Below are 72,089 nucleotides of genomic sequence, written 5' to 3'. Positions count from 1 at the left end.
ATTTTGTCAAACGCCGGAATTTAGTTTTCAAAAAAGCTAAAGAAGTAAGTTACATTCTAAAAAAACAAAAAAATTACAAAGAATGCAAAAAACTATGATCCAAAATATTAAGCAACAAAACGAAATCTTCAATCAACACTTTCATAAATGTTGTTTTTACATGTCTCCAACAACCACGACAACACAATGGTAAAAATTCATTATGAAATATCAAAGAATGCAAAAACTATGAGACAATAACTATAGCAACAAAACAAAATATTCAGTCATCACTTTTGCAAATATTATCTTTTGCATGTATCTAACAACCACAACAACACAGTTTTAAATAACAGTAATCTTCAAACGTGCGGCGCTTTATTGTTTAATTCTTCTCTTTGTGACTTTATTTGGTTGGTTGTGCGCAGGATTACTGCCGCAACGCTCACCAAGGAGCACCGTAGCGCCCGTTCTGCGCAAGTCTAGCGTAGCGGCGCTGCCCTTCTGGTGCCGCAGCGCTAGGCCTGCGGCCTTGCTGGCACAGCGGCGCTAGTGCCTAGTGCCTGGTGCCGTAGTGCAGCGCCGCCCAGCGCCTAGGCGCTCGTCCATGACTTTTTTAAACCACTATTTTTAAGTTCATGTATTCCATGTTTGGGAAATGTTCACACTTCATATGGAGATTGTTTTGGGGTTCGTTGTCATGATTTAGTACGATGAATAAGCGAGGTCAAGTCCCGAGTGATTTAGAATGTCATAAGTAAATTGTCATTTCGGGTGGTGAGCATGACTAATACGTCTAAGTTCTGGAAGTTAAGTGCTTGAAATCATGTTAGTATGTGCAACAGTGGCCCCAAGCGATATCAAACGAATCCCTCAACGCCATGTAAGTATGTTTGACGTGAATAGGAAAAGGTTTTATTTTTTATGTATGCTAAATTTCTTGTGACCAATTATGAACGGGTTTGGAAGTCGGTGAACATGGCCGATGACCTCTCCACCCCGGTAAAGCATGACCGGTTTAGATCAGGATTGGAAAGCGGTAAAGCATGACAGGGACCAATCCACCCGATAAAACATGACCGGAGATCTCATGTATGTGGTAGTGGAATTTTCCTGTCAGCCCAGTAATGTGGTTTAGTTTGATCAGGCACATTTATGTATGGGTCACTTGCTTTGATACATATCTCCACGCAAAATGATGAAATTTATGCATGTTCAATTATGTATGATGCAAACATGTTTATAAAAAGTTTTATGATGATGGCACGTCCATGTTTAAGTTATCACGTTCAAGTTTATGTACGTACGCTCTACTTTTAAGTTGCATGTGGTTTTACATATTACTAGTTATCTCCAGTTTATACATGTTGATCTTTAGACTCACTAGACTTGATCGATGCAGGTGAGGATGAGTATGAGGAGACGAGGAGTGGGGACCAATGAGCCTGCTCGTTCTGCGCAGGAGGCTTAACTTGAAGACCGCTATGTTTTTAAGAACTTTATGCTTGTTTCAAATACTATGATTTCATGATATTGTTTACGATGTTTAAACAAGTGCTTTTGCAAACTTTGGTTGTGGTTGTTTCATTGTAAATATTTTAGACGAACAGAAGATTAGTTTTGCAATTTGCAATGATTACTATTTATTTAAGAAAATTTTTATTTTTTCGCAAATTTCAAATAGTTTAAAAGTACGGTACGTTACAAAAAATATTGAAAAAGCAACATGGGAGATATAAGAAAAAAAGTCGGAAAACAATATCTTGATTTATTCGAATATGGGAACCATATGAGGAGATTTAATACCCCATAATTAAATCGGTTCAAAAAATTAATTTTTCAAAATTATCAGATTCGGTCCAGAAAGTCAAACATGACCTTAAATAAAAAAAAATCAAAAAAGACCAAAATTGAAAATTTCAAACCCTAACTTGAAACCAGCCCTAGCTTAAGCTACCCGCTGTCCTGTAACATCGACCGATCAGCCACCATGGCCTCTCTGTTCACCCCACGACCGGAGTCGAGACACTTTTATTTATCATTTATTCTTTTTTTGTTCACTACCGCGTGATTGAGGCTTAATTCCAGCCACACGATGGTTTTCGTACATCTATTACCAGTACTAAAACATCGAGAGATTCACTTAGTCGACGCTTACCTTCATGGCCACAACTTGAACAGCTAGAAATCGAATGGGATTTGGCCAGAAATTGAAACATAAGTGCACACAGTGTAACGCCCCGAAAATTCAAAGGTCCACGCGAACCACATTCATGCAATTATTAAATTCTTTGTATTTTAATTAAATTGTTTTAATTGCATGAATTAATTATGTTGTGCATATTTACATGTTTAAAATATATTTTCTACATGATTGCATTAAAATGTATTTTTAAAAGTTATTCGAGTTGCGATCGAGGAACGGAGACCGAGGGATGAAAATAGAAAATGTTTTTATTTAATAATTGTTTTTAATTATTTTAATTATGGGTGATGCTTTTTTCTTATTTTGGAAAATAAGGGGTTTTGAGGTGATTTATACGTCGGGATGTAAATTTTATCGGTGTTGATTTTTCAACTAAAATGCGAGCTTTTTTGGCAACCCGGCTAATAAATTCACAAATATATTTAAACAAAAATCTTGTTAATATTTTATTAAATTCTAATTAAGGGTAATGGGCTTAATTTAGTGGCTTAATAGGCCTAAACCCTATTAGTAGAATTATTTAGCATATAATATGTTAAAACCCTACCTACCATCACACAACTACACGCCTCCCATTCTTTTAAAATTCAGAAAAACTCTCCCCAAAACCTTCAACCACACGACACAACACACACAGCTTATAGAAGGAATTTTCGAAGGGGTTCAAGTGGAAACAAGCCAAGGGTTTCACTCCGTTCTTCGTCGACAACGGTTTTCATGCGTATATAACGCAAAGGCACGCCATACATCTCCTTTTTCTCATCCATCATATCATATTATTGTTTTAATTATTGTATGCATGAAAGGCATAAAGTTTCTATCATTATTTTTCGGAATATTGCATGCACACATGAGGGAACTTGAGTTTTTTATGCAAATTCATGACTTTATTGTGTAAAGGGGCTGCCATGGCCATAGGTTTTGCACAGGTGATGTTTATGCATGATTTAGAGTCACACACACTCACCCTAAACACCACCAAAGTCGAAAGAAACAAGCCAAATAACAGGAACCGATTTCTGCTGTCATGGGGCTTGGGGCGATCGGGTTCCTTGTTGTGAGGGCTGGGGAGTCACGGCTTGGGGCCAGGGATTGGTTCGGTCAAAGGGAGAGTCCTAGCCAGGCTTGGACTCAAGTTAGGGGCTGGGGAAAGAGTCCTAGCATCTACCCGAGAACATGCACAGATTTGTGCAGGGTTCGCGCAGCTTCCAGGGGCTTGGGGCTCGGTCTGTAGTTCGAGGGCCGGGCTAAGGTGATGCACTAGAGTCCTAGGAGGGTGCACGGGTGGTTGGTTCAGGGGCTGGGCTCGCTGGTAAGGGTGGGGATGCAAAACTTAGAGTCCATGTAAAATGAAACTCTCGGCCAGCTTATGGGTAAGTGAGGGGTTCACGTTTTTGGGTTTGGGAAGGGTCTCTAAGTGAACTTATGGTCCAGTAGGGTACTCTAGGATGTTGGTCAGGTTTTGGATCAACTTGGCTCGGGGGTGACTCGTGAAAATCAAACGTTGGCTCGGGGTCGAAGTTTAGGTGTCATATTAGGGTTTTAACTAAAACAAATTGAAAAACGGCTCACGGGGGTCGAGTCGTGGTCCATAAGGGCTAAAATAATATAAAAAGACAAAATTTTAAATTTAGGAATTCTATATTAAAGTTGGGATTTTTCGGGATTAAAACACCGTCAAACCAATTAATTAAAGATAAATGAAAAAGTTTAATATCTAAGCTAAATAAAATTATGGAAAAATTTATTTAGGCTTAAATAATTATTTGGGACATGTTAGAGTCAAGAAATCAAGAAAAAAGTCAAAAACGTAAAATGTCAAGTCCAGGGGTAAAACGATCTTTTTACACCTAAAAAATTAGTAAACGTCATGGCAGTGCTCTAAATGATGTTTTTATGATATTATGATTATGTTGAAATGTTATGAAATGTTCATGATTAAATTATGATTTTTAAATGTCTATGGGATTTTTATGATTTAAGGGAGACATTTAAAAGACATGTTGCATGCTTGGTTTCAAAAACAAAATTATTTGTTATGCATGATTTTTATAAAGTAATGATAATGTAAACGTTGAAGGAAGTGAAGTAATTGTGACTAATTCGATAATGTTGGAGATATCGTGAGGGTGACGGTCCCAGTGGGAGCCCGACGATCGTATTTCCATTATTACGAATATCAGGTAACGGTATGTGGTAATGGTAAGAATAGAATATCGTTAAGGGAAAAGACCCCAGAGGGAGCCCATTTATGTGAAAACGCATGAGAGGGATCCCCGACGATCGTATTCTATTCGAAAGAGGATAGGCTAGGGCCCAGTTGACCGGTGAGAGTGTTACTGGTGTCCCCCGCCGCCCAGTACTGCGGTTTATGTAGATGGATCCATCGTCTTTTTGAGGTTTGAGGAAAGTCACAATTAACGATCTGAATTCAACAAAGGAAAAGGAAAAAAAGATGTTTATGATCATGAAAAAGGTTTTATGTTATGTCATGTTGAGGAAAAAGAAAGGAAAAGGTTAAGGTTTATGTGATGCATGTCATGAAAATGTTTATGCTTAAAGTTGATGCATCATTATGAAAATGTTTCTATTTAAAATACATGTATAATAAAAAGGTTCACGAAAATGTTCATGTTTGAAGGTTATGCATCTTCATGAAAACGATATTTTAAGTACAAGTATTTTTCACTGTTACATGTTGACTGTATTACGTAGTACTTGTTACCAAGATTATGGTGTGTTGAGTCTTTAGACTCACTAGGTGTGATGGATGCAGGAGAGATTGAGGGTGGGCTTGACGGATGATTTGACTGGACTGAAGACGCACACAACTCGAGCACCAGCGTTTCTACTTTTTCCGCATTTACGATTTATGAATCATGATTTATGTTAAAAATTTTAAGACTATTTATTTATGCTTTGAGAGATTTTTGAGAGGTTTAGTATGGGCTATACTTTTCAAACTTGTTGCTTTTTAAGCTTGGTAAAACAGTTGACGATTTCATTTTATGATTATTGCATTTGATTTTTTTAAAAAAAATATGTTAGATGGATGATGTTTTTATTAGAAGGATAAAATATTTTATAAAAATATTTTTATGTGGTAAATGTACATGGCCGAAAATTGAGTGTTTTAAAAAAAATTCTAGTACTTTTAAAGCAATAAAAAGGGTAGACATTTCACGCAGGCTGAAGACGAGTTTTTTCTGGTCATATCAGAATTTCATCAATTATTTGACTAGGGTTTCTTTTCCAATTTCCGAATGTGAAATTTTCATATCTTAATTTGGGGCTTATTATTAATTTTGAAAATCATGTAAAAATTCATGATGAAATATAAAATGCATCAATATAATTTTCCAAACTTTTTTTCTCAATTTTAAAAATAAAAAATATCAAGACGGAAGCAAAACAACTCTAATACCAACTGTTAAAAATATGACATACTGAGGAAGTAGATTCGATCTACATAAGCACAACATAGCACGTAAAGATCGATATGCGGAAAAATTAAAGACATGAATGAGTTCTAACATCTAGTCATTGATATTAAATTTGAGATTCAACTAGCGTGATCCTACAAACACAATAAAACAGAGATCAGCTAAACCTTTATGCATTTTAGGAGATGGTGTGTTTCTGAATAACTGCACCGATTTAAGTACTGTGTATATCACTATTTATAAACGTTCTATAACCATCATATGAGATAAAGTTAATCAAATTTCAAGATATTTACCATGTTAATATAGATAATATTCTTTTTTTGCTTTCTTTTAAATATGAGACGTCTTTATATTTATTTTAATGAAACTTGTTGATCATTATTAAATTATTTTATAGATTTAAAAATAATAATCTAACATACTGTGAACAATATCGGTAATTTTTACATAATCAAACAATGTTTAAAAACAAACCGAACTTTTAAGTTTTAAAATTAATGTAGTGCACTTCAATCAAGAACCTATGAGTATTTTCTCAATACCCTCGAAATAAGGGGAAAAATATGAAAGAACTTTTGTTTAACATAAATGGTAAAAAGTTGAGTGTATCATATATCAATGTTGTCTGATATATCGCAACACCTAGTGACGACAAGCAGTGAAATAGTACATTGCACAAATTATTATGCACAAATATAAATATTTGCGCGATTTAACAGTGCAAAATAATCAATAGAAAAACAAATTGAGTTTACAAAATAAATACCGGTGATTCTATGAAAAATTAGCTCCTCTAACAAGTTAAAGAAGTAGGTTACATTCAAAAAAAAAAAACAAAAAAATAACAAAGAATGCAAAAAACTATGATCCAAAAACTTAAGCAACAAAACGAAATCTTCAATCAACACTTTCATAAGTGTTGTTTTTATATGTCTCCAACAACCACGACAACACAATGGTAAAAATTCATTATGAAATAATCAAATAATGCAAAAACTATGAGCCCAAAACTGTAGCAACAAAACGAAATATTCAATCATCACTTTTGCAAATATTGTCTTTTACATGTATCTAACAACCACAACAACACAGTTTTAAATAACAGTAATCTTCAAATGTGTGGTGCTCTATTGCTTAATTCTTCTCTTTGTGACTTATTTTCTCTATCTCTCCAAACTTGTGCGCATCATATGATCCTCGTATTTATGAACATGTTTTTTTCCTAGAATTGTTTCATTTATTAGATACATACAAATCACATATAAATTCAACTTATTGACTTCTTGTGACAGTTGAAGAAGCTTGTTGTATGAGTCACTAGAGATTTGGAAAGAAACTGTCTTATCTTGTCCTTTTTGGGCAAATCCATTTTCATCTCAAAAGTACGAAGTGAACTAATCAAGTTTTCTAGTGACAACACACATCGTAATAATAAAACACTCAACTAATTAACTCAATTAAAATAACTCCGAAATAATTATGTACAAATATATTTGTGCGATACCTCAAGACAAAATAATCACTTGAAAAACAAATGAGTTTACAAAATGAATACTAGTGATTTTATGAAAAACTATATTCCCTAACAAATTAAGGAAGTAAGTTGCATTCTAAAAACAAAAACTACGAGCCGAAAACTATAGCAACAAAATGAAATCTTCAATTAACACTTCACAAGTGTTGTCTTAGATGTCTTCAACAATTACAGCTACACAGTTGTAAATAACAGTAATCCTCAAACATTTGGTGCTCTACTTCTTAATTCTTCTCTATGCACTTGTGCACAACATATGATCCTCATATTTTACTCCTTGACAAAACATTGTTATTTGTTTCCGCTCCCTCATTTTGGTCAAATTACTAAATTGTACTCAAATTTAATTGAAACTCACTAATGCATTTTATTACAATAAATACATTGTTAATAAAATATAGTTTCCCTCCCTCCAATCCCAACGTCCTCCCCAATCCGTTTCAAGATGAACCCTAAAATATTGGCGATCATGCACCGTAGTTCAGTGGACCTTTGATGCAAAACTAAGAGGCGAGAGGACTGTAAACTGAAGAAGTGCAGAACTTTGAAAATCTTTGGGAAGAACCATTCAAGCAAGTTCAAGATACATTTTATTTTGGTAAACAATTACGAAATTTTCGAGTTTAATTTCACCTAAGTGAGTCGGTGTGTGTTTTTTCCCCAATTGACGAGCCCTTCAGACTTGTGTATGTTGAAGTTTTGTCAGTCGTGTGTGCAGATTTCATACCAAATATTTAAGGTCTACTTTTCTGGGTGTGTATGTCGTTTATCTATTCCAATTGTTTAATCATTATCTGCAAATTCCTTTTCATTCTCGATTATAATGATTTGAAGCCAAAATTCCTTTTCGTTCTCGATTGTAATGATCTGAAGCCCAATTTTTGTATTTTAGGACTTAAATGTAAAAATTGTTAAAACTTTACAGATTATGTTGAAATTACTTTTAATATTTAAATTTTTGAAGAACCGAATGATTATTATTCTTTTTTTCATGTTTGTGATGTTTTATGAATGAAGGTTTGATCTTCGATTTTCATATTATTGTATTGAATATTATGTTTTTTTGTAGTTGGTCGAAATCTGGAAGTGGGCATTGCGATCTTTTGTTTCTGTGTTGTTGTAAGCACTAGAAGTTTTTTGTGATTTCAATTTTCAGTGGTTGTTGGTTGATAGATATCTATGTGAGTCTCGCCAAAAAATATGCCAAGATTTTTCCGAAATCTATGATTCTGCAGTATGTAGCTCCACAATGCATGATGTTCGTTACTTTGAATGATGATGATGATTTCCCTAATATGATTCATTTTTATATGTGTATGAATCTCACCATGATCATACGAGGGTAAAGAGCAAAAACTAATGCATCAGCACCTTAAATTTTACGAGGTAAAATATATTAGATCCCTCCGTATTTTTTATTTGATAACGTTTTATGTTATTTGTAATTAGTCGAAATTGTTCTATTATTTAGAATGTCGTAGATATATGATGATTGAGAAGCATCCTACTTTCATGTTTTGGGAGGTAAAGAGCAAGTGATGTTCTTTTCACAGTTTCTTATGCTAAAGTAGATGCGGAGAATTAAGTTAATTGATAATGATTTTGTTTTCATTTGAGAAGTGTCCTATTTTCGAATCAAAGCATTCCGTTCGAGGAGTTCATTTTTTCTCAGACAGACATCCCGAAATTATCAAGGCATTTCAACAACTGTTTGTGGTTGGTTAGTCACCATGCATATTGTTTGAGATATCTAGTGGATAATTTTGTAAGCATGTAGCTAATGAATTGTATAGTTTTCTGGGGACCAATTTATTTGATTTTTTTTTTTATGTAATTTAACTTTTAAAATATCAAATAAATATGCTTTCTTTAGTTTTAGGTGTTGCGAAATTACCCCGGCATAGCAAAAAACATTTTTCTTCGATATTCAAGAAAGTTTTGTACGATCCATCCTTGTAGGAGTCTGAACAACATATAAATAATATAGTGTAGTCCGCCACTTTCAAGAGGGTTAATTTCATATTCTGAGCCACAGAGTTGGTAAATTCATTGTTTATTGGTGATATATAGGGTGTTATAAATAATAGTATTATCGAGTATTGGAATAATTGAGTTAAACCAGTTCTTTATCTATCTATTGTGGCTATGGTGGACCACATAAGCATGCAACTCATGAACATGATGCACTTGACGGGAGTCAACATTGGTGATGGTTAAGAAATTGAGTCCAACAAAAGAGAACACTATTGCTAGAGTATATCTTGTATCCCAAAAGTTGAGATTCCATCGTTCATGAAATTGGAAGTTTGAGGGTGTTGATGATGAAAAATCCTTAGCTTTTGATTTAATTGATAAGACTTGTTCACTGCAGAGCTTGACGTATCAATAAACTTCTATAAAAGCACACTTGCTCCACTATTGAGTCGAAATCGATGTCGATGTATGATTTTTGCAACAAGTATTTCAAGATTGTTCACCATGAGAATCATCATACCAGTAGAATTGATTTCGATTACAAAGCTCCCACGGACAAATGAAGTAAAACTCTTCTAGCCGGGTTTCATGTGATCTAGCTTATCATAATTTAATTGTCTCATATCCACATTCACATTGTGGTGCATCCTCCGATTCCATTATGTCGCACCAATAACTCCAACAAACCTAATACAAAATTCAATTAAAAAACTAATTATATATACACACACAATTATGAGCCAGTATTTATCAAAACTGTTGTACTTGGGATAAAGATGATTAATATTAAATCATCCAATTCCTTGCTCCAATTTATTCAATTTACAATTGGGTCTAGTATAAGACTAATAAATGATAGCTGGGTGCAGTCAAAGACTTTTATTAAGTGGTAGTAAAAAGGTAGGCGTAGTGATATAAAAGTATGTCATAATGATGTTTTTTTTATTTGTATTGTCTGGGCAAAAGCCGTAAATTTGTAATCACAGTTCATGTAGGATTTTCCAACTTAATCTGTTAATCACAATTCAAATAGGATTCCCCCATGAGGACCCCAAATTAAATCTCATGCACCTGATCTCTATCCCTTTATCCTCAAACTTGACACATTCGTACATATATACAAGCTGCTGTAGATAACATAAAGAAGAAATACATTCATTTTGTATTTGTGGAATAGTACTCATGACATTAGAATACAAAAACCAATATTGGGAATTGGAAAAAAACGAGTTTTTTTATTCACAAAACAAGAACTGTGTGTGCTGAAATTATCACAGATTGTATCATATTATGTCCGATTTATTCCAAATCCTCAACACTTCGAACTATTTTCTTTTAAGTTGGCAAGGTCAAGTTACAAATTGGTCTTATTGAAGTTTAAATTACAGATTGACCAACTTTTGAACTTTATAAATATAACTAACTTAAAAATTATAGACAATGGTGAATGATTGAGATCACATGTAATGTAATTCAATAATGAACAATGATTTATCCTTCTATTTTTTAGTGCAGTACTCATGAAATTAGATCACCAAGACAAATAAAATTTTGCGACAAATTTCATGCTACAATGAGAACTCACTACAACAATCATAATGTGTGTTATGCACCAAATCATAACAATGTCGGGCATGTGCATAACTTCACTTTTCATACCCAAAACCATATATAATTGTACGTGCTGAAATTATCACCGATTATGTCTGATTTATTCCGAATCCCGAACACTTCGAACTTATTTTCTTTTAAGTTGGTAAGGTCAATCTTAGTAGGCACAAATTTATATCCTGGAGAAATGGACAATATGTTCTTAATTATGCAAATATTAGTACCAAACCACATGAACTCGCATACTCTTGTAATATTGAAGCTCAAATAGATGAGAAAAATGGTCTTATTAAATGTTACTTTGAACAATTTTTGAACTTTTGAAATACGCTTAATTAAAAAATTATAAATGGTCAATGATTGAGATCATAACACGTGATCTCATTTAATAATCAACAATGCATCAATCTCTATATATCTAAGACTAATGAACTTGAGCGACGATGAATATTACTGTTGAAAATATGTTTTGAATGTTGAAAAATAATAGTTGAATATTTGAACTGTTGAAAATAAGAGTTGTAAATATTGAAAATTAGTGTGTGATAATGTATGTAATGATGAATTTATTTTTGGATTATTTGTAAAGAAACTTTACAAATAGATATTTCATTTGTGAAAAAAATCACAATTGAGTAGAGAGAAAAATTTTATAAAGTGTGTAGTTTGGTAAATTTTGAGAGTTTGAGATTTTTACTTTTTACCATAAATTTTTACTTTTTCATAACACGTTATCAACACGAATATCTAAAAGTCCTCCATATTTTTCCAAGCTCCAAAACAGAAAAAAAAAGTAACAAAAGTAATAATATTTATTTTACTGTTTATTTATTTATTGTGTATATATTTAATATAATATAATGTTATTCAGAAATAATAAAAATAAATTTTTCAAAAACTTGTTATAAATCATGAGAGAATGTTAAAACGACATCCCACACTCCCGGTAAAGGATACGACAAGTATAAAAGCCTATAAGATTTTTAAACAAAATAACTTATGACAACTCATTATAATAATGTGATATGATATACATAATTATTTAAATATGACTAATATTATATACATCATATTATTACCATAAAACTATACAAATACATACATTTCTTTTTTTGTACACCAACGGTCATAAACGGTAACAAAACGGCTAGTTTTTGCACTATAAATATGATCTCACAAACACATTCAATCACTCTAACTTTCTCTTCTTCTCTAAACAATTATTCTTCATCAAATTTTCTAAGAAAAAAATATATGGCTTTCTCAAGGTTATTTTTAATTATTTTGGTTATCATACTCACGAGTCTTGTATTTATCGGAGAATATCCTACTCGTGTGTTTTCTTTATTTTTACGAATGCTTGTACTTGTTGTTTATCCATTACTTTGTATTGCAATATTCATTAACTAATAAAATGCATCGTAATTTTTTTTAGTACCACCATGTCAAACTTGACAAAGCTCGAATTCATTGCTCTTGATATTACGGGAAAAAATAATATGCCATGGACTCTCGATGTAGAAATGCATCTTGAGTCATTGGGTCTAAATAAGACCATAAAAGAAAATGGCATATCCACAGCACAACAAAAGGCAAAAGCCATGATATTTTTGCGTCGACATCTCGATGAGGGATTAAAATGTGAATATCTAATTGAGAAAGATCCCATGACTTTGTGGAAGAGATTAAAAGAAAGATTCGAACATATAAGGGAATTTATACTTCCGACCGCCCGGGATGAAAGGAATACGTTGACATTCCAAGATTTTAAAAAAGTCAGTGATTACAACTCGGCGATGTATAGAATAATCTCGCAATTGAAATTTTGTGGGCACGGGATTACTGAATTGGAAATGTTTCAAAAAACATTTTCCACTTTTCACGCATCAAATATAACTCTGCAACAACAATATAGAGTGCGTGAATTTTCAAGATATTCTGAACTTATCGCATGTCTCCTTGTGGCGGTAAAAAATAACGTGCCGTTAATGAGAAATCATCATGCATGACCCACTGGTTCAACGGCATTTCCTGAAGTAAATGTCGTAAGCAAAAATGAATTTAAATCTGGAAACCAAAATCAAAGTTATAGACAAGATTTTGGTCGAGAACGAAATCGAGGTCGTGTTCGTGGACGTGGACTTGGAAGTGATCGTGGTCGTGGACGCGGCCGTTGTTTCGAAAATAATCGAGATAATTACTTCTATAACTCATCTCAAAAGAACGTCCCAAACCATCCACTGAAAAGACATCATGAGAATAAGAGTGTTAATGAGAATCACTCCAAAAGATTTGAAATTTCTTGTTTTAGATATGGTACTTCAGGACATTTGTCCCGTATTTGTCGAGCCCCTAAGCACCTTTGTAAACTTTATAAAGAATCAATAAAGAGGAAAGAAAAGGAGACCAACTTCACTGAACACAGTGAACCTTTGAGCGATTCAACTCATTTTGATGCTGGAGATTTTCTGATTGATTTCTCGGACAATGATCAATTTGCTGGTGGAATAAATATGTAAAATATTTTATTTTTTCATGTACTCGTATGATAATGTTTTATTGTGTGTTATATTTTTACATATGTATTGTATTGTATTGTATTGTATTGTATTTTATTTAATTTTTATAAATGTATTGTCAGTAATTTTATTTCATTGCATATATTTTTGAAGTTCAAATATAGAAAGTGCTATGAACAAAGCTGAAGTTTCCATACCTGATAGTGGTACAACGCACACTATCCTCTGAGATAAAAGATATTTTTTGGAACTAAAACCAACAAAAACAATAGTGAATACAATATCAGGTCCTGTAGACTTGATTAAAGGTTGTGGTAAAGCACAATTTTTGTTACCTAATGGTACAAAATTTTTGATCAATAACACTTTGTATTCACCACAATCGAAAAGAAATTTGTTGAGTTTTAATGATATATATTCCCATGGGTATGATTCTCAAACAATGAATGAAGGGAATGAGAAATATATGTTTCTTATCACATATAAATCATGAAAGAAATATGTGATTGAAAAACTACCAATGCTCCCTACTGGATTGCATTATATACATATAAGTCTCATTGAATCAAACATGGTAGTTGATAATTCTTCAATATTAACCAATTGGCATGATCGATTAGGACATCCTGGTTCAACAATGATGCGAAGAATTATAGAAAATACGCATGGTCATCCGCTGAAAGACCAGAAGATCTTTCAGAATAATAAATTTCAATGTAAAACATGTTCTCTTGGAAAACTTATTATAAGACCATCACCAGTCAAAATCCAAACTGAATCACCAATGTTTCTTGAAAGTATTCAGAGTGATATTTGTGGACCAATTCATCCACCATGTGGACTATTTAGATACTTTATAGCATTGATTGATGCCTCCAGCAGATGATCACATGTATGTTTATTGTCAACTCGAAATGTTGCATTTGCAAAATTACTTGCTCAAATAATAAAATTGAGGTATCAATTTTTCGATTATAAAATAAAGAAAATTAGACTTGATAATGCTGGTAAATTCACTTCCCAGACTTTCAATGATTATTGTATGTCTATGAGAATCACTATTGAGCATCCTGTTGCTCATGTGCATACACAGAATGGATTGGCTGAATCTTTTACTATTTATTAAAGCTAAGCATCTTAGAATAACTATGTGGTGTCTTGGTCTGTTTTTTGAAATACCTAAATTACCCTCGCTCCATCTCTCCACGTTTTACACTCTCCAACCAAATCCGATTATCTTCAGAAACTAAAACTCCATTCCCTTTTTTCAATTTTTAAATCTAGGTTAAATCTCCTTCCAAACTTCTATCACACAACGCATTCTCTTTGAAGTTAAATCTCCTCTCCCAAACTTCTATCACACGACGGTAAGAACCTTTATCTTTTTTGTTTCTTAATTTTTCGTACGCATTGTTTTGCTTGAAGAGAAATGAGGTCAATATTTCTTTAAAATGATTCTTTTTTTTTTGTTCCTTCACCAGAAATCCCGGATAAAAAGGTACTAAAAATATCTTTTCTTAAATTTGAAATCCAAGTATTTTGGTGAATTTGAGCTTCTTCTCTTTCGGTAATTGCGATTTTTCATTCGTGAAGGTAAAAGCGCATTCAGTTGCCGGTGGCAGTGGGGAGAATAATACCTTTAAAATGATATTGTTTGATGATTTATTTTGTTTGTAGAAATAAAGTGTTCAATAAACTGTACATATTTTTTTAATAGCTAACTAAAATTATAAATTTTTGTTTATTTTTACAAGAACACCGATTATTTTGGTTGATTCGAATTTAAGAAAAAATATAGGTTGCATTCGTAAATTTATTTAATGTGGTAATTTGTTGGTGATTGGATTCCCTCTAAATGGAAGCCGAGTTGAGAAAATTTTGGCATTATTTTTCGGCTAGATTTTTGAAGGATTTTTCTCGGTGCCAATAAAAAATAACCCACACAACACGATTGATACGATGCGTCACAATCAATTCCACTTGATAGTCTTATGAGAAAATCTTACCAAAACCACGTTTTCTTATTTAGTTTGCTTCAGTTGTTGATATGTTTCAATTCATTATTCCATCATTTAATTTGAATCAACCCCATGTTAGATTCTTTTTCTTTCACTGCCAATAAACTTAATCTGTTTACTGTCAATTTTAGTTTCAAATGTATTTTTATTTCATTTTCTAATTTAGTTTTTGCTGATTTGGGATTTTAAATAATCGTCAATTTGATTTGTAATTACTATTTCCGATTCAACTATTTCAATGTATGCTTAGTATTTGTTAACCTTTCGATTTCGTAAATTAAGTTATGTTGATTAGTTCCATTATCTTATTTTACCGTGTTTCTTTTGGATCGTTCTATTTATGGGATTCTATACAAGTAAGCACTTATTTAACATTTTGTTATTTAATTCACATATGCTCCTATTGGTTTTATATTCATTGTTGCATCTGTTAAAAGAGACAATGCATACAAAATTTTATCAAATTGTTGGAGGTGTTAGCTTCTATATGATGTACGCTTCTCATTAATCTAAATTGTGTGTTTCCTATCAAATCCATTAATTTATCCTAACAATATACGATCATTATTGTTAATTAATTATATTTCTGCCGAGTTGCAGAATCTTATTTCTTCCTTTTTCTCCCTTCCATCATTATTCCAGATCCCATGTTACTTCATAGCATTTCCACAAATTGTAACAATGGCTTTTAATGTTAAAGTTTCACAAGATTTACTTGGTTTATGAGTGATATCAGCACATGGAAGCTGGCTCCAACATGATAAAACAAAGAAAGAACATGCTTATTGGTCAGGCATTGACCATTTCTATTGCCTATGCAGGTACACACCTATTTTACAATGTCTATTTTGTTGTTTAACTCACGTCGACAGCTAATAGTTTTATGTTCATTATTTAATTTGTTAACAGACATTACATAGTTTTATCAAACTATTCGGGTTTTGTTAACATTTTTATTTGCCTTGATTTGGTTTCTATCAATCCCTATAATCCTTTAAAAATAATTTCTTCATGACGTTGTTTCTCATGAATTTCATCCTGTTATCTCATTTGCAGAGATTTTGTTAAGATTCGTTGATGCATTAGCGATTTTGCGTGATAAGCTTTTCATTTTTATTTTATTTTGCCTTCGTTGTCAAGGTTCATTGAGGAATTAGTTATTAGCGTAAAAAGCTTTTTGTTTTCCTTTTTATTTGCCTTGATTTGATTGATATCTAATCCTACGATCCTTCTTGAAAAATTGAAGAAAATCCTATACTTTCGAGTTTTGTCATCAATTGTTTCTGTATGAGTGCTTCTAGGGATTTGTTGGGTATCGAGTTTTAAGTTAGCATGAAATTATTGATTTGTTTTGACTTTCTACAAATATGTGAAATTTTATTTTTGGTATACGATGAAGGTTGCAGTAGCTACAACTCGATCACTGTGTTTTCTTCACGACTCTGAGCCGCCAATCATTTATTGTGATTCAAAACACCAAACATTTTGTTAGATTCAATATGTTGTATTTAAATAAATTTATGATATAGGTAAGATTATATATATTCTATTTGGCGTTCTTTACTTCTTTTTCTATCTATTTATGATGATATAAATCGTGATGTTGATGTTTGTGTAGGAATTTCAAGAAAAGTTATCAGGCTTTGGGTGGAAAAAATTGGGTCCATGTTTCAGGCTTTTATATTCTTTCATTCACGTTGCTCCTCTTTTTTATCGTCATTTCCCCCATGTTCCTCTTCGGTAGTTCGAGTACTCACGTTCTTCTCTTCCACATGAGTATGACAAATTAAAATTTTGAGACATTATAATCAGTTTATATGCATATTTTAATATGATTGTATAAATATTTCGAATGTTGATATTTCACAATCTAATTCAATAATTCAGATATCACGAGTTTTAAAATGCGTAGACGTGATGTTAAATATCTCATTTTCACCATATTTTTTCTTCTTATCTTCAAGTATTGGCTAGGATTAATTAATTAAGTTTTAATTTTAAGAGTCTATTTAACAATCGAATCTTGGTTGGATAAACGTTAAGCATGTATGCGAAAAGTGTAAACTTAAATGTTATGCAAACTATCTTAAGATTAGAACTGAAGAACATTTCCAAATCACTTTTTAATTGTCTAATTGTCGTTTGGATTTGAGGCTTTGCCTTCACGGTGACATCATTATTCAAGATTCAAAATATGCTGGAAAATATTATTTTTTTTAATATGAAAATTATAATTTATCTTTCATATATTGTTGAGCATTATATATAAAATATTGTATCATTTTAAATATCAACACTTCCACCAAAGATATTGCATTCTCATAAATATGTGTTTTTTCTAGCAATATGTGTCATGACAAATTAAATTTAATTAATGCATTTGCATTTGTTTCATAATCAGTCAGTTATTGTTTGTTTTTATAATTAGTTATTTTATTGATTATTTTCATCCTCTCGATTTGTTTAAATTTTTTTTACAATATCACGTTTTTCTTCAGTAGAAAATCTGTTATATTCTAATGTTTCATATGAAATTAATGGGGTTCCTTCCAATTAATAGAATTGTAACTCGATTAATAAATTGAATAAATTGTCACTCCAGTCTTCATCTCTTTCAAATAATCCAAAGATATTTTTGAATTATGTTCATCGAAGATGCAAATTTGGAAAAAATTTAAGATTTTGCAGATGCGACAAGATTGATCTCTGGAGATGTAACGACCTTCAACCAATTTTCTATACTCTCTGGTCTTCACCATTCAAAGCCACCACAGATGTAACTATTGTGTTTCTATTCCATGAAGAGCTAGCTTAAGTATGTTAAACTTAAGTTTATAAATGTTTTTTTTAATGTTTTAATTATCAATTTTGGTTTGCTTAATTCGTTTCTATTTGTTAGTTTTCACAATCTCTCTCATTTCTTCATTGTTTTAATAGGAGGTTGTACTATTAGCCTAATTCAAGCAACAAGAAATCAGGGGAGAGATTGAGTCATGAGATTTTCAGCTTCTTCAATGACAGGCAATTCACGTTCATGCTGTTAGCACTTCGCCATCATCGAATATGGTTATTATCTTACATGTATTTATTGTATTGTGGAATCTATATGAAATTTAGATAAATTTTATGTTAGAATGAAATGAAAAGTATGTGTGAAGGTATAAATATTATTTATTTGTTACGTTACATATGCAATGCATGTGCAAATATACATTAAATGAAAAGAAAGGTATGTTTGAAGGTATAATTATTATTTATTTGTTAAGTTACACATATAACACGTGTGCATACCATAAGAAAAACACAAAAACTCATAACTCCAATAACTTTCTCTTGCACTCATTCTATTTAAAGCTTTTTGTGTTTGGACAGATAACATGTTATGAAAACTATTTCAATTTTGTGTATGATTTAATGTTATCAATAGTTATGCTATTTCAATTGTAAGACAAGATACACTTACTACTTTAAATCAGCTTCTTCAATTTTTGCACAATGCTACTGCTTAGCATACTTATATAACTCATGTTATACTTAATATTCATGTACAACACCGCACACACGTCATGTGTGCCTCGATTGCTAGTTATTGATTAAACGTCTGCAACTGATTGCTAGATCAATGATTATCAAAACAAATCTACCTATTTCTATATGAGGACATGAAATTTTACATGCTGCTGCATTAATTCGCATCAGACCAAGTACATATCATAAATAATCTCAATTACAGCTTGCATTTGGTAAAGAACCAGATATTTCTCATCTGAGAATTTTTGGATGTTTGGTGTATGTGCCTCTTGCACCACCTCAACGAAAGAAAATGAGACCTCAAAGAAAGATTGAAATTTATATCGTTTATGATAGTCCATCAATCATTCGATATCTTGAACCTCAGACAGGCGACGTGTTCATAGCACATTTTGCTGATTGTCGTTTTAATGAGGAAATCTTCCCAATGTTAGGGGGAAACAAGAAACATACCAAAAAGAAAATTTCATAGTATGTATCATCATTGTTATATTTGGATCAAAGAACAAAGCAATGTGAAAAAGATGTACAGCAAATTGTACACTTGCAAAGAATAGCAAATCAAATACCAGATGCATTTACAGATGCAAAAGGGGTAACTAAATCATATATACATGCTGTAAATGCTCCTCCTCGAATTGAAATTCCAAAGAAACAAATTGAAAAAACTCATGATATCGTAAAACGCCTGAAGCGTGGAAGGTCAGTCGCTTCTAAGGATAAAAATCCTCGAAAAAGAAAATTCATAGAGAAACACGATGATCACAAAATAGAGAATGATGTTCCTGAAGAAACACAAGATAATCATAAAATAGAGAATGATGTTCCTGAAGAAACACATGATGATGAAAATGTTCTGTCAGAACCACAAACTGACGAGAATCGTGAAATCTCTATCAATTATATTAATACTGGAAAAATATGAACCGAAAAGATATAGAAAAAATTGATGATATATTTTCTTATAATGTGGCAACCGACATCATAAATGATAATGAAGATCATGAGCCAAAATCTTTTGGTGAATGTAAAAATCGGCAGGATTGGATAAAATGGAAAGATGCCATCCAGGTTGAATTGGATTCAGCTAAATAAACGTAATGTTTTTGGACCTATAGTCCTTACACCTGAAGGTGTAAAACCTGTTGGATACAAATGAGTTTTTATTTGAAAGCGAAATGAGAAAAATGAAATAGTAAGATATAAAGCTCGAATTGTTGCACAAGGTTTTTCTCAAAGGCCTGGAATTGATTATGAAGAAACATATTCTCCCGTGATGGATACAATTACGTTTCGGTATTTGATTAGCTTGACGGTATCTGAAAATTTAGAAATGCGTCTTATGGATGTTGTTACAGCTTACTTATATGGATCACTTGATAGTAATATATATATGAAAATCCCTGAAGGATTTAAGATGCCTGAAGCACAAAGTTCAAAACCCAAAGAATGTTATTCTGTGAAATTACAAAGATCATTATATGGGTTAAAGCAATCCGGCCGAATTTGGTATAATCGGCTAAGTGATCACTTGATGAAAAAGGGATATGTAAATAATTCAATATGCCCTTGTGTTTTCATTAAGAAAACAACATCCGGATGCATAATTATTGTTGTATATGTTGATTATTTAAACATCATTGGAACAAATAAGGAAATTCAAGAAGTTGTGTCATACTTGAAGGAAGAATTTGAAATGAAGGATCTTGGAAAAACTAAGTATTGTCTGGGTTTAAAAATTGAACAAAAAGAATGTAGGAATATTTGTTCACCAGACAAATTATATAGAAAGGATGCATAAACGTTTTAATATGGATAAATCAAATCCTTTAAGTACTCCAATGGTTGTTAGATCATTAAACATAGAAAAGGGTCCATTCCGTCCATATGAAGCTGATGAAGATATTCTTGGTCCAGAAGTACCATATCTAAGTGCTATTGGTGCCCTTATGTATCTTAAAAATTGTACAAGGCCTGATATATCTTTTGCCGTAAATTTATTGGCAAGATTTAGCACATATCCAACAAAGAGACACTGGAACGGAATTAAACATATATTCGTTATCTACGAGGAACAAAAGACTTGGGACTTTTGTATTCAAAAGATGTTAATCTAAGTATAATTGGTTATGCCGATGCTGGATACTTATCTGATCCACACAAGACACGTTCCCAAACTGGATATGTATTTACTCGTGGAGACACTGCAATTTCTTGGCGTTCACAGAAACAAACACTCGTAAGAACTTCATCAAATCATGCCGAGATTATTGCACTACATGAAGCAAGCCGTGAATGTGTGTGGTTAAAATCAATGACCCAACATATCCAAATCTTCTGCGGATTATCATTCGACGAGAAGCCTGTGATACTATATGAAGATAATGCTACATGTGTTGATCAAATGAAAGAAGGATACATAAAAAGCGACTGAACTAAACATATTCCTCCTAAGTTTTCGCATTCACCAAGGAGCTTGAGAAGAATAAATATATTGATGTTCGTCACATTCAATCAAGTGAAAACTCATCAGATCTCTTCACAAAGGCACTTCCTACGACAATATTCAGAAAGCACATATATAATATTGGGATGCGCAATCTACGAAATTTGTAAAGAATTGTTCGTGTCAACATAAGGAGGAGTTTACATGACTGCACTCTTTTTCCCTTACTATGGTTTTTATCCCAATGGGTTTTCCTAGTAAGGGTTTTAATGAGGCAATATAAAACATGTAATGAAGACAATCAATATATCATGATCATCATCACAAGGAGGACTGTTGAAAAATATGTTTTGAATGTTGAAAAATAATAGTTGAATATTTGAATGTTGAAAATAAGAGTTGTAAATATTGAAAATTAGTGTGTGATGATGAATGTAATAATGAATTTATTTTTGGATTATTTGTAAAGAAACTCTATAAATAGATCTCTCATTGTGAAGAAAATCACAATTAAGTAAAGAGAAAATTTTTATATAGTGTGTAGTTTGGTAAATTTTGAGAGTTTGAGATTTTTACTTTTTACCATAAATTTTTACTTTTTCATAACAACTACAACCCAAAACCAGAAGTTTATGTGATGAAATTATCACATATTTTACCATATTATATCTGATTTATTTTGAATTCTGAACACTTCGATTTTTTTTAAGTTGGCAAGGTCAATCTTAGTAGGCCCAAATTTCCTTAGTAGGCCCATATTGTATCTGATTTATTTTGAATTCTGAACACTTCAATTTTTTTAAGTTGGCAAGGTCAATCTTAGTAGGCCCAAATTTTTACTTTTTCATAACAACTACAACCCAAAACCAGAAGTTTATGTGATGAAATTATCACATATTTTACCATATTGTATCTGATTTATTTTGAATTCTGAACACTTCGATTTTTTTTAAGTTGGCAAGGTCAATCTTAGTAGGCCCAAATTTCCTTCCTGCAAAAACATGCATTACATTCTCATTTATGCAAAATGTGTACATTTAATGGTAATATTTATACCAGACCACATGAATACTCATACTCTTGTAAGATTGGAGCTGACATATATTCATATCGCCTTACAAATTGGTCTTACTTAGGGATGTAAACGAACCAAACCGTTTGTAGCTCGATTCGATAAAAGCTCGTTTAATGAGGCTCATTAAGATAAACAAACCAAACTCAAGCTTTACAGTATTCGGCTCGTTAGCTCGTGAACATGTTCGTTGGTAAGTTCATGAGTAATCTTTTAGATGAAAAAATAATAGTTTTGATATTTGATTTATTGATTTTGCATATTATTTATGAAATATATAGAAAAATCTATTAAATTTATTTATTATAATAAATTTACAAATTTTAATAAGAATAATATATTTTTCTTTAAATATATAATTTATTTTTTAATTAATTTAATGAAAATTTAAATGTTTAATTCATATTTATTAAGTTTGTTTATGTTCGATAAAGGCTTGAATAAGCTCGTGAGCCATGCATTTATTCGTTAAATAAAGATCGAGCTCGGCTCGATTATAAACGAACCAAGCTCAAACATTCAAGAGTTCGGCTCGACTCGACTCGATTACATCCCTAGTCTTACTGAAGCTTAAATGACAGATTGAACAACTTTTGAAATTTAGAATACACTTAATCAAACAATTATAGACAAGGTCAATCTTAGTAGGCCCAAATTTACATCCCGGAACGACTTTTGAACTTTAGAATACTACTAATTAAACAGTTATAAACATTGTTCAACATAGCACACGTGAATTAGATGACCATGACATATTTTCTTGTAAGTTTGCAAGGTCAATCTAAGTAGGCCCAAATTTCCATCATGAAAAAGCGGGCAATATATGCTAAATTATTCAAAATGCTTACTTTTATTTGTAATATTTGTGCGAAACCACATAAACACGCATACTATTGTAAGAGTGGAGTGCAAATACATGTTCCGTCTTACAAATTTATCTTATTGAAGCTTAAATGACAGACTGAACAACTGGGTTTACACAAATACTCCTATAGTTTGTTTTGGACCAAATAATATTTTGGTGGTGTGTGGGTGAATCTAATTACAACCAATATCCATACCGGATAACTGTAAAATATATGCTCAATTATGCGCATAGCGTACCTGACACAGTATATTTCGTACAGAAATAAAAAAGCCTCGTAACGAATAAATCCCATAATTTAATTTCAATAACTATTACTTGATTCTTGTATACATGATGCTTAATCGGGGAGTCTTATACTACATTTTGAATTATTTGTACACAAACTTTGTGTAAGTTGTACATCCATAGAATAATCAATGTGTGTTCACATCGCAAATATTAAAGCATAATGTCATTCATATTTATACAAATATCTTTTTATTAATTAGGTATTGTCATACTTGTTAGAGTAGATGTCCAGCAAGCCAACTTGTGGCTCGACTTTTATTGACTCTAATGTAAAATAATCTTTATTTTATTAATATTTTACGATTTTATTCCATTATGGCATTATACTTTATCTGTATATTCATGCAAGCTGTATAGATAAAAACCTTGAATATACAAAAGGTGTCATGAGGTCTGCGTCATAACATAAGATCATGAAATTCATTAGGAAATGTACCGTATATTCAAAACAGATTCTTAGTCGAATCAGTCGCCTAAACATAGATAAAGGTCGCTCGAGCTCGAGACTAGCGTATGTGACGTAAACGCCATGTTTCATTGGCTAGGGCATGAAGATGTCCATTCACATAGATGGTGATCATATGATGACGCACTGAATAACCTTCCCTCGGACTGTCCAAGTGGTTCTCACTTATCGAGTGGAATAGTCCGCAGTTAAGATTATACACCATTAGTCCTCTGACCCGAGACAATGTAGGGGCTATACGTACTAGCATGCTCTTTGATCCGTTTACCGACTCCATCGAGGGTCACCAGGTGGCGAGGTTGGGTGTAGTTTCGAAATAAGTAGAAGCAAATGCATTGTAGTTGAGGATTCACCATTCGCCTACGGGTGAAGATATCATATGTGATCTGATGAGTTAATAATGCAAGGAGTCTCTAGACATAGCAAGAAGTGTGCTTTAGGAAATGTGTTTTCCTAGTTGCATATATCATGCCACTATTAGTACTCAAAGATAAATCACATCGTTTTCGAATTCATATGCAACTCTCGATATACCAATGGTTGCAGATTTGATCGAGACATATGTGTTGAAGGACCGTACTGTATGCTAACCATGACTAAAGGTTCTTGCAGGCACTATCAGTGATACCTAGGGGATCATGAGTCGATGCTACTAGACGCTCTTATCATGATCCGATGGGAGCAATCAGAAATGAGTTATGACATTTTTGAACAAGGTGTTGATGAAAAGAATGTGGCAAACTAGGATAAGCCCGAATAAAAATAAATGTTATTCTGAATCACATGGAGATGTGAACCCACAGCTAGTTGTATCCCTGAACCATTGAGGATCACACAAGTATTGTATTATGTGTTCTCGTTGAGATAGTCAAATTTCAAGGAGTTTGAATTTGGCGACTATAATTTGATGGAGATCAAACAAGATGCTTATAAAGATGTTTATGAGCTGATTTCATAGGATGGAAGAAATGGAAGTTAGCATGATTGCTAAATAAGGAATGTGAGTGGAACTGCCTGTTTTGTAAAGGAGTTCACTAAAACTGACAGCTACCAAATATGGTAACTGCCATATATGGTAAGTTCCAAATTTGGTAAATGAAAATTTTGATCTTTGAAATTTTCGATTTTCATTATATGAACAAGATCTGTATCCTTGGTACATCGGGCGCTCTCGGATCGTCGATCGTGATTATAATGAGTTCGAAATCATTTTTTTTGTGAATTTGAAATTTACTAATTAAATGATTATGCTAGTAGTGATGACTAATAACATGCACAAATTCTCATATATATTCTAGAGGAGTTTAGAATTAAATTAACCAAAGAGTTAATTTATAAATTAAATAATTTTTATTTAATTTAATTAATGTACATATATATTTTATATGGAGATATAAAATATGTGTATATGGTATTATTAATTCATGTATTATTAAAAAGTTAATAAATACATTATATATTAATTTTATCAGAGTTTTAATATAATGAAATTATTAGAGTTCTTGTGGGAGAAGGACTCCTAATGAAATTAGGAATCAACATCTATACATACACAACTAGCATTCATAATTGAATACCATTATTTTTTTACACAAAAACCTCCTCTCTCCCATTGAAGCTCTGGGCCACCTCATAAATTTTATAAGAAAATGGTACGGCCATGTTGAATTGAAGAATAAGATTCAAATAAATTCATGCAAGCCATTTGGGATTAATGGCTTAATTAAGCTTCACATAATTATTGATAATCTTCCATCAAGAAATCACACGGCCACTTTCAAAATTTCAAGGAAAATTTTCGGTCACTTTTGTGTTCATTCCACCTCTGTGCCGCTGCCGCTACACCGACTACGGATTTTTGAAATTCGGGGACTACAGTCTCAACGCACAAATAGTTTGAATTTTCTAGTACAAACCAAGCGAGGATGACAGTCTTCGATCGTGGACCTAATTAAGCAATCAAAAGACAAAAGTCGTTCATAGGGATTTACAAGAAGAGCTATATCCGCCTAAACACCGGAATAGTTTGGAGTCCAGCGTTTAGAACGCAAAGATATAATTCTAAACGCCCTATGAATGTTTCTAAACTCACGACGCCCAAGAATAAAAATTTTAAACTTCCGCTGCATCTTGGGTGCGAGAACACGATGTCCCAACAGTGGTATCAGAGCCAGTTTTCTCAATCGTGTGTTTAAATTAAATTGTGTTGAGTTTATTATTTCTAACCGGGTAAGAATTTTTAAGAAAAATGCTCCTCAAAAATTATTTTTCAAAAACAAGTTTTTTGTAGAAAAAATAAAATGTTTGGGGTTTTCCCGGAACTGTTCTAAGCAGACGCCGTGCGCTGCGCGTGGCGTGTACACATCCCGCGCGCGGCGTCGCCGCCCGATCGGATCGGGTAGCGCGCTGGGTCGTGGGCTTGAATTGTTCGGGTCGAGGGGTGATTTTCTGATTTTCAAATTTTGCGCTAAATTGATATTTTTGAAATACATTTGATTTAACCCCTACAATAATTTTGATAAAATTAATTTTTTTAAAAATAAATATAATATGATTTTAATTATTTATGGCAAAAGGTGTTTTACAAGAAATTTAATTATTCTGAAATTAAATAAAAATGTATATTTAATTTGATAATTATGGCGGTTAGTGATAATTTACTAGATACACGATTTAATGATAATATGTGATATTATCGAATTTAGATAATATACGATATTATATGTTAAAAAGATGATCGAGATCAATGACCAATGTGCTAGGTGTATGTTATGATATTTTACGTGTTGTAATTTCTGATTATTTGATAATTAAAAGTGGACCTGGTTTATGGTCTGTTCCCACCCCCTAAATTTGTATCCCAATGTGCCATTGATATTTAATATAAATATTAGAATTAGTGGGAGATCAAGATTTGAAGATGGTGGGCTCGATCCTTGAAATGAGTTTTGAATATCGAAAATAGGTAAAATATTGGAAGCTATGTAATATTGCATTTGCATCCCTGCGTTTTCCTGTGTTATGGACATGGATCCGTATTGGCTCGTACGGATCAATTAGCTCTCGGTTATCGATCAACTTTTATTATTTATGATGTGTGTGATATATTATAAATAATATTATGTGCGTTATTATTAATATGATAACAAGAGTTGCATGAATCCGTCAATCATACAAACAATCATGGCACGAGTTTTAAAATTAATGATGAGACAAATTTATAAAATTAAAATACCTCATTTTGGATGAGATCCAAAATTTAAATTAAGCCCATTAAAAGGATAATTAAAAGAAAGTTTAATAATTCCTCGCCTTTCATCAACGGTGGTTGCATGATGAACACTGTCCGCGGTCAGTGTCTGGCTCATATTATTGGGGAGGATTGGACGCCGGAAAGCTGTGACTTCCACTGACATATTTGATGTGAACTACGTGGAATTCCCATGACTTTATCTCATATTATTGGGAGATCTCATGGCTATCGTCTATTAAGGTTCAACATTGATGGCCCGGGCTCGACATGTGAAGAGAAATGGGATCATATTATTGAACCCTCCTCAAACGTGAAGCAAAATTACGTAAGATTTACAAGGAGTTGCAATTGAGCTCTACCTTTTGGAAGTTATGATTGACTGATATTATTCGGGATCATAATTTCGCAAGTGGGCCTTGCGTACTCACTAAGAAAATTGGATTTCCCGTTTTTCATCAGAGGGTGGTGAGAACGTCAAAATAGTGGGAGGAAATTCGTAAAAACAAAAGTCCATATTTTACGTCTTACGAAATATTTTAAAATAGTCAGTAAGGTTTATTCTGTTTTCATATCAGTATATTTACGATTTCGTTACGTAATTCATTTCTATCATTAAAACAAGCTAACCGAACTCTAATTTTCAAGATTGGCTGGAAAAATTGTTCTAAATTCGAAAAAAATAGCATACACACTAATGTCAGTCTTGCTGAACTGACAAAGCGTGCAAGATGGTGGGACCATAGTATGCAAGCTAAAGTATAATATGCTCACTTATATTTCAAATAAACTGTAAAGACAGTTTAAGGAAATGTTGAATGTTGCTGACATTCGAATTACCATACAAGATTTGCATGTGCATAAAACTCGTATAATGATGCACACCACTTTCAAAAAGCTCATGACTGTACGCATGCAAGATGGGGCTCTCACCCATGAGCACGGTGTATGTATTATCGGGTCTATTGAGAAGGTGGTGGGCCTGAAATTTGACAAAGCCCGATAAGTCAGAACATGTTTGCACTGTAAGAAGCCTGGACATAAGAAATTATCTGGGACAGAAATGTTTTGGCAATTATAAGTGAATGTCCAAGTAAACACGATTTCAACAAAAAACAAAAGAAAACAAGATAGTCTAAACCAAGCACCTTTGTGGCACGTTAGGCTAGAAAATATTTCCCAAAGAAGGATGCACAAGCTAGTTGGAGAGGGCATGTTTGACTCGTCAGACATAAACTCTCTAGAGACAAGCTAGTTGGAGAGGGCATGTTTGGCCCGCTATGTGTTAGCACGAGATTTGATCATTCCTACTTCATTACCTTTGCCGATGACCATTCGAGGTTTGGGTACGTGTATTTAATGAAAAACAAGTCTGAAACCTTGAAAAGTTCAAAGAATTCAGAGCAGAAGTAGAGAATCAGTTATGAAAGAGTATTAGAACACTACGAGCAGATCGAGGTGGAGAATATTTGAGTACTGAGTTTCAAGACTACCTTAAAGAGAATGTGATTATCTCACAGTGGACTCCACCTGCCATATCCCAGTTGAATGGTGTGTCAGAACGTCGTAATCGGACATTGATAGACATGGTCCGATCTATTATGTGATTCACTGAGTTGCCGCCATCTTTTGGGGATATGCGCTTGAAACAACGGCAAGGTTGTTGAATCAAGTCCTTACAAAGGCAGTGGATAAAATTCCATATGAGATATGAATGGGAAAACCGCCCAAATATTCTTATATAAGAATATGGGGATGCCCTGCTAACGTGAAGCATGCAGTGAGAGACAAATTGGAGAGTAGAGCCAATTTTTGTTACTTTGTGGGATATCCAAATAACTCTGTTGGATATTACTTCTATTATCTCAGTGAAACAAATGTACTTGTCTCAAGGAATGTCACCTTCTTAGAGAAGGAGTTTATATTGGATAGAAAAGGCGGGATGATAGTACTCGATGAGATTTGAGAACCACTTACTATACAAATAGCATAACCCACACCCCAACTAGTCAATCAAAGAAACACAAGCTCTTAGAAGATCCGAAAGGATCTCAAGGCCACCTAATAGGTTGAGCCCGCTTCTTGAAGAGGGCCAAGATGAGCCCATTACTGGATGTGATCCACAAAATTTCAAGGAAGCATTGTATAATGCCGATTCATCTAAATGGCTTGAAGCCATGCAGTCTGAGATGGACTAACCAAGTATGGTCTTTAGTAGATCCACCTGAGGGAATTTTTCCCATTGGATGCAAATGAATTTACAAAAGAAAACTTGGAGCGGATGGGAAGGTGGTGACCTCCAAAGCTAGACTGGTAACAAAAGTATATACTCAAAGGAAAGATATTGAATATGAGGAAACCTTTTCTCCAGTCGCAATATTCAAGTCCATTAGGATACTGCTAGTCATATCAGCATGGTATGACTATGAAATATGGCAGATGGACGTGAAAACAGCGTTCCTTAATGGAGATATTAAGGAAGAGATTTACATGTCTCAACCTGAAAAATTCACATCAGTAGGAAGTGAGCATAAAGTATGCAGACTTCAGAGATCCATTTATGGACTCAAACATGCATCAAGGAGCTGGAACCTCAGATTTGACAACACTATCAAAGAGTTTGATTTTGTCAAAAATTCTGAGGAACCTTGTGTATACAAGAAGGTTAGTGGGAGTGCAGTGACATTCCTAGTACTTTATATTAATGACATACTACTCATTGAGAATGATGTAGGGATGTTGCAATCAACTAAAGTATGGTTAGCTGTCACATTCTCCGTGAAGGACATGGGTGAAAGCATCATGTGTATTAGGAATACAGATCTATAGGGATAGATCAAAGAGGATGCTAGGGCTCAACCAATCCACATATATCGATACCATATTAAGGAGATTCTCTATGGAGGAGTCCAAGACATGATATCTCAAAATATCTCATGGTGTGAATCTATCCAAATTTATGTGCCCTAAGACTGATGAAGAGATAGAAATCATGAGCCACATTCCATATGCATCTACGATATGCTGTATTATGTACGGTATGATATCTACTCGACCTGATGTTGTATATGCACTGAGTGTCACAAGCAGATATCAGTCGAATTTCGGACCACTACATTGGAAAACAGTGAAGGACATTAATAAGTACTTGAAAAGAACTAAGAATTTGTTCTTGGTATACGGGAGTAGAGAACTAAAATTGGAAGGCTACACTGATTCTAGCTTCTAATAAGTTGTGGATGATTCGAAATCGACATCTGAATTTGTATTCAAGCTCAATGGTGGTTCTGTGTCTTGGAAGAGTTCCAAGAAAGACACCACAACGGATTCAAACCACTGAGGCCGAATACATAGCAGCATCGGCTGCTGCAAAGGAGGGTGTTTGGATTAGGAATTTCATCCAAGAGTTGGGTGTCATTCCTCAAACAGTTGATCCAGTCCCGGTCTACTGTGACAACACTGGTGCCGTTGCGCAAGCGAAGGAACCGAGGTCTCATTAGCGATCCAAATATATACTGAGGAAGTTCCATATAATCCGGGAGATTGTGGGAAGAGGAGACATTTTGGTAAAGAGAGTCGTCTCCACAAATAACGTAGCTGATCCACTGATGAAGCCCCTGCCAGGACCATTGTTTGAGAAGCATCGCGAAGCAATGAGTCTAAGATCTATGGGTAGTTGGCTATATGGCAAGTGAGAGATTGTTAGAGTAGGTGCCTAGCAAGCCAACTTGTGACTCTAATGTAAAACAATATTTATTTTAATAATATTTTAGGATTTTATTCGATTAGGGTATTATACTTTATCTGTATACCCATGCAAACTGCATAGACAAAGTTTTTGAATATACAAAAGGTATCATGAGGTCTGCGTCGCAACGTAAGATCATGAAACTCATTAAGAAAAGTACCGTATATTCTAAACAGGTTCTTAGTCGAATCAGCCGTCTAAAACAAAGATAAATGTCGCTCGAGCTCAAGACTAGCGTATGTGACGTAAACGCCATGTTTCATTTGCAAGGGCATGGAGATGTACATTCACACAGATGGGTGACCATATGATGATGTACTGAACAACCCTCTCTCGGACTGTCCAAGTGGTTCTCATTTATCGAGTGAAATAGTCCGCAATTATGGTTGTACATCATTAGTCCTTTGACCCGAGGCAATGTAGGGGGTATACGTACTAGCATGCACTTTGATCCGTTTATCGACTCAATCGAGGGTCATCAGTTGGCGAAGTTGGGTGTAGTTTCAAAATACGTAGGAGCAAATGAATTGTAGTCCGCGATTCACCGTTCGCTTACAGGTGAAGATATCCTATGTGATCTGATGAGTTAATAGTGCAAGGAGTCTCTGGCCAGAGCAAGAAGTGCGCTTTAGGGAAAGGTGTTTTCCTAGTTTCACATACCATGCCACTATTAGAACTCAAAGATAAATCACATTGTTATCGAATTCATATGCAACTCTCGACATACCAATGGTTGCAGATTCGATTGTGATATATGTGTTGAAGGGACCGTACTATACCCTAACCATGACTAAGGTTCTTGCAGGCACTATCAGTGATAACTAGGGGATCATGGGGGAATGCTACTAGACGCTCTTACCATGATCCGATGAGAGCAATCAGAAATGAGTTATGACATTCTTGATCAAGATGTTGATGAAAAGAATGGGGCTAGCTAGGGTAAGCCTGAACGAGAATAAATGTTATTTTGAATCACATGGAGATGTGAATCCACGGCTACTAAAACTGACAACTACCAAATATGGTAGCTGTCATATATGGTAATTTCATAATTTGGTAAATGAAAATTTTTATCTTCGAAATTTTCATCAAAATTATCGATTTTCATTATATGAACAAGATTTGTATTCGTGGTACATCGGCATTCGATCATCGATCGGGGTTATAATGAGTTCGAAATCATTTTTTTGTGAATTTGTAATTTACTAATTAAATGATTATGCTAGTAGTAGTGACTACTAACATGCACAAATTCTCATATATGTTCTAGATGAGTCTAGAATTAAATTAACAAAGGAGTTAATTTATAAATTAAATAATTGTTATTTAATTTAATTAATGTACATATATATTTTATATGGAGATATAAAATATGTGTATATGGTATTATTATATCATGTATTATTAAAAGTTAATAAATACATTATATATTAATTATATCAGAGTTTTAATATAATGAAATTATTAGAGTCTTTGTGGGAGAGGGACTCCTATTGGGATTAGGAGTCAACATCTATATATACAACACTCGCACTCATAATTGAATACCATTATTTTTTTTTTACACAAAAACCTCCTCCCTCCCATTGAAGCTCTGGGCCACCTCATAAATTTATAAGAAAATGGTACGGCCATGTTGAATTGAAGAATAAGATTCAAATAAATTCATTCAAGCTTTTTGGGATTAATGGCTTAATTAAGCTTCACATAATTATTGATTAACTTTCAATAATCTTCCATCAAGAAAACACATGGCCACTTGCAAAATATCAAGGAAAATTTTCGGTCACTTTTGTGTTCCTTCCCCTGCCATGCCGCCGCAGCTGCACCGCCTCCGGATTTTGGAAATTCGGATATTACAATTTCAACGCACAAATCGTTTGGATTTTCTAGTGCAAACCAAGCGAGGAAGACAGTCTTTGATCGTGGACCTAATTAGGCGATCAAAGGAGAAGAGTCGTTCGTAGAGATTTACAAAAAGAGCTATATCCGCCTAAGCATCGGAATAGTTTGGAGTCTAGTGTTTAGAACGCAAAGGTATAATTCTAAACGTCCTATGAATTTCTCTAAACACACGACGTCCAAGAACAAAAATTTTAAACTTCCGCTGTGTCTTGGGTGCGAGAACACGATGTCCAAACAATACTTGCATCAAGACACAATATTTTAAATACGAACGCATAAAAAACTGTCATCAAATTTTATACTTACTTAATTAGGCATTAACATAAAAAAACTACATATCTTAGTTACCCAAAAGCATAACCTTAGAACATAAACTATTCAAGCTTGTTTTTTAGCAACTCCTTTCATCAGATAATATAATTGATACCCCAATTAGATCTCGGGTCATGGATGAACTGGGATATTATATGGATAACCCAAATCAGGGTAGATCTGCAGGAAGAGTTCATCAGAAGCCGGTCAGGTGAATGACCGAGACATCTTCTCCCCGGGTTATCAAAAGCCCGGGCTCTCATCCAAATTTTCGAGAGACATTCTACCCAGATTACCTCGGAAAAAACACTGCGCTTGAGTGCATCAGTATGGGCTACCTTATATGAAACGTCTTGTCCCTTTTTATTGCTTTAAAAGTACTATAATTTTTTTTTTAACATTCAATTTTCGGCCATATACATTTTCCACATGAAAATAAAATATTTTACCCTTTTAAAATAAAATACCAACCATCTATCATTTTAAAAATCAAGTGCAATAGCCATAAAATGAAATCGTCAACTGTTGTACCAACCTAAAAAGCAATAGTTTGAAAAGAATAGCCCATACTAAACCTCTCAAAAATCTCTCAAAAGCATAAATAAATAGTCTAAAAATCTTTAGCTTAAATCATTAATCATAAACGTAAATGCGGAAAAATAGAAGCGCTGGTCCTCGGGTTGTGTGCGCCATTAGTCCAGTCAAATCATCCGTCAAGACCTCCCTCAACCTCACCTGCTTCCATCACACCTAGTGAGTTTAAAGACTCAACACACCATAATCTTAATAACGAATAATACGTAATACAGTCAACATATAACAGTGAAAAATACTTGTACTTAAAATATCATTTTCATGAAGATGCATAAACTTAAGCATAAACATTTTCATGACATGCATTTCATAAACCTTAACATTTTTCATTTTCCTCAACATGACATGACATAAAACATTTTTCATGATCATAAACATTTTTCCTTTTCCTTTTCTTTTTTCTTTGTTGAATTCAGATCGTTAATTGTGACTTTCCTGATCATGATCATAAATCGATGGATCCATCTACATGTAACCACAGTACTGGGCGGTGGGGGATACCGGCAACACTCTCACTGGTCAACTGGGCCCTGGTCTATCATTTTTCGAATAGAAATACGATCGTCGGGGCTCCCTCTAGGGCCTTTCCCCATAAATGGGCTCCCTCTGGGGCCTTTTTCCCTCACGATATCCCCATTCTTACCGTTACCACAAAACCGTTACCAAATTTTCGTAATGATGGAAACACGATCGTCGGGCTCCCACTGGGACCATAACCCTCACGACGTCGCCAACATTAACGAATTAGTCACAATCACTTCACTTCCTTCAACATTTACATTCTCATCACTTTATAAAAATCATGCATAACATAACATTTTGTTTTTGAAACCAAGCATGCAACATGTCTTCCTTAAATCATAAAAATCTCTTAGACATTTAAAAATCATAATTTAATCATGAACATTTAATAAACATTCAAAAATAGTCATAATATCATAAAATAGCATTTAGGGCACTGCCATGCCATTTACTAATTTTTGGTGTAAAAAGACCGTTTTACCCGTGGACTTGACAATTTACGTTTTTGACTTTTTTTCTTGATTTCTTGACTCTAAAATGTCTCAAATAATTATTTAAACTTCCATGAATTTTTTCTTATTTTTATTTGGCTTAAATCGATGATTTTTAATATATTATTTAAATATAACATATTAATGCATTTTAATCCCGAATTAAACAAACCTTAATATAAAATCCCAAATTAAAAATTTAGACTTATAATAATTATTTGAGCTTAAACCTAATTTTTCATAATTTTATAAAGCTTAAAACTAGGCGTTTCAATTAACATGTTAATTAGTGTTTCGTGCGGCGATTAAATCCCGAATAAATCCAAAACTCGTTATTTTGATCCCAAATTTCTAACATAACATTTTAAAGATTTATTCTACCCTTCCAAGGTCATGAGCCACCCCCGTGGACCCATTGATCAATTTTTTCCTTTTTAAATTTTTGTTTTCGACCCTTAATCGAATGCACCGAACCATCTCCTAATTTACTCGAGCCACGCCCCAGCCACCTTGAGCCAAAACCTAGCCAACCCATCTAGGGACCCTACTGACCAATCTCAGGCCAAATAACATGACCCTAACCCGCTCAAAAACTTGCTGAAAGTCGACCCAAAATCTTTATGTGTGTGTGCGTGAGACTCCATGTGCTTCTAGGACTCCTAGCCAACTTAGGACACCTCCAGCCGAGCCACCACCGAGCCCACCTGACCCTGACCATCCCTGGACCACGTCCAGCCCCTACCAAGCCTAGCCCAGCCACTAACTCACGCATGAACCACCCGAAGTGAACAGAAGCTACACATAAGGTTGCCACTCACGCTACAAGACTCCTAGCCACCCTAGGACTCCTCTAGCCTCTTAACCAGCGATCACCTCGGTCCCTCACCGACCCTGGACCATGCCCAGACCCAGCATAAGCCTAGCCCAGCCCCTGAACCCAAGCAACGAAACCCTTGAAACAAGAACAAGCTGCGCGCCTTCCTCCCATACGTTGCTGCTATCACCTTGCAGTGGAGGCTTCTACCCAGCCACCACCTAGCTCAGCCATTCCTACCCCTCTCTGGACCGTCCTTGGCCACCATCCAGACCACCTAGCCCAGCCCTCTCTAAAGCTTCCCTCTGCAAGCTCTCGGCCAAACAGGAACAAGCTACGGGAAGAGTCCTATCAACCTAGGACTCTCCTCCAGCCCTGCTGCCCGAGTTCTAGCCCTGCTAGGGCCCTTCCTAGGACCTAACCGTGTCTCATACGCACCCTACTCAATACCTGGACGAGCCCCAAATGACCATGCATGGCAACCAAGCCTCAAGACCGCTTACAAGCCAACACACCTACGGTTCTTGTTCTGAAATAAACCCACGGTTGTCCAGCTTGTTTCCCTTAAATTTTGTCCTGTTTTTAATACAATTTATTCATATAACAACCCATAAACCTTACCTAATCATGGCAGCCCATTCACACATGCTTAACATAATTTTGGATCAAAATTCATGAATTTATTACATGTATGTGTAATATTACAAAAATAATCATAAGAAATTCATGCTTTTCATGCACACGATATTTAAAACGATAATACGATGTGATAGATGAGAAAAAGAGATGTATGGCGTGCCTTTGCGTATTTAACGCACGATTATTACAGTTGACAAATCGAAGAACGGCGGAGAGAAGACGATAGCTTGAAACCCTTTGCAACTTTTGAACTTTTCTTCAAATTATTTTGTGTGTGTGTATCGTGTATAAGGGGGGATGGGGAGAGTTTGAGTTGTTTAAAAGTGTGTGGCCGTGTGTAGTGTGGGTGGGGAAAGGGTTTTAACCTTTTTAAATACTAATTAAACTATTAACTAGGCTTAGGCCTATTAAGCCACTAAATTAAGCCCACTAGTCTTAATTAGAATTTAATAAAATATTATTAAGGTTTTTGTTTAAATAAATTTGTGAATTTATTAGTTGGGTTGCCAAAAAGCTCGCATTTTTATTGAAAAGCTCACACCGATAAAATTACGTCCCGGCGTATAAAATCACCTCGAAACTCCTTATTTTCAAAAATAATAAAAAGCATCACCCTTTATTTTAAAAAATCAAAAACAATCATTTAATAAAAATATTTTCTATTTTTCAGTCCTCGGTCTCTGTTACTCGATCGCAACTCGAATAACCTTTAAAAATACATTTTAATGCAACAATGTAGAAAAAATATATTTTAAACATGTAAATATGCACAACATAATTAATTTATGCAATTAAAATATTTAATCAAAATACAAGAGAATTTAATAATTGCATGCTTGTGGTTCGCGTGGACCTTTAAATTTTCGGGGCGTTACATTATACTTGACAATCATTATTGTCGGAACTACAGGGGTTTGGAGTGTCAGAGAAGTTATCAGAGGTAGGGTATGGGATGCCACCTTACCCTAATTAGCAATTGGACACTGGAAATAAGGTAATCATGAGATTTCCTCCTATAAATAGCATGTATGTATTTCATTTGAAGGATTATGATTCTGGTTCTTTGAACATCCATGTATATTCATCACATATACAGTTTTTCTTCTTCATCTTTTACCTGTTGACTTAAGCATCAGAGTGGCCACGTCGGACACCCCTCTGGCGCCCATTTACGAGTTCATTTCCTTGTTTGCAGGTTAAATTTGAAGCCATATTACAGAGATATATCTTCTCCACAAGATATATCCCCTTGCTCATTTTTCTCTTAACAAAACTCTTATCAAATCCGGTGGATTTCCCCGACTCAGCTCACCCAATTCGCCCGGATCACATCATTGGCATCGTCTATGGGAAATTGAGCTCAAGACATAGATATGGCTCCTACAAGAAGGACAAATCAAGAAAATTCCCGGGTTCTTGGGTATTGCAGTTATCTCTGAACAAGGTTGTCCTTTGCCTACAGGACCTCCACCTGTTTTTACTTTTTCTCCGGAGGATTTGGCTCGCATTATATCCGATGCAGTAGAAAAATTCCGTAGCAAGAAGGGCCCCTTCTTATCATGCTACACAGCCTGAAGGGGAGCAGGAGCGAGAGCAGGAGGTGAGGGTGGAGGAAGTGAGGATGGAGGAGAGGGAGTCTAGTGCCAGTTCTATGTCTTCTACTGTGTCCGAGGAGTTGGAAGAATTGAGGGAGAAGATGAGGACTCTAGAGGGACAAATGGAAAGTCAGAATCATGCTCGGATAATCACTAAAGGATACCCTTTTGTGGATGCCATTGTCCGGGAACCTCTGCCTGGACTTTTCAAATCTGCCAAAATCAAAGACTATGATGGCAGTACTGACCTTGAGGAAAATCTGGCCCGGTTTGAAAACATGGCCATGCTGCACTGTTATGATGACAATATTATGTGCAAAATGTTCCTAACCACTTTGGTTGACTCAGCCCAGGGATGGTTTGAGGGACTGGCCCCTCAGAGTATACAATCTTTCGAAGACTTCAAAAAGGTATTCTTGCATCACTTAAGTAGCAGCAAGAAATACAAGAAAACTACCTTCAATCTTTTTGAAGTGAAGCAAATCCCAGAAGAAATTTTGACGGCTTATATCCGGAGGTTTAATCGAGTTGCTCTGGATGTCCCCTCTTGTGCTCCCGAGACAAAACTTGATGCATTTACTCACGGCCTACGGGAAGGGGAGCTTTTTCGATTGATAACCAAGAAAGCACCCGAGAATTTCGAAGATCTATCGGCCCGGGCGGAAAAGCACATCAATATGGAGGAGCCGCAGAAGCAGAAGATGGAGGCTTCGAGGAGAGAGAAGGGTGACTGGGTGTCTAAACCCGAGGACAGATGACAGAGAAAGGGTCACCCCGAGCATTTTTCTCATCATGTGCCCCTGAAAATTGCTCGGGATCGGGAAGTCCAAGAGTGTAGCAGGGACACGCCCCTCCTTTTCAACAATTTACTAGGCCCGAGAAGAAGGGATACTGTACCCTTCATAAAGTGGGCTTTCATAACACATAGGACTGTCGGACGCTGAAAAGAGATTATGTCCCGACTGCTGTCTCGGGATATAATCCACCCATTAAAAGGCCAAGATCGCCACCTGGACAACTCGGCAATCATGAAACGTCCTGTCCTCTTCATTGCTTTAAAAGTACTAGAAATTTTTTTTTAACACTCAATTTTCGGCCATGTACCTTTCTCACATGAAAATATACCCTTTAAAATTAAACATTAACCAACTAGCATTTTAAAAACCAAGTGCAATAGTGATAAAATGAAATCGTAGCATATTTTACCAAACCTAAAAAGCAATAATTTGAAAAGAATAGCTCATACTAAACCTCTCAAAAATCTCTCAAATGCATAAATAAATAATATTAAAAATCTTTAATCATAAAGCATGAGTCAAAAGTCATAATGCGGAAAAAGTAGAAGCGCTGGTCCTCGGGTTGTGTGCGCCTTCAGTCCAGTCAAATCACCCGTCAAGTCCTCCCTCAAACTCATCTGCATCCATCACACCTAGTGAGTCTAAAGACTCAACACACCATAATCATTATAACGAGTAATACGTAATACAGTCAACTTATAACGGTGAAAAATACTTGTACTTAAAATATCGTTTTCATGAAGATGCATAAACATAAACATTTTCGTAAACATTTTCATGATGCATAAAACTTTAAACATAACCATTTTCATGACATGCAAACATGAATTTCCTTTTCCTTAACATGACATGACATAAAACCTTAAACATAATCATGAACATTTCCCTTTTTTTTTTCCTTTGTTGAATTAAGATCGTTAATTGTGACTTTCCTCAACATGACATGAAAATCGATGGATCCATCTACATATAACCACAGTACTGGGTGGCGGGGACATCAGCGACACTCTCACCGGTCAACTGAGCATTGGCCTATCATGATCGAATAGAAATACAATCGTCGGGGCTCTCTCTAGGGCCTTCTCCCATAAATGGGCTCCCTCTGGGGCCTTCTCCCCTCACGACATTTCCATTCTTACCTCAAACCTCATATCCTCATAACTTCATATTCGCAATAATGGAAACACGATCGTCGGGCTCCCACTGGGACCATCACCCTCACGACATCGCCATCATTAACGAATTAGTCACAACCACTTCACTTCCTTCAACATTTTTCATTCACATCACTTTAGAAAAATCGTGAATAATATTTGCATTTTTTCATTTTGAAACCAAGCATGCAACATGTATTATAAATGTCTTTCATAAATCTTAAAAATCAAATAGACATTTTAAAAATCATAATTTAATCATGGATACATCATAAGCAGTTAAAAAATATCATAATATCATAAAAACAGCATTTAGGGCACTGCCATGACGTTTACTAATTTTTAGGTGTAAAAAGACCGTTTTACCCTTGGGCTCGACATTTTACGTTTTCGACTTTTTCCTTGATTTCATGACTCTAATATGTCCCAAATAATTATTTAAATCTAAATTAATTTTTCCATAATTTTATTTGGCATAAAACTTAGACTTTTTCATTTATCTTTAATTAATTGTTTTGACGGTGTTTTAATCTCGAAGAATCCCAAACTTCAATATAAAATTCCTAAATTACAAACTTAGACTTTTAATAATTATTTAAGCTTAAACATAATTTTTCATAATTTTATAAAGCCTAAAACTAGGCGTTTCAAATAACTCGTTAATTAGCGTTTCGTGCGGCGATTAAATTCCCGATAAACCCAAAACTCATTATTTTGATCCCAAATTTTAAACATAACATTTTTAAGATTTATTCTACCCTTCCAAGTCATGAGCCACCCCGTGGACCCATAATTTCGTTTTTTGTTATTAAAATCTCGTTTTTGACACATTATCGAACCACCCGAGCCATCTCCCAATTTATTCGAGCCACGCCCGAGCCACCTTGAGCCAAAACCTATCCAATTCATCTAGGGACCCTACTGTGCAAGCCCAGCCCGAAAACATGACCTAACCCGCTCAGAAAGCCTACTGAACTTGACCCAATTCCGCACTCCCCTTGAACTCACGCTAGAAGACTCCTAGTCCTCCTAGGTCACCTCCAGCCGAGCCACCCCCGAGCCCAGCCGACCCTGACTACCCCTGGACCACGCCCAGACCAAGCCCAGACCAGCCTAGACCCCTGGACCAGCGCACAAGCCAGCTGAAGGAGGAAACAGCCTGTGCGTAGCTCTATGATGCAACCCTCACGGTTTCCTTGTAAACCCCTACCTGGCTCTCGAATGTTGTATTGGTTCCAAAGGCTGCCGGGAAGTAGAGGAGGTGTGTGGATTTTAGATATATGAATAAAGCTTGCCCCAAAGACCATTATCCTTTGCCCAGGATCGGTTAGTTGGTGGATTCCAATTTTGGATATGAACTGCTCATTTTCATGGATGCTTACCAGGGATACCATCAAATCCCCCTGGCCAAGAGTGATCAAGACAAAGCCAGCTTCATTACCTCAAGAGACACCTTTTGCTATGTTGTCATGCCTTTTGGCTAAAGAATTCCTTGGCTACATACCAGCGTCTGATGAACAGAGTATTTGAGAAACAGTTTGGGAGAAACATTGAATTTTATGTGGATGATATACTTGGTAAGTCGTGGGAGGCTACTTGTTTTATTGTTGATCTGGAAGAAATATTTGCCACTCTCAGGCGTTATGGGATTAAGCTCAATCCTGCCAAATGCATCTTTGGGGTAAAGAGTGGTAAATTTCTGGGCTTATTAGTTACTAATCGAGGGATTGAGGTTAAATCCGAGAAAGTAAAGTCCGTTTTAGACATGTCATCCCCTCGGTCCATCCGAGAGGTTTTAAAAGCTAACCGGGAGAATTGATGCTCTATCCCGATTCATCACTCGGTCTGCACATAGGAGCTATCATTTCTTTCAGATCCTCAGGAAGGCACAAAAGTTTGGTTGGATGATAAATGTGAACAGACATTCAGAGATCTAAAGAGCCATTTGGCCGAACTTCCTATCCTGGTGAAGCCCGAGTCTGGGGAAAAGTTGTTTGTTTACTTATCTACCACAGAATATGCTGTCAGCTCAGTGCTTATACGGAAATAAGGTTATGATCAGAAGCATGTATATTATGTCAACCACGCTCTCAGAGGAGCCGAGCTCATATAAAATGAAGTAGAGAAGATAGCCCTATCCATGACCCGACTGCTCGAAAATACGACCTTATTTTCTATCTCATCCGATTACTATGCTCACCAACAGTCCTCTCGGGAGAATCATGACTCACTCTGAGGTTTCCGGGAGGATGGTAAAATGGAAAATTGAGTTGGGAGAATATGACATCGAGTATAGGCTCCAAGCTGCCATCAAAGCGCAGGTCCTGACAGATTTCTTATTTGAGATAGTTCAGCCTAATGAGGAGGAAGTATGGAGAGTATTTTTGTATGGGGCGTCTAATCTCTCTGGATGCGGAGTGGGAGTAGTGGTAATATCCCCCAGGAGAAAAGATTAAATTGGCCTTGAGAATTGACTCCCGGGTGACCAATAATGAAGCGAAATATGAAGCTGTTCTGGCTGGTATGCATGCTACAAGGGAAGCAAGAGCTTCCCATATCATTCTTTATTATGATTCACAACTAGTAACTCTGCAGATAAAGGGAGCATATGAAGCTAAGGATGAAAAGATGCTCAAAAATTTGGGGCTTATTTTGGCTCAAGCAAAATCTTCTTGGATTGGAGCATTGAACAGATCCCTCGAGAGTAGAACAGTGAAGCAGATACCTTAGCCAAAATAGCTGCCTCTCTAACAAAAGTTAGAACCCGAGAGATACTATTTTTCACCCGGTTCGTTCTTTCTACTATGGAAGAGCCGCTACCCGTGCAAAAAAACTCATGGATGACACCTCTCATCGAGTTCATGACTCAGGGCCAACTGCCTGATGATCGAGCCCGGGCTCAGAAAGTCAGAAACATGCTTCCAAGTTTGTTCTCTTAAATAATATTTTGTACAGGAGATCATACCAGGGACCTCTGTTAAAGTTTCTGGATGTGGAAGAAGTAGAGTATGTCCTCTGAGAGATACACGATGGATGTTGTGGGGAACATCTGGGAGGAAATTCGTTAGCCCAGAAATCCATGTTGGCTGGGTTCTGGTGGCCCACTTTAAATGAGGATTCTTCTCGAATGGTCCGAATATGTGAAGGATGTCAGCACCACTCTAGTTTTCAGCACATCCCGGCCACTCCAATGAAGCCTATCTGGGCAAATTGTCCCTTTGATCAGTGGGGGATGGATATTGTCGTCCCTTTCCAATTGTCCGGGCTCAAAGAAATTTCTTTTGGTGGCCGTCGACTATTTTTAAAAACGGGTAGAAGCCGAGCCCCTGGCAAGGATTACTGAGAATGAAGTTTTGAAGTTTCTGTGGAAGAACATTGTATGCCGGTTTGGAGTTCTCAGGGGACTAATTTCAGATAATGGAAGCCAGTTTCAGGGAAAAGAGATCACGTCCTGGTGCCAAGAAATGAAGATCACTTAGTCTTTCACTTCTGTTGCTTACCCTCAATCAAATGGTCAAACAGAGGTTGTAAACATAATTATCGTGCAAGCTTTGAAAACTAAGCTACATGGAAAAGGAAAATACTGGGTGGAAGAGTTACCGAGTGTTCTCTGGGCATACAGGACTACACCCCGAGCACCTACTCAAGAAACTCCATCCAATTTGGTGTATGGTTCTGAAGCAGTTCTTCTGGTTGAGATTGGGAAATCTTCTACCTGGGTAGAATCTTACCCGAATGACAATGATAAGAGCCAGGAAATGGAGTTGGATATAGTGGAGGAGAAGAGAGAGCGGGCTATGATTCGAACGGAAGCTTACCGAGGTCGGGTTATGAAATCATATAGCAAGAGAGTCTGAATCTGAGACTTTCAAGTAGGTGATCTGGTATGAAAAAATTCAATCCAGCTAGGGATGTTGTTAAATTGGATGCTCGGTGGGAAAGACATTTTAAGATAATCCGGAGAGTTAGCTCGAGAGCTTTTTATCTGAAGGACACTCAAGGACGCTCTCTCAAGCGACCCTGGAATGTATTTTATTTTAAAAAGTACTACACTTAAGATGTAATTATTATTTGAATATATAATGAAGTCCTTTTCCTCTCAGAAAGTGCATTAAATATTTTATCTGAACCTGGGGGGGGGTACAAAGCCCCGGTTAATCAACAAGTCCCGCGACAAGCTCCCCAGCCTAGGGCTCCGTATCCTGGTTATTTAATAAGCCCAGGGATCCGTACCCTGACTCGCGGCTCCGCACCTCGACCATTCCAAGTCCCGGGACCAGCTCCCTGGCCCAGGGCTCTATACCCTAATTATTTAATAAGCCCAGGGCTCCGCACCCTGGCTCGAGGCTCCGCACCTCCACCATTCCAAGTCCCGGGACCAGCTCCCCGGCCCAAGGCTCCGTACCTTGGTTATTTAATAAGCCCAGGGCTCCGTAACCTAGCTCGGGGCTCCGAACCTCGACAATTCCAAGTCCCGGGATACACTCCCCAGCCCGGGGTTCCGTACCATAGTTATTTATCATGTCCTCAAGCATTTACTAAGTACAGGGATTACTACACGGCTCAGGGCTCAACATCCCGACTACTTATTGAAATTACCGGCTATTTTACAACACTTAGAAATATCATATATTCGACATTCACAAGTACTTTATGAGATAGTGGAATCTAATTATTTCTAAGGACAAGTATGTATGACACGTATTACCAATTTATTGAAACAAACAAATTGAAAGAAAAGAGGGTATTTCATTAATAAAAGCCCGAAGGCAAGGATTACAAGAAAAGTGGAAAAAAGAGTTAGATTACTACTTTAAATCTATGGAACTGGACCCTGGCTGCTCTTCCTCTGCAGGGTCCTCTTTCTCCTCTTCAGAATCCTTGGGAAGGAATGCTATGGCTCGTTCGAAGCTGGGAAAATCTTCCCTATCCTCTAGAATGAGCACGACTTATTCAAATTGCTATCGAAATTTATCGAAACCAGTTTTGAAGAGAGGATAGGAATATTCCTTATCCTCTGGAATGAGCACGACTTATTCAAATTGCTATCGAAATTTATCGAAACCAGTCTTGAAGAGAGGATAGGCCCGATCTTCAACAGCCTTCTTAAAATCTGGGGACTGAAGGAGAGAGGTTTGCCACTTATCCTGATCGTGCTTAGCAGCAGCCAGGGCATCCTCAGTGGCTGTTGCCTGGGACATCTGTCTATCTACCTCGTTAGTCAAAGATTCGGTCCTTGATTCTAAGAACGAGATAGTCCCCTTTAGGGTCTCCTCCCGGACAGAGCCCTCATTGACATCATCTCTGGCCTTCGCCAGATTTTCCTGAGCCGCTGAGAGTTGCTGATTGGTCTTATCCAAAGCAACATGGAGGCCGGCCATCTCTTCCTCATGGGTTGATCGGGCCCGACACAATTCCCCTTCCAATTGTTCATGAAGATCTTGGGATGTCCGGGCTCAATTATTCGCGATGGTGGAATCCGCAGCTACCTCTTCAAAGGCTGGTACCAGCATTTGAACATCCTATACAAAGAAAAAAAGTTAAAAAAAAAAGAGAGAAGAAGAAGAGGAGAAGATTAAAAAAAATTATGGATAGGAGCCGGTTTGAGCCTTCAAAAAATTGGTGGTGGGACAGGAGTTCTTTAGATATGCTTCCTCAGCAGGAAGAAGCATCTGCTTGAGGCCCTGGATCCCCGTCGAAGTAGGTCCCTCCAGGAAGAGATTCGCCCGGGTAGGAAGCTGCGGTTGAAGGGTCTCATTGGTTGATTGATTTTGAGGAGGAGGGGTGAATGGAGTTGTTTGGGAGGTGCCCTGGCCCCCTACTTTGTTGCTTTCGGACAAAATCAGTTCCGCGCTTATTACAATATTTCTCTTCCTCTGCACGAGAAGAACGTGATCTTTAGATTCTTTCTGGGAGGCTCTCCTGAGTCGCCTCCATGTCTTTTTGAGCCTCTACTCGGACAGAATCATTTAGTTGGGCTGCCTCCTCCTCGGCCTTTTTCTTTTTCTCGGCAGCTGCCCTTTGAGTTTCCAGCTTCTTCTACTTGGCCGACTTCTCAGTCGCTCATTTCCTTGCAAATGCCTCTTGCATCTCTGTATTATATGCGCACGGAGAAGAAAATTTGTCAATATGATTACAGAATAATAAAGAACAAAAACAGAAAAGGAAAAAGGACGGAGTAGGAAAGTTACCAGGGTGAGCGCCCAAGCCAGCTACTTCATCAATTACCTGGTGTGTAAGATCTCCAGCCTAGGAACTCAACCCATAGGTGACTAAGTTTTTCTCAGAAATGAGGGTGGAAGAAGACAATTTTTGACCCTCTACCAACTCCTGGCTTCGGGTGTATGGTTCCTTGAATTTATATGATCGGGAAAGAGTGGGTTGTGTAGGGAGAGAAGGGAGAAAGCCGGTCAAACAAGAAAGGGGAGCCGAGAGTTGAATATAAAAAAAATATCCCTTACATCCCTTCTGGGAAGAAGGGATGTCATCAAGGAATCTGGATTTAAGTCGGGCAGATAAGGAGAAGGTATTATCTTGCAAACGACAAACGAAGAAATAGTGAAGAATGAGAGGGGTGACAAGAAGGTCATGCATTTTGAAAAGGATATATTTGAGGCCATAATCTGGAAGGAATTGAGATGAATTTGATTAATTGGAACACCATAGAACTTGGCCTCAATGTAGAAAGAAGGAATGGGGAAGCGGAGACCATTCCTAACCTGGTCTCAGAAGAAAGCGGTGAAACCAGGAGGAGGGTTGTCAGCCCTGTCAGAAGGACCGAGAATTAAGATTGGGAAAGAAGCAGGAATAGAGCCAAGAGTTCTGAGCTCCTCATCAGCTCCCGAGCACAAAGTACTGCTCATTGAGGCGAACCTGGGTGCTCCCAGGGTCTCAGCTGGAGGAGGGGAAAAAGCCCAATCTTTTCCCTTTCCCTTGCCCTTTTTTAGAGCTCATGAAGGACCAGTAGAAAAGGGTTTTGATTTTTTGCTATGGGGTTTTGAAGAGGATTGAGTAAAAAAGCGTTGTGGGGGAGGAGAAGAAGGGGAATTGGAGCGCATCACGGTGGACTTGTAGCTAGACGAGCCTCGCGCATTCGCTCCAGAAGTAGAAGAAGTAGAGTTCGACATTTGTAAAAAGAAATGAAGAGGAACTTACGAAGCTGGTGGGGTGAAGATTTGTCGATCGGAAGTAACCGGATTGAAGGAGCGCCACACGTCGGAGAAGGCGAGTGGAACTTGGAGAAATTTCGAATTTGTAAAAGTGGTAAATGAGAGGGATTCATCGTCTTATATAAGTGAGGGGAAAATAATCTCAACCGTTAATCTAAAGGTGAATCGGAAAGATACGATGCATCTTGGAAATTGCATGGGCAGATGAAAGGACGTGCACATAAATCGAGGCGTGTCAGACTGATCGCATGCTCGGAATATGAATCTGAAGACGTCATCATGACATCAGCCCTACTACCCGAGAATGCTAAACGACAAAATATTCTTAAGTCTGGAAGACACAAGGCCTCAGCATCTTATATTTAAGCCCGGGAGACACGATGCCCCGGCACTCTATTCCTAAGCCCGGGAGACACGAAGCCCCGACACTCTATTCCTAAGCCCGGGAGACATGAGGCCCCGGCACCTCATCCCATCTCTGGGAGACATGAAGCCCCCGATGCTACAAGTTGATCATTTTTCTGATGGATTCCAAACATAAATTATCGGGACAGCGAGTGTGACTCTAGCCCGACTATTTTAGGAAGTTATCAAATGTAGGGCAGGGGCAGCCACCTTACCCTAATTAGCAAGTAGGCACTGAAAACAAGGTAATCATGGGATTTTCCTCTATAAATAGCATGTAAGTATTTCATTTGAATGATTCTGATTCTGGTTCTTTGAACATTCATATATATTCATCACATATACAGTTTTTCTTCTTAATCCTTCACATGTTGACTTAACCATCGGAGTGGCCACGTCGGACACCTCTCCGGTGTCCATTCATGAGTTCATTTCCTTGTTTGCTTGTTACAGTTGAAGTCGTATTACATAGATATATCTTCTCCACAGATATATCGCATTGCTCATTTTTCCTTTAACAAAATTTTTATCAGATCCGATGGATTGCCTCGACTCATCACACTCAATTTTCCCGGATCGCATCAATACTCTTACCAACAAAGGCTCGATAAGTGTCCATATTCATTGTCCTTTCATATGTCCACATTTTATCTGTGTCATATATAGGCTAAACATTCTACCCACAAGCATGCATAACTGACACAATCATGTTATTCACCTTGATGACCAAAACTCTCTCTCAACACATCATTGTTCGGTATGTAGACATTTGAAAGGTGATGGATGCAACCAACCAAAACTTGTTCATGCAAAAAATAGTAATGGTTTAAAATTCATCGTACAAATCACATAAACATGCTACAGTGAAAACCACATAAACTATAGTTGTCTCCAAGCTGAAGGAATCAGGTTTGTAATTCAAAAGTTTTATTTCGGTTGTTTTAAAAAATAGGATAAACCCAAGAAACCTATTATTAAGTGGGAAATTGATGTATCTACATTTTTTACATAAATCTTCATTAAATTTCTACAGACTAAGCAAAAAGGGTGGCGTAGTCATTGTTCTTAACGCTCCATTTTTTCCCAAGTTTCATTAAGTGCTCAAGCACTTCTCTCTAAAAATGATTAAAATAAATATAAAATACTAAACTACCATTATATTAAAACATAAAGAAATAAATGATTTCACTTTGAATTGCTCCTAACCTTCACCGATTTGTCCATGCAAAATATTTCAAAGCCTTTATCCGCGTTATATTTTTCTATGGATCGCATACGAACATTGATTATTTCATGACTAAAAACCTTTCCAAAGAAAAAACAACATAACACCGGTCGTGTAAACCATATATAATGTCATTTTTACAAATCACAATACTACAAGAAAATAAGAATTGTTTGAGATTACAAGAATAGACGCAAAAAAGTGTTGCGAAAAAACAACAATATTTTAGATAGATAGTCGTACTCTAATTCATCCCTAGAAAGAAAGTATGCCAGCAATTTTCTTTCTTTATTAGATGCTTCTTCATGTCCAAAAAAACTCTTAACTATCTTTATATTCATCTTTCGAAGTTGAAACGTCTCTAACTCGTTTTTCTTTAAAATATATTAGAATTTTTTTAAAAAATTAATGCTTCGGCCGAACCATATATATATATATATATATAATTACATGCACACTCACACACACACACATACTTTTTATACCATTAAAATAACTCACCGTCTATTTTACTCAAAACTCCAAAAGTGCAGTGGGAAAGCATAAAATCGTAAACTTCAACTAAACATAAAACTAGCATTTTTCAAAACCATCTGAACGTCATAAATCCTCTCAAAAACCACTCAAACGCATAAACGGCATGAAAATCTTTAAAGTACTGTAAAAACATAAATTTGCGGAAAAACTAGCAAAGGTTATCGGGTTAGTGCTCCATCAGTCCAGCCAGTTCAATCATCCAACTCTCATGTCTCAACATAAATATCCTCACCTGCATCATTCACATCTAGGGAGTCCATTGACTCGGCGAACTTTAACCATAGTAACAAGTATTACGTATACATCCAAATGCAACCGTGAAAATACTTTTAATAAAATAGCTTTCTCATAAACATGCATAAACTTAAACATTTTCTTTCATCATATATTTTTCCTTCATCATATACATATACATTTCCTTTGGGGTGAAATCCGTTCATTAATTATGAACATTCTTTCATCCTTCGATCGATTGATCAATCTCAGTTATAACCATGGTATAAGGGGGCGAGACAACAATAACTACTTTTCTATTATGTGCCTTGGCCTATAGTTGGTGGGGACACCAACAACCACTTTTTCGTTACTGGGCCTTGGCCTATGTAAATTTGGTATTGGGTTCCCACGGGGCTTTGTCCGGTAAACAGGTTCTACTGGGCTTTGTCTCACACGAATCCCCATTTTCTTACCGTCAAAATTAAATCACTTCATTTAAAACATTTTCATCGTTTCCATCATTTTATAAAAAAAACATGCATAGATATCATTTTTCTTTTAAACCAAACATGCAACACATCTTTTAGCATTTATCATTTTCCATCATAGAATCCCATAACCTTTAAAAATAAATATTTTAACATTTATTACAACATTCAGGACACTTCTAGGTGAAACGACAAATTTAATATTTATTCATATTTAGAACGTGTTGAGTCATTAAAATAACATAAAATTTTCATAAATCAAGATCATTTAACAATTTAAACCTTAAGTGCATAAAATCCCTAAAATCGTCAATTACCAAAATTCAACTTCTACCTTTAACATGATCAAAATTAAATTCAAAATAAGCATAAAATCTTAATAAAATCCTTAACAAAATCTTTTAAACTTTTTCTATCCATCTAGTGTGGAAATAAATGTTCATCGGGAGCGTACCGTCGTACTCGATCCACTCAAGTGTTAGCGCCTCCCTCAATATAATAATCACCTGCAACATTCAAACCTAGTGAGTCTAATGACTCAACACGTTCTAAACATGAATATCAAATAATATATATACAAGCACATGCATTAAAATCGTACTCTTATCTAAAATAACTTTTAAGCATAAATAAATCATATATCGTAAAATAATAAATCGTAAAGCTTTACATCCTTTATCAATTTGGGTGAAGTTTGCTCATTGAAAGTGACTAGTCTTTTATCCTCTGGTCGACTGATCAGTCCTAGCTCCCATTGCCCAAGGGGACGGGAACTAGGCGCCGCCATGGAAATACGATCGTTGGGCTCCCTCTGGGGCCTTTTCTCTCACGACATTCCCATAAAATTTTAAGTTCACCGTTCCTTCTTAAAACGGATCCCCCATATATCCTCTATCCTTTTATCACCGTCAATTCACATCCCTCAAAATATTTTTTCATTTTTTTCTTTTTAAAGCATAAAATATCATGACTTTCCAAAAATATCATTTTTAACAGTAAAAATTGCACAGCTTTACCATAAATCGTAAAATATCATATTTTCATCAAAATCATCATTTTATATCGTTTATCTTGTGTTATGATCCTTCGGACTCTACCAACCCTTTTTGTACTACCCAAGTGTAAAATGACCGTTTTGCTCTTGGACTCTAAAATTCTCGATTTTAATTTTTTCTTATTTTCATTGACTCTAGATCATCCCAAATAAATAATCAATCTTAAATTTAATTTTTGATATTTTTATTTAGCTTGAATTAGAGCTTTTTGATTTAATTTGTTTATTAAGAATTTGTAAAGCATTTTAATTCCGAATAAATTAAAATTTTAATATTTTCTTCCCAAATTTTCAACATACACTTTTATTACCTAAACAACCCTCGTGAACCATGAACCTACCCCTGTGGACCATGGATCGACCCTTTTTCTTATTCCTAGCCATAATTTGAACCCAAGCTATTCCCTTCGAACCATCATGCGTTTTTCTTGGACCATGGCCGAGACACCTCGAGCCATTCCTTGACTAGACCTCCCAGGGACCCTACTGACAACGCCTAGCCCATCTAGCCCACCCCTAGCCCAAGCCACAACCTCCTGCACATGAGAACAAGAGCCGCGGCGGTCCTAGGAGTTTCGCGAGACAAGGACTCTTCGACTCGAGCCACCACCGAGCCCAGACCCTCCTGACCCTCACTGGACCCTCACTGACCTGGCCTAACTCAGCGTACCAGCCCCTAGCCACAAGGCCAGCCGCAATCGCACCCTAGCCCCTTATTTCTCCAAAGTTCCGGCTTCCCTCTTACTCAAGCCACCATGGCCCATGGCTGTACCTGGCCCTGACCCGACCCCTAGACATCCTCCTTAGACTCTGTTGGACCAAACCTGTAACGTCCGAAAAATCAACCTACGTAAACCACATGCATGAAAAATTATTTTAATTGCTTAATTGTTTTTAAATACTTGCATGATATTTATTATATGATTAAATGCATTATTGCATAATTAAATTATAAAAAGATATGATTTCATGAAATTAAGGATTTTACCCGAATATTCGATAATAGGTAGGGGAAAGGAGACCAGGGACGACCAAGACAAGAATCTGTATTTTTATTTAATTAATGGCAAGACTTCCTAATATGATTTAAAAATTATTTAATTTTCTTAAAAATATTGGAGTTCGAATTATTTTTAAGAGTTGAGCTCTATTTTTTCCCGGGAAGCCGATTTTGGACAAACAGTGGGTTTTAAAAGATCAAAAATATTATTTTATGGAAACTTATTTTATAAACTTTTATTATTTAATTAATTAAATTTTATTGGGCTCAATTTAATTATTTAAGTAGGCCCAATTACCTTAAGCTTGCAAGCCCAAAACCAAAGCCTATTAACATGTTAATTTATTTATACATAAGTTACCTAGGTTTTAAAAACACCACAACTCACCCTTGAATCAGCCGAAATACACCTCACACACAACATCATATTTTCGAAAAATATGAGGATAAAAAGCTTGTGTTCTTCGTCGCCCGTTCGTCCTTCCTCGCCGACGATTGAAAATTCGAGCGTTATAAACGCAAAGGCACGTTTCTAAACTCTTTTAAAACATCATACAAATCATATTATGCATTATTTATTTGTTTTTGAATAAAAAAAATAGGTATTCAATAATTTTTACGGTAGAACATTTATACAACGTTTTTACGTTTTTTTGAAAAAAGTTTTGAATCCGATGGATATGCTGCCAGTAGATGATTAAATATGAATAAATTATACTCAAAACATGACAATTGTTTAAGGAAAACCAAGCTGGAAAGCCATGGGACAAAAGGGAAGAAGGGCCGTGAGTTTGTTGGCTTGTCCAAGGTTCAAGTGGCTCGTTTGTTTTTCATGGGTTGATGGGGCTCGTCTAGGTCTCGTCCAGGGGAGTGGTGGTCTCAGTGTGAGGGCTGGGTTGGGTCCTAGGGTGGCTAGGGCTCACGCTAGGTGGGCTGGAAGAGTCCTAGCGTGAGGGGATTCTTCACATGCAGGTCCAAGGGGGTGGCCGAGAGTTCCAGGGTCTGTGGCTCGGTTAGGGGCTGGCTAGGTGGTCCATCAGGGTCCTAGGGAGATGGGTAAGGTCTAGGCTAGGGTCTGGTGCTGCTGGGTCGCTGCTGGCTCGAGGAAGAAGAGGGAACCGTGAGAGAGCAATTGTGCGCTGGTAGTTTTCCTGATTTAGAGCTTCGTGCTTGGGCTCCAGGGTCTGGGTTGGTCTAGGCTTGGTCTGGACGTGGTCTAGGGATGGTCAGGGTCAGGTGGGCTCGGTGGTGGCTCAACTGGAAGTATCCTTGAAACATACCGTACTTTTACTACTTCAAAATTTGCGGAAAAATTAAAAATTTTCTTAAACATAAAATTCATACAGTCGTTACTTATCATTCAACATAATAATATTTAAAATCAACCTCTCATACTCAAATTTTCCAACAAAGTACTTATTCCAAATTATCTCACAACCAACATAAAAACATAATATTTTAAAGTTTTCATAAAACATAAACATAGTGGTCCTCGGGTTTAGCCTTCCGCTCAGTCCAAGCCTGTCCCTTGGTCGCCACCTCCTGTCTCCTCATCAACATACTCACCTGCATCGATCAAGTCTAGTGAGTCTAAAGACTCAACACGTATAAACTGGAATAACGAGTACTACATAATAAAATCGCATGCAACTTAAAAATAGAACATACATAACTTCAAACTTGAACTTGCATAATAAACTTGAAACTTGCATAATAAATTTAAAACTTTCATAATAACCTTAAAACTTGAACATACATACTTTGAAACTTGAACTTGAATAATAGCTTGAACTTTGCATAATAACTTTGAATTTTGCATAATGACTTTGAACATACGTACATACATACTCTGACGTGCCATCATCATAAAATTTCATAAACATACTGCATACTTGAACATACTTGAACATACGTAACTTCATCATTTTCGTAGAGGATGTTTCAAAGCAAGTGACCCTTAACATAATAAATATCTGATCAGACAAACCACAGTACTGGGCTGACAGGGACGTATCCACTGCCACATACATGAGATCCCTGTTCATAATTTAACAGGCCAGTTGATCCACGTTCATAATTTAACGCTTCACAACCACGATCTAACCCGTTCATAATTTAACGGGCGGATTGGTCCCCGTTCATAATTTAACGCTTTCCAATCCTAACTTCAAACCCATTCATAATTTAACGGGGCGGAGTGGTCCTCGGCCACGTTCACCGACTTCCAAACCCATTTACTTTTGGTCACAAGACATTTAGCATATCTCAAAAACTTCAAATATTTTCTTTGCACGTCATACATACTTACTTAGCGCTGAGGGATTCGTTGGATGTCAATCGTGTCGTTGCTGCAACATACTAACATGAATTCATAAGCTTAACGTGTACAAATTAAACGTAAAAGTCATGCTTAATCTCAAGCTAAATAATTTCTTAGAACATTCTATAATTTCTCACCACTTGACCTTGTAAAACATTAATGTTAAATCATACCATAACACCTCAAACCAAACCTTAAGTGATAAAATATTTATCCCAAAAACTGAAACTACACGGACCCCGTACCCAGGTCAGGCCCCGGGTCCGTGTAGGTACTGCCTCATATGTGTCATGTAAAAGAAGGAGCACGGACCCCGTCCCTAGGTCCGTGTACGGGTCCGTGTCTGTGCGTTTAAATATGTGTCGAAGAAATGAGAAGGCACGAACCCCTTGCTAACCTCCGTCTCCGGGTCCGTGTCCGTCTGCCCAACGAATTATTTGATGAAAATTTTATGACATGTCTATTCTCCCAATTAACACATAATGCATCAAGATTCCACACTATGAGACCATTCTAGGACACCATAACAATGAACTAAACTTTTATAATCACCCTACAATTTATACGACCCAAAAATACTGTCATTTATATTAAAGTTTAATTTCTTACGACTTCTTAATAATTCAAGCTTTTAACGACATGAATCGAAACCTCAAAAATACTCTAAACATCATTACTAACTTTCTTATATGCAGCAACGATCACCCCGATCCCCAACAAAGCCTGCAACATAAAAACTTCAAGAACACATTAAAATTCATAACTTTCTTGAAACACGATTTGAGCAGTCATACGAAAAACATCATAACTCACTCGTTTTTAATCCAAATAACTCGAATTTTATATCAAATCGAACGTATCGAAAAGATCTACGTTTTTGTAGTTGAAAGTTTTCTCAAAATATGTACCGAAAAATTGCAGTTTTCGAAATAACATCAAAACAGGAATTTTCGGATCTAATTTGAGCAGTCATACTAAAAACACCATAACTCACTCGTTTTTAATCCAAATAACTCGAATTTTATATCAAATCGAATGTATCAAAAAGATCTACGTTTTTGTAGTTGAAAGTTTTCTCAAAATATTTACAGAAAAATCGCAGTTTTCGAAAGACCATCATAACACGAAATTTCAACTCCAAAAATACTTCCAAATACATTCGGTAGATTTTTCTGCTCAAACTTCTACATCATACATACATTTTTATGCTTAAAAACAACTTAATACATAATATGACATGATCGATGCAGCGAGAACAGATTATACGTGCCTTTTGATATTTAAAAATACCGTAACGACGATACCGAAGCGGAGACGACACGGAAGACGATCCGGGACTAACTTTGCTCGAATTTTTCTTGAATAACCTCAACCAAAAGATGCTGGAATATTGCAAAGAAAAAAAAAGATGGACGTGCTCTTGGAAAGACAATTTGATAAAGAAAAGTGGAGAGGAACCAAAAATAATAATGGAGAGAAGAGTTTTTAAAAACTTTCTTTTCTCCTTAGTCAAATAGGTTGAATAACATGTGTTTTGTTTTGTGTGTATATGTAATATACGTGTATATGTATGTGTAAAGGTGTGAGTGTGTGTGTGAGTCAAATTGTGTGTGCTTGCATGTTTAAATAAATCATTTAGTAAATGATCATTTTAAGGATTTTAAATTAATATAATAAAAATACTAATTAATCAATTAGTATACTAAATAAAAATGATGATTCTCTACTAAAAATAATACATCCTTAAATTAATAAACTTTAAAAGTTTAAAATTCTAAAATAACTTAATATTCAAATTAGGCTTTAAACTTCATAAATTATTTAAAAATGCCTCAAGCCTAACTTAAAATAAAATACCACAATAATATTTACTAAAATCGTCCCGGTCTCCTTTCCTTGATTCCGCCTCGAATAAACATCTGAACATAAACTCAAGAAAACATTTTAACGTAAATTAAATAAACATAAATAATTAAAATAATAAATTTCATAAATTAAACGAAAGTATGCATTAAAATCATAAAATACATAAGGAATTTAATAACTTGCACGCACGTGGTTCATATGGACTTAAAATTTTCGGGACTTCACAATCCTAGTTGGGTTAGGAGTCCTAGAAGTCATGGGAGTCTCACGCACAACACCTACAGATTTTGGGTTCGGTTCCAGCAGGGTTTGAGCAATCTAGGGGCTGGTTCTTTGGGTTAGGCTTGATCAGGAGGGTGCCTTGGTGGGTTGGCTAGGGTTTGGCTTGAGGTGGCTCAGACGTGGCTCGAGTAAATTTGGAGATGGCTCGGGTGGTTCGATAACGTGTCAATTTCAAAAATTAAAAGGCTAAAATTGGAACAATGGGTCCACGGGTGTGGTTCATGGCTCCCAATGGTTTAATAAATAATAAAAATGTTATTTTTAAAATTTGGGATCAAAATAGTGAGTTTTGGAATTATCCGGGATTTAATTAACTCACGAAACATTAATTAAATATTTAATTGAAAAGCCTAGTTTTATGCTTTATAAAATTATGTAAAATTATATTTAAGCTTAAATATTTATTTAGAATAATCCCATGTCATTAAAAGTGAGAAAAAGATAAATTCGAGAATTTTTACGTTTAGGGACAAAACAGTCCTTTTACACTTAAGAAAATATGAAAACGCTTGGCAGCGTCCCGAAGGATCATAACGCATGTTAAATGATATTTTATGATTTAAAAAGATGATTTTGATGATAATATGTATTTTTATGATTTATTGTAAAGTTGTGCAATTTATACTGTTTAAAAATGTTATTTTTGGAAGTTATGATATTTTATGACTTTAAAATAAAATGAAAAATATTTTGAGAGATGCGAATTGACTGTGACAAAAGATATGATTTATGATATATAATTTTATGTGGATGTCGTGAGGGAAAAATGCCCAAGAGAGAACCCATTTACGGGAAAAGGCCCCAGAGGGAACCCACTTGTGGGAAAAAGCCCTCGAGGGAACCCGTGTATGGGAGAAGGCCCCTGAGGAAACTCCGACGATCGTATTTCCATGTGGAGCCTAGTGCACACCCCCATGGGCCATGTGGAGCTAAGACTGCAGTCGACCAAAGGATAAAAGCTAGTCACTTTCAGGGAACAAACTTCACCCAAAATGATATATGATTGAAAGCTTATGATAAAAATGATTTTTATGATATATGATTCATGATGATGATTAAAGCAATTTTTAAATGACTTTTAAATGATTTATTTATGCTCAAAGCTTATTTTAAATGATTTTTAAAGGATTTATTTATGCTTAAAGTTATTTTAAAATGATTTTATGATTTATTTTTGCTTACATGATTTGTAAATGATTTATTTATGTCCAAAAGCTATTTTAAATAAAAATATGATTTTTAATGCATGTGTTTGTATAAGTATTATTTTCTATCCATGTTTAGAACGTGCTGAGTCTTTAGACTCACTAGGTTTGTATGATGCATGATTTGATGATTTATGGGAGGTGCTGACGCTGGAGTGGATCGAGTGCAGCAGTGTACACCCGAGGACCTTTATGTTTCCGCACTAGCTTATTAGATTAAGGATTTAAAGATTATTTTAATGATTTTTATTATAGATATTTATGCTTTATTTTTATTGTTAGTTGATCTTTTTAAATGTCGATTTAGGATTTTTGGTTAGTCGATGATTTAGGATTTTATTTTATGCACTTGAGATTTTAAATTGTTAAATTATTATGATTCATGATTAATTTAAATTATTTAGTAATTTATAATTTATAATTTAAGATTAGGAAAAAAAAATCGAGGTCGTTTCAGTTGGTATCAGAGCCAAGGTTTTCCCCAAAGGGTTGTGTAATGTCACTTCGAGAAGCTCAAGAAGTCACGCCTCAAATATGTGAGTTTTTATTGCTTTATATTTTTTATGCTTAAAATTCTTTTAAATGCTTGTAAGATATATGATATACATGTAAGTTGCATGCTGCATGAAAAATTTTAAATGCATGTTGGGTAGTAGGAATTGCTTGGGATAATGAAGAACTTAAAAAAAATAGGCTTCATGCACTACTCGAGCTGGATTTAGGAATCGACTTTGGGAAATTTTTTGGGTTAGAAATGCAATTTTCAAGATTTTGAGGACATGATTAAAGAATAAGATTTAAGTTAGAGTTTAAGTTTGAGGTGGATAAGGGAATCTAAGCTTTGCAATCGTCAAGTCAAGTAAAATTTCGAGGACGAAATTCAATTTAGGGGGGGGGGGAGAATTGTAACGTCCGAAAAACCAACCTACGTAAACCACATGCATGCAAAATTATTTTAATTGCTTAATCGTTTTATTTAATTGTTTTTAAATGCTTGCATGATATTTATTATATGATTAAATGCATGATTGCATAATTAAATGATACAAAGACATGATTTCATGAAATCAAAGATTTTACCCAAATATTCGATAATAGGCAGGGGAAAGGAGACCGGAGACGACCAAGACAAGAATCTGTATTTTTATTTAATTAATGACAATGCTTCCTAATATGATTAAAAAATTATTTAATTTTCTTAAAAATATTGAAGTTCGAATTATTTTTAAGAGTCGAGCTCTATTTTTTCCTGGGAAGCCGATTTTGGGCAAACAAGGAGTTTTAAAAGATCAAAAATATTATTTTATTAAAACTTATTTTATAAACTTTTATTATTTAATTAATTAATTTTATTGGACCCAATTTAATTATTTAAGTAGGCCCATTTTCCTTAAGCTTGCAAGCCCAAAACCAAAGCTCATTAACATGTTAATTTATTTATAAATAAGATACCTAGGTTTTAAAAACACCACAACTCACCCTTGAATCAGCTGAAATACACCTCACACAAAACATCATATTTTCGAAAAATAGGAGGAAGAAAAACTTGTGTTCTTCGTCGCCCGTTCGTCCTTGCTCGCCGATGATTGAAAATTCGAGTGCTATAAACGCAAAGGCACGTTTCTAAACTCTTAAAAACATCATACAAATTGTATTATGCATTATTTATTTGTTTTTGCATGAAAAAAATAGGTATTCGATAATTTTTACGGTAGAACGTTTATACGACGTTTTTACATTTTTATGAAAAAAGTTTTGAATTCAACGGATATGTTGCCAATAGATGATCAAATATGAATAAATTATACTCAAAACATGACAATTGTTAAAGGAAAACCAAGCTGGAAAGCCATGGGACAAAAGGGAAGAAGGGCCGTGAGTTTGTTGGCTTGTCCAAGGTTCAAGTGGCTCGTTTGTTTTGCATGGGTTGATGGGGCTCGTCCAGGTCTCGTCCAGGGGAGTGGTGGTCTTAGTGTGAGGGCTGGGTTGGGTCCTAGGGTGGCTAGGGCTCACGCTAGGTGGGCTGGAAGAGTCCTAGCGTGAGGGGATTCTTCACATGCAGATCCAAGGGGGTGGCCGAGAGTTCCAGGGGCTGGCTAGGTGGTCCATCATGGTCCTGGGGAGATGGGTAAGGTTTGAGCTAGGGGCTGGTGCGGCTGGGTCGTTGCTGGCTCGAGGAAGAAGTGGGAACCGTGAGAGAGCAATTGCGCGCAGGTAGTTTTCATGATTCAGAGCTTCGTGCTTGGGCTCCAGGGGATGGGTTGGTCAGGTCTGGGTCTGGACGTGGTATAGGGATTGTCAGGGTCATGTGGGCTCGGTGGTGGCTCAACTGGAAGTATCCTAGTTGGGTTAGGAGTCCTAGAAGTCATGGGAGTCTTACGCACAACACCTACAGATTTTGGGTTCGGTTCCAGCAGGGTTTGAGCGAGCTAGGGGCTGGTTCTTTGGGTTAGGCTTGGTCAGGAGGGTCCCTAGGTGGGTGGGTAGGGTTTGGCTTGAGGTGGCTCGGACGTGGCTCGAGTAAATCGGGAGATTGCTCGGATGTTTCGATAACGTGTCAATTTCGAAAATTAAAAGGCTAAAATTGGAACCATGAGTCCACGGGTGAGGTTCATGGCTCCCAATGGTTTAATAAATAATAAAAATATTATGTTTAAAATTTGGGATCAAAATAGTGAGTTTTGAAATTATCCGGGATTTAATTACCTCACGAAACGTTAATTAAAATTTAATTCAAAAGCCTAGTTTTATGCTTTATGAAATTATGAAAAATTATATTAAGCTTAAATAATTATTTAGAATAATCTCATGTCATTACAAGTGATGATAAGATAAATTCGAGAATTTTTACGTCCAGGGGCAAAACGGTCTTTTTACACTTATGAAAATATGAACACGCTTGGCAGCGTCCCAAAGGATCATTACGCATGTTAAATGATATTTTATGATTTAAAAAATTGATTTTTATGATAATATGTACTTTTATGATTTATTGTAAAGATGTGCAATTTATACTGTTTAAAAATGCTATTTTTGGAAGTTATGATATTTTATGAATTTAAAAGAAAATGAAAAAATATTTTAAGAGATGCAAATTGACTGTGACAAAAGATATGATTTATGATATATGATTTTATGAGGATGTCGTGAGGGGAAAAGGCCCAGAGGGAACCCATTCATGGGAAAAGGCCCCAGAGGGAACCTACTTGTGGGAAAAGTCTCTCGAGGGAACCCGTCTATGGGAAAAGACTCCCAAGGGAACCCCGACGATCGTATTTCCATGGTGGAACCTAGTGCACACCCCCATGGGCCATGTGGAGATAATACTGCAGTGGACCAAAGGATAAAAGCTAGTCATTTTCAAGGATCAAACTACACCCAAAAGGATATATGATTGAAAGCTTATGATAAAAATGATTTTTATGATATATGATTCTTGGTGATGATTAAAGCTATTTTTAAATGACTTTTAAAATGATTTATTTATGTTTAAAGTAATTTTAAAATGATTTTATGATTTATTTATGCTTAAATGATTTGTAAATGGTTTATTTATGTCTGAAAGCTATTTTAAATAAAAATATGATTTTTAATGTATCTGATTGTATAAGTATTATTTACTATTCATGTTTAGAACGTGCTGAATCTTTAGACTCACTAGGTTTGTATAATGCAGGATTTGATGATTTATGGGAGGTGCTGACGCATGAGTGGATCGAGTGCAGTTAGTACACACCCGAGATGATTTAGGATTTTATTTTATGCACTTGAGATTTTAAATTGTTAAATTATTATGATTCATGATAATGTTAAATTATTTAGTAATTTATAATTTATGATTTAAGATTAGGAAAAAAAAATCGGGGTCGTTTAAAAACCTGAACCACCCTGCCCTAGCCCCCCGTGGCTGCAGCACCTTACGCGTGCATTGGGGAGGAGTCCCAATTCGCGTGTACTTATCCTCAGCACATGAACTCGAGTCCTAGCAGGGCTAGGATTCTTCCCAACCCTTGAACACGTCCAGCACGACCACCTAGCCCAGCCCATGCCGAGCCACGCGTTGCACGAGCACAAGCCAAGCCATCATGCTCATGGTGGTCAAGCAAAACCCTAGGCGTTTCCTCCCTTGCCAAGTCTCGTTTCCAGCCCTCATTTCCATCCTAAGTCGTCCACGTTCCATCCGTAAATCGTTCCAAGTTGGCAGCCTAACCTTTAGAAATCATAACGTTTAACAAACAAGCATAAAATCGTCAAAACTTTGAAAATAATAGTTTTATCTTAAAAATAATCGAGCGTCGATATTTTTCATTCAACAAAAGACAAAACATGCATTATGGTTTGAATGATGCATCAAAAAGTTTTAGTAACGTGCCTTTGCGTTTAAAAAGCTCGAATATTCAATCTTTGGCAAGGGGCGAGAAGAAGAACGAACGGCGAAGAAAAATCCTTGTTTTTCCTCTCCTCCACTTTTCAAAATTTTGTGTACGAAGTGTGTGTAAAAATCATCTGATATGATATTTAGAAAACTATGTTTCTATTTTATAGTTTTAATTTGCATGATAATGGTCTTTGGTTTTGGGCATTTAAGTTTAGGAGCAATTGGACATACTCAGCATAGTTAAATTGAGCACAAAAACACTTATTTAATTGAAAACTAAAAGTTTATAAAAATTAATTTTCAAAAATAATGCATTTTATATTTTAAAAGTCTCTCGTTTGCCCAAAGCTGACTTCCCAAATAATATCAAGTTCGTCTAGTAAAATAATTTGAATTCTATCATTTTTAGAAAAATTTAATCATTTTTAATTATATTAAGAAGCCTTGAAAATATTTATTTATTTTGTCTCGGTCGCCACTGTCTCATTTTCCCAGCTTATTATCGAATATTTGGGTAAAATCCTTCAATTTCATGAAATCATGCCATATAATCATTTAATCATGCAATCATACCTTTAATCATATAATATGCATTATGTAAACATTTAAAATAAATTAAATAAAACGATTAAGCAATTTAAATAATTTGCATGCATGTGGTTTACGTAGGTTGGTTTTTCGGGCGTTCCCTTAAATTGAATTTCGTCCTCGAAATTTGTCTTGTCTTGATAATCGAAAAGCTTGGCTCTTTCATTGACCTCATACTTATCCCACTTGCTTAAGTTTTCCTCTTCATTTCGGTCCTTAAAATCTTGAAAATTTCATTTCTATCCCAATAATTTTCCAATGTAATCTATTAAATACAACTCAGGTAGAGAATGCAACCTATTCTCCTCTAAGTTCTTTGTTATCTCAATTAATTCCAATACCCAATTTAACATTTCATGCAATAAAAGCAATATAAAAACATTAAACAACTAGGTTACTAGTAATCAGGGTTGTGTCGGCTCTGCTTCAGCCTCCTCAACGTGCATCACATAGACCCTTCTAGTCGTGGGTTGCTTGAGCTTCGAGCAATGCCCAGCCTTGTGTCCATCTCTCCACACTTGAAGCACTTGTAGGTGCCCCACATGCACTTGCATTATGGTGACGATTGCACTCCTTGCACTGTGGTTTCTCAGAAGTCTTCAGGAAGTTTTGAGTGGGTGGTTGTCCTTGTGGTTCCGGCGGTCCCGGTCGCTTAGGTTGTCCCGTGAATGGTTTCTTACTCTGCTGACTCGATTGCTGATTAGCTTGCTGAGCACTGATTCTTTTTACGCTGCATCTCTCAATCAATATCCTTGAGTGACAGTTCGGCTCTAAAAGCTTTGGCAACGGCAGTAGTATAATCAGCAAGACTGATGAGCATCACATAGTGACGGATTGTGGGCCTCAATCTGTCAAGGAAGTGTCGTAATTTCTCCGCTGCATAATTCGCAATCAAGGGCACAAAATGACAGCCCCTACCAAACTTCTGCACAAACTTAGCAACAGACAAGTCCCCCTGGCTGAGAATCATAAATTCTCTCTTCAGCCTTGAACGAACGTCAAAAGTGAAATATTTGTCGTAGAATACCCCCCTTAAAGTCCTCCCAAGTTAATGTCGCTAGATTCACTCCTCGCTCCATTCTCTCCAACCATAAGGAAGCGTCGCCCTTCAGCAGATAGATTGTACAACGAACTCGGTCAGCGTCTGCCATATCCATATAACGAAAAATAACCTCCTAAAATCGAATGCATCCCTCAGCAAAGAATGGATCAGTAGTGCCATGAAAATCCTCAGGGTTCATCCCCCTAAAACGCTCACTATGCAGCCTCGGATCGGACCCTCGCACCATTTCCTACGTGCTCCTCTAGTAAACGAGTAATGTCGGTTAGTACACGGGCACTAGCATCCTGATTAGGTGGAGGCTGTGGAATCTCCTCCTCGTGTCTATCCTAATCATTACTACGTAAAATCCTTCTAGGAGGCATCTCTGTATACGCCGTCCAAACCACGTAACCAACATGCATTTAATTTATTTTAAAATATCATGCACCTAACCTCTATATCATGCATCATGTAAGCATTTAAACAATTTTAGCATATAAAATATAAAGCAGTATAAACTCACATACTTGAGCGTGACTTTTTGAGCTTCTCAAAGTAGCAGTACACAACCCTTTGGGGATCCTTCGCTCTGATACCAACTGAAACCACTCATACATTTTTTACTTTGAAATTCTACTAAATATTTTTTTATACCCATTAATTTGAAAACCACAATTAAAATAACTTAACATTTTCATAAATAAAAATCATTTAACAATTTAAACCTCAAGAGCATAAAATCCCTAAAATCGTCAATTACCAAAATTCGACTTCTACCTTTAAAATGATCAAAATTAAATTCAAAATAAAGTATATCTTTTAAATTTTGCCTACAAATCTAGTGCGGAAATTAATGTCCCTCGGGAGTATACTGTCGTACTCGATCCACTCAAGCATCAGCGCCTCCCTCATATCATCATCACCTGCAATCATTCAAACCTAGTGAGTCTAATGACTCAGCACGTTCTAAACTTGAATAAAAAATAATATATACAAGCACATGCATTAAAATCGTACTCTTATTTAAAATAACTTTTAAGCATAAATAAATCATATATCATAAAATCATAAATCTATGCATCCTTTATCATTTTGGGTGAAGTTTGATCCTTGAAAGTGGCTAGCCTTTTATCCTCTGGTCGACTGATCAGTCTTAGCTCCTATTGTCAAGGGGACGAGCACTAGGTGTCGCCATGGAAATACGATCGTTGGGCTTTCTCTGAGGCCTTGTCCCGTAAATAGGCTCCCTTTGGGGCCTTTTCTCTCACGACATTGCCATAAAATTGTCAGTTCACTGTTCCTTCTTAAAACAGATCCCCCACGTATCCTCTATTCCGTTTGTCACTGTCAATTCACACCCTCAAAACATTTTTTCCATTTTTCCTTTTTAAAGCATAAAATATCACGACTTTCCAAAAATAGCATTTTAACAGTAAACATTGCATAGTTTTACCATAAATCATAAAATATTATATTTTCATCAAATTCATCATTTTATATCGTTTATCCTGCGTTATGATCATTCGAGACGCTGCCAACCCTTTTTCGTACTACCAAAGTGTAAAATGATCGTTTTGCCATTGGACTCTAAAATTCTCGATTTTTACTTTTTCTTACTTTCATTAACTCTAGACCATCCCAAATAAATATTTAAGCTTAAATTTAATTTTTGATATTTTTTATTTAGCTTGAATTCGAGCTTTTTGATTTAATTCATTTATTAAGAATTCATAACGCGTTTTAATTCCGAATAAATTCAAACTTTAATATTTTCTTTTCAAATTCTCAACATAGACTTTTATTACCTAAACTACACTCGTGAACAATGAACCGACTCTTGTGGACCATGTCTCGACCCTTTTTCTTATTCCTAGCCATAATTCGAACCCAAGCTATTCCCTTCGAACCATCACACATATTTCTAGGACCATGGCTGATCCACCTTGAGCCATCCCTCGACCAAACCTCCTATGGACCCTAATGACCACGCCTAGCCCATCTAGCCCACACCTAGCCCACGCCACAGCCTCCTGCACATGAGAACAAGAGTCGCGGCGGTCTTAGGAGTTTCGTGAGACAATGACTCTTCGACTCGAGCCACCACCGAGCCCAGACCCTCCAGAACCTCACTGGACCCTCACTGACCTGGCCTAACTCAGCGTACCAGCTCCTAGCCACAAGGCCAGCCGCAAGCGCACCCTAGCCCCTTATTTCTCCAAAGTGCAGGTTCCCTCTTACTCAAGACACCATCGACCATGGATGCACCAGGGCCTGACCCGACCCCTAGCCATTCTTCCCAGACCCTGCTGGACCAACCTTGAAATACCCTGCCCTAGCTGCGAGCCCCTTTGGCCACAAGCCACCTTACGCGTGCATGGGGGAGGAGTCCCAATTCGCATGTAGTTCTCCCCAGCCCATGAACTCGAGTCCTTGCCATGCTAGGACTCTTCCCAACCCTTGACCACGTCTAGCACGACCACCTAGCCCAGCCCATGCCAAGCCACGCGTCGCACTAGTCCAAGCCGAGCCATCATGCTCATGGTGGTCAAGCAAAACCCTAGGAGTTTCTTCCCTTGCCAAGTCTCGTTTCCAGCACTCGCTTCCGTCCTAAATTGTCCACATTCCAACCATCAATCATCCCAAGTTGGCAGTCTAACCCTTAGAAATCATAATGTTTAGCAACAAGCATAAAATCGTCAAAATTTTGAAAATAATCGTTCTATCGTAAAATAATCGAGCGTCGATATTTTTCATGCAAAAATAAACAAAACATGCATATTATGTGATAGGATCGATTAACGTATCAAGAGTGTTTAGAAGGGGGGTTGAATAAACACTCACAATTAAAACTGATCTTTTCGAATTTTGAGTTCAGTTTGGTGACAAACTGATTCTCAGAATCTTGTTGGTCAATGACAATCAGTTAAACTAAAGTAGTTGCAGGAAAGTAATTAAATGAAAGATAGAATACAAAACTGAAATAAAATACACAAGGATTGTTTCTGGATGTTCGGAGATTTCAATTACTCCTACGTCATCCCTTCTATCTCAAGGATAGGATTTCCACTAAAAGACTTTCATCGAATACAAGATTTGTACTGACCCACTTCAGTTTGGACTTGTCACTGCCAAAAGCTGAAACTCTTAGTATTACAAAATGTTCTCAGTGCGTAACTGATCTTAGCACTATCGAATTTATTGATTATTACAAAGTGCTAGTGAGCTCAAATTGTAGCCTTGACTGCTACGAATAAACCTAGTAAGAGTGAGCTAAGATTTTGGCATAGTAACAACAAGCTTTTAATAGAGTGATCTTCTTCCTCCTTTAGCTGTTCTTCTGCCATATTTATAAGCTTCCCTTCCATCGGTAACCTTGAGATATATTTGAATCTTTGTATCCGTTGATTGCCACTTCATTATTTCTTGGGCATTGTTTGCTTCATTTATTGTAATGCGGCGTCTTAACTGCTTTAGCCGAAATGCTTTGTTCTAAGCTGTATTGATTGAAGTGCGGCATTTCATATTCAGTTGCAGTCTTCTATGTCTCTTTGTCGGTTGAATGTTCTTTCCCGAGACATGTTCAGTTGAAGGATGCTTAGCTTAAAAGCATACGGCTGAATGTATCAACTGATCGTTTTTCAACTGATCAGTTTTCTTTATTAGATCAGCTGATTTCAGTTGTTAAGTCCAGTTGCTGAATATAATTGCGCGTATCAGTTGGTTCATATTTTGTCAAACGCCGGAATTTAGTTTCCAACAATTTCCCCCTTTATGGTGTTTGACAAAACTAAGTAAATAATAACTGAACGTCTGAACTCATTGTAGATAAAATAAGAGATTGATCAACTGAATAATGGACTACACGAATCTGTAGAGTTTTTTCTTCAACGAGAAGATTTCTTTTGTTGTTCTAGAATCTCTTTGATCTCTTCCCCCTTTTTGTCAAACAACTCCATCTTCAATGAGAATTTCCGAACATCTATTGATAAAACATTGACAGTAGTGGATATGCTAGAGACAACAGAGAGCATTGTGTTTTGCAACGAGTCTATTTTTCTTGTTTCAAGCGTCTCCAGATTTTCAACTCGTTTGCTGATAACGTCTTGAGTGATGGAGAGACTCTCAGCCAAACCTTTGTTCTTCTTAATTGCTTCCATTGATTGAAACAGAGAGTTTAAGGCTTCTTGAATTGCTTTCAGTTTCTCTGAGTTGAATGCCTAAGAATGTTCTAGCTTCAGAGAATGTTCTAATTGAGTATGCTGAATATTGTACAGATCATTAATCACTCTATGTATATCATGCTGAATTTCCTGAATTTCTGCAAGAACAAAATCAAGATCTTTGGCGGAGTTAAGATTTGGCTGATCCGACGCTCCAGCTTCCTGTGAGATTTGATCAAAAACCACCATGGTTCTTTCAGATATCATTGTTTCAGCAATATTCGGTTCTGGAACATCTGTTTCAGTAACTGCCACTTGGACCAGATGAGGTGAAGACTGATGTTGTTCAGCATTTGAGCTTTCCTGCTGAATGTGAGAGTTTGCAGGATCTTCAGCTAGTGAGTCATGAACTGATGCTTCTGCTTGATAGTCATCTGAGATTCGATCTGACTCTTTAGTTGGAGGATTGTCAGAAGTAGGCAACAGAGCCTCCAGATTCTCAGCAATTTGGTGATCTGGTGATTGAGCAGACCTCATTCTTGGATCATTTGGTTCAGAAATAGCGGCCTTAACTGGCTCTTCAGTTAAGATGGTATTCTCTTCAGCTGCTTGATCAGCGGAGTGATCAACTGATAAAGGTTCATTAATAACAGATTATGTCACCACTGCTTGAATAATTTCATCAATGTTGGCAAAATTCAACTCGGCTTCAGAGTACAGCTGATGTTCCACAGAAGATGATTGTGGCACATCCTGAACTGTTTCTTCAGTTGTAACAATAGTTTGTTCTGAGGGTGGCTCTTTCTGCTGAGAGGAGGGTTCTTCTTCTTCTTCTTCAGAGGCTTCCTCAGGAAGAACTAACTCCTGATCCATTTCCCACACTTTTATCTGAGCTTGCAAGCTATTAAGATCTGTATCTAGCTGAGTGATCACAGCTCGATCTTTATAAGTAGTTGATTGGTGGGAATGTAGTTTGCCTTCAATTTCTCAAGCAGTTGAGATAGCTTCTTAGCCCGAATTTGGTTAAAAAAATAGGTTTTCCTCTCCAAAGCCTGAACAATTGTGGCAGCTTTGACCATCTTGAGGACAATTGCTTCCAGTTTGATAAACTTGTTCAGCTGGGATTTCTTTTTCAGCTGCTTAGCAAAAATCTGAGTTCTGTAAGCGGTCCATGCATCATAGGATTGAAGTTTTGATGCTGCAAAATTATTAACCTGTTCCCAAACAAGGTCAATATGAGTTTGAATGGGATTGGATGGCCTGGGATCTTCAATCAATTTGCCCTTGCCTTTTTCAGTACTGAGGATGTGTGGAATTTCCAATCCAGTACGAGTAGTATCCACCAGTTCTACAATCTTTATACCTTTGGGTCTGGCAGGTGCTAGAACAGCAGGACGATTGATATGGATTAGACGAGCTTTGATCCTAACTGTTTCCTTTGTTGCACCAGCTGAGATTTCTGGTGGGATGATCTTCAGAGGAACTGCTTTGATAGGCTGTTGGGCATCCGAAGATTTCAGCCTTTCAGTAGGAATAGATTCTACTGTGGTTGGTAATTTTGTCCTTTGTGTTCTTGGTTTCTTGGCAACTTTTGGAGAGGGCGTCTTCTCGGAATTGGATTCACTGATAATCAGTTTTTTTTAACTGTCTTCAGTTGAGCCAATGTCTTGGTTTGTTTAACTGATTTTGGAGCAGCCTGTTGCGTTCCAATCTCCTTTTTAATCTCCACGAACTGATCAGGAGAGATATCTAATTTAGTCTTGGGTGGTAGAACATTCTTCCCATTGAAAATTTTGAATTTAGATAATCGCTCCGAATCATCAGCCACCAACCCTTTGACTTTCATCAAATAGCTCAGCGGCACTGTAAATCCTTTGGATTGCTTGGTGGAGGAAAACATATTCTTCAAGATACTGAAAATAAGTTGCTTCCAGTTGAATTTTCTTCCAGCCATAATAATCGTAATAGCTTGAAACTTTTCCAAAGTCAGGGCGGCATACGATCCTGCCTTAGCCAATAGACCTTTGGCTACGATATCAGCCAACAACTGAACCTCATGCTTCAGTTCCTTCTTAGGATCGGAAACTTTGATTTTCCGTCCATCAGCAGAGAGTGCAGTTTGCATTTCTTCAATATCTTATGCTTTAACATCAGTAAGGTGTACCAGTCCATCAGAAGGTAATGAAAAGATTTCTCCGAAAGAATCTTCAGAAATGGTCACCAACTGACCATTAATAGTGGAAATGATGCTTCCATCAGAGTTGATATATCCATTTGAGTAGAGGTCCTGGAGTTCTTTTGGGTAAATCTCCTGCGAGTATTGCCCCAAGAATATCCTAAGCCCAGCTGATTCAAGCTTCAGAAATACATTTTTCACATCGACTTCTTCGACTGATAAAGCTGATTCAAAGTTGATAGCCATAGCATTCATTATATGAGCAGGGATCTGATTTGCCATTGCTGAGAGTAAGGAAACCTGAGATTTTGCGAAATTCAAGCTCTGAGTGTATGAGTTTGCTCTGAGAGATGATGTACGCATAAGAAAGAAACTGAATTGAAGCGGGGAATTATTTATATGTATGTGACTGTTTAAATTCTGAACACGTGTCAGTCCATCAAAATTTTGAATAAAAACGTGTGCTGTAAGCGTGTGTACAATTTAAACGGTTCAAATGCTTCCACGTTTTTTTTTTTAAAAATAAGATTCATCATTAGATAGCACATAGTCACGTCACTTGATTTGGAATATAATATGATTAATTAGTTAACTTATGTGAGAAGATTAGTGAAATACCCAACTGAACGATCAGTTGTAAGACTGTGTCCTTTCAATTGAGAGTTTACTAACATTTGTCTTCTCAGTTAACCTCTTAAAAACTGATATTCCCCCTTAATCGGTGCATAGAATAATTAAAGTGATGATATAAAAATAAATTTAAAGGTCAGAAAGATTATCGTTTGCTGAAACGTTGACGGCCCTTCAGCTTCCATGATTTTCGGCTATAAATAGGTTAGTTTCAGTCATATTGGTGAAAATATTCAAGACAAAAAGAATGGCAGATACGAGTAGCTCGAGTGCTTCGCCGTTTGCTCTGGAGACCAGGAAGGCTGTTATAGAAGATGAAGTCTTCTATAAGAGTCTTCACTATTGGAAAAGTTACAGAAGCTTGAGTTCCTGTATAATACTGGAGAGGCTACCACTCCCGAACTGGTGCCAGAGTTGAAAAGAGTGCGGGAGCACTTGAACATTGCTGTGTGGGTGGACATCTTTAAGGATGGTCATATCTATCAGCTAATGCTTCGAAAGGAACTGAAAATCCTTAAGCGCATAGCTGTTTCTCAGAGCTTTGTCAAGACATCTACCGCACCTTTATCCACTTGGTTGAAAATGTGGATAATTGTTGTAGAGGAAAAATATGATGATGTAATTCGTGCAAACGTTTATGGTTGAATGAATTATTTATATGAGCTTAATTTTGTTTTTCTCTTTCCTGCAAATGATAAATTTCATCAGTTGTTATATATGAATTGCGAACTTAAACAGATGAACTGATGAAAGACTAACTTATATAAGTTGACTATGAACTGAAATCAGTTAAGCATTAAGTAATAAATGACAAACTGATATCAGTTGATAATGAACAACTGATAAATAAGAAGCCTGGGTAAATGAGAAAAACGCTTCGGTTGACTTGGGACTCTTTGGTTTCTTCAACATTTAATGTCATCTATCTATAAATAAGACGAGAGAGATAAAATGTGAGACAATAACAGTTCAATATGTCGGATTCAAGTAATTATGATGCATGCAGCAATACGCATATTCAAGTTACTGAACAATTAAGTCCTTATTTAGAAGAGTTGAAGAAAACGATGGAGGAATATGTCTTGACGAAAGCGATGTCAACATGGTTCAAAATTCATGATTTGCAGAGGATAAGTAGTAGCGGTGCTGCTCTTTCTCGTGCTCAAGCAGCAACAGCAAGAAAATACATTGATCGTTTTGAAGTCAGGCATGTTACAGACCTGGTTGATGACAATGTTCTGTTACAAGCAATGCTATGGAAGGAATGGCATGTGATTGAGAAGATTTCTACAACTGAATCATTTTCTAGAATCTGAATTTATGAGTTGAATAATTGGATTACAGAATGGCAAGATTCAGTTGGTCCTAAGTTATCTTCTGTAAGATGGAATCGATTTTATTCTTAATAAAGTATCATTTCCAATTTGTTATTGTGTTCTTATTTTCTGCAAAGAATTTTATTAGTAAAACAACATCAATAATAATTTTAAGACAAGTCAATTAAACCAAGAATATTGCGAAAGTAAGAAAACTTAGTCTCGGGTAATGGTTTGGTGAAGATGTCAGCTG

General features: G+C 36.1%; 2 protein-coding genes and 1 long non-coding RNA gene across 3 annotated transcripts; all 3 read left to right on the top strand.

Annotated features, from left to right (window-relative positions):
* Nucleotides 1–14,461: 14,461 nt before the first annotated feature.
* On the top strand, nucleotides 14,462–17,177 carry LOC142541083 (uncharacterized). The gene is made up of 5 exons (XR_012819227.1): nucleotides 14,462–14,636; nucleotides 14,751–14,767; nucleotides 14,863–16,108; nucleotides 16,687–16,816; nucleotides 16,906–17,177. It is a non-coding gene; the product is annotated as an uncharacterized LOC142541083 (long non-coding RNA).
* Nucleotides 17,178–37,854: 20,677 nt separating this feature from the next.
* On the top strand, nucleotides 37,855–38,586 carry LOC142538727 (uncharacterized). Its single transcript, XM_075644025.1, has one exon. The coding sequence runs from the start codon at nucleotides 37,855–37,857 to the stop codon at nucleotides 38,584–38,586; it is 732 nt and encodes a 243-aa protein (XP_075500140.1).
* A 2,706-nt stretch (nucleotides 38,587–41,292) lies between these two features.
* On the top strand, nucleotides 41,293–41,829 carry LOC142538726 (uncharacterized). The gene is made up of 2 exons (XM_075644024.1): nucleotides 41,293–41,526; nucleotides 41,635–41,829. Exons 1-2 carry the CDS (start codon nucleotides 41,293–41,295, stop codon nucleotides 41,827–41,829), a joined length of 429 nt encoding a protein of 142 aa, XP_075500139.1.
* Nucleotides 41,830–72,089: the final 30,260 nt, after the last annotated feature.

Source organism: Primulina tabacum, chromosome 3, assembly GCF_025594145.1.
Source record: "Primulina tabacum isolate GXHZ01 chromosome 3, ASM2559414v2, whole genome shotgun sequence".
In the NCBI taxonomy this organism is placed as follows: domain Eukaryota; kingdom Viridiplantae; phylum Streptophyta; class Magnoliopsida; order Lamiales; family Gesneriaceae; genus Primulina; species Primulina tabacum.
Note: the sequence above shows the minus strand (reverse complement) of the source record. Positions and strands in the feature narration are given on the sequence as shown.

What these genes read in the sequence shown, in the direction of transcription:
- LOC142538727 (XM_075644025.1), top strand. Translation starts at nt 37,855, where the DNA reads ATGGAGGAGAGGGAGTCTAGTGCCAGTTCTATGTCTTCTACTGTGTCC.
- LOC142538726 (XM_075644024.1), top strand. Translation starts at nt 41,293, where the DNA reads ATGAACAGAGTATTTGAGAAACAGTTTGGGAGAAACATTGAATTTTAT. An exon ending in TTGAGGTTAAATCCGAGAAA is followed by an intron (nt 41,527 to 41,634) that starts GTAAAGTCCGTT and finishes GTCTGCACATAG; the next exon opens with GAGCTATCATTTCTTTCAGA.